Below are 72089 nucleotides of genomic sequence, written 5' to 3'. Positions count from 1 at the left end.
ACTTTGTTTGAACTTATTTTTAAATCTTGTTAGTTAGTTTTAGTTCATTAGATTGGTTTAATTAGTTTAGTTAATTTAATTTAGTTATTTTAGTGGATTTAGGTAGTTAGGATAGTTTAGTTTAGATTTATAGGTTCTAAATTGTTGCTGAAAATGTCTGAAACTATTCCGAGTTTGCTTATTGAATTAATGGAGAAATTGCGGCTGAATTTTTTGGTTAATTGTTTGATTGTGCTCATTCAGTGTGTTAATTACTATTTTGTTGTTTTGCTATTTTGAATTAATTAAACTGCTGTCTAATGAATTTATAATCAACGCTACTTACTTTTTTTATGTCATTGATGTTGAATTTTGTTAATTGGTATTACACAGATTACTCGTTAGTGTTAAGTTATTTTGAAATATTGAGATTGTTGCTGACGTTGTTGCTGAAATTGTTGTTGAGATTCAATAATGGAAAAATTGTTGCTGAAATTTTTTTATAATTTGATATTTGCATACTTGACGACAGGTAGAGGTGCTATGGATCAGGCTGCTGGTCATGACCGTAGCCATGGTCGGGGTAGAGGGAGGGTTTCTGCCGGTACCCCAGGACTTCTGGATCCTCTCCCTCTACTCCGATCACCATAGTCACGCCACACGTTGCGGGGTTAGCGCACCAGCCGCTCATCATGGTCCCTAACACCAACTATGTGCCTCCGTCCACGTCGGTGACGCCACCTCTGACCGCTCAAATCCCGCATCCATGGCAACACCGATTCGAGTAACGGATGCCGCAGCCTCGGAGTCCAGCCACGGAAGTGAGGCAGTAACTGATGCCCCTCCACCACCTCCCACCACACGGTTGCGCATTTGGCCTGATGGCGGCATATGATAAATAACACGTTCAATGCTCATGTATTTCCTATTTATGGTTATTACTGAAAGTACTTGAATTGTTTCTAGTTTAGTTGATTTAAGTGTTAATTGCTGGTTATTGTTTTCTAGTTTTAATGATTATGATTCTTGTTGATGCTAAAAGTTCCTAAAACCTTATTTCTGTTTAGTGGATTTAGGTTGACGTGGATTGCTACTTATTATTTTCTAGTTTCAATGATTATGATTCCTATTAATGATAAAAGTTCCTGAAACCTGATTCCTGTTTAGTGGATTTAGGTTGATGTGGATTGCTGGTTATTATTTTCTAGTTCAAAAGATTATGATTCCTGTTAATGTTGAAAGTTCTTGAAACCTGATTCATGTTTAGTAAATTTAGGTTGATGTAGATTGCTGGTTATTATTTTCTAGTTGTAATGATTATATGATTCCTGTTATTTGTGAAAGTTCCTGAAACCTGATTCTTGTTTAGTGGATATAGGTTGATGTGGATTGCTAGTTATTGTTTTCTAGTTTTCATGATTATGATTCCTATTATTGCTGAAAGTTCCTGAAACCTGATTATGATTAGTGGATTTAGGTTGATCTGGATTGTTGGTTATTGTAGTTTTCTGGTTATTCTAATTATGATCTTCACCCACGTGACGCCTACGAATAAGCTCAGGCTAGAGTTTAGGGAGTTGCTGGAGCGGATGTATAGCATATAGAGACTCAGATAGAGGTGTACCAGGCCCAGATGCACACCGCTGGTATCGGCCCTACTGGTGGTAGCGGTCCTGCTGTAGGTGGCAGTGGTAGCGTAGGTGGCACACAGACATCGTCACCGCTGACTCAGGGCCACGGGACTAACGACGAAACTACTTAGATCTGTAGATATTAGGTTTTTGTTTTATTGTTTCATATATTTATTTGATGTACTTAACTTTTATTTAATTTGCACATTATATTATTTATGAATTGACCACTAATTGTGTAAAAAAAATTTAATTTAAAATTAAAATTGACAACTTATTTCAAATATTAAAAAAAAAAAAAGAATTTATCGTCGGAATTGCCGATGAAATAATCTGATGGTAATATGGCACGAAACAACATATTTTTTATGTTAACATCACTGTCAGAAAAATTTGCCGGTAACCAATTGATTTTCCGTGCAGGTGATCCATCAGAGAGTCCGACAGTAATTACCATCGGACGAAATAAATCCGAGGTAAATATTTACCGGCGAGGTTTATACCGTCCGATTATTTTCGACGGTAAATCTAACGGTACTCAACGTTTTTCTTGTAGTAATAATTAGATGATATAGTTAGTTTAGATTATCATCTATTGTTAGTTTAGATAATGTCAAACGATCATGTAATTAATGTAGGAGATTAATAAATGTTAGCTAATGAAAAAATTTATTTTGATTATTGTTTCAACTAATTATGATTTAGAGTAAAATTATAGTTATAGTTTATGGTCTAAGTATTTAGAGTTTTTAGACTTATTTCCAATATGTTTGATAATAAATTAGTTAATTTTAAATTATTTTATTTAGATTATTATTTCTATTGAACTGATTATTGTTTATAATTAAATTATAGTTTGTGGTTTAGGTATTTTGATTTAGTTTCAATATGTCTAATAAAAATTGAGTTAATTTGAAATTATTTTATTCTAATTTATTTTATTATAGTGTAGTTTCATGGTGCAAAATATGTTAGGGTACGAGGATACCCTTTATAAACGAGATCAGATTGACTATATTGCTGTCAGACTTGGCCGAGCGTGATATATTTTATAACTTATGTATTTTATATGTTTGAAATTTGTCTTATTACTTGTGGACTTCATTTTGTTTGACTAATTGATTTTTCTGGTAGGCACCTCGAGTCTTATGTACAAGAAGGAATTTACTATAATGACCACTCGAGTAGATTAGGTCACACCTTAAACGAGCAGGATTTGAGCATGTGTCATATATGCTAAAGTGGGACCGTGACTGGGTTGGTCTCTACTTTGATTGAGAGATGGTGACCTGAGTCCCATACTTTTCACCTATCTTGTGTGGAGATGGCTATCACCCTGCATGACGTGACATATCAGTTGGGACTCAACGTTGATGGAAATATAATTAGTGGCTGTATCAGTGGGTGGGAGCAGTTCTATGATGGAAGATCTATTGAGGACCTCTGTCAGGAGTTCCAGGGTGTTGTCTGGGCCTCATGATGGACAGTCACAAAATAAGTGGACTATCAATCTTACTTGGTTTCAAAATATTATTTGCGGGCAGTTGGAGGAGCACCCGACGGAGGAGCGCCTACTGCATTATACCAGAGGATACATCATGCAGATCATCGGAATATTCTATTTTTGGATGCCTCTAACTCTTAGGTGCATATGAGGTGGTTGCCTCTATTAGATGACCTTGATCAATGTGGGACGCTGTCATGGGGTCAGCTGTGTTGGTGTGGCTTTATTGCTAGATGTTTCGTGCCATGAATTACCGTCAACAAAACCTAGATAAATGCAGTGGTTTGCTTCTCTCTTGGACATATCATCATATACCTTTGTGTTAACCGGATGGATTTGACCAGCGTAGATTTTTCTTGATTGAGAGGAATTGTTATTTTTTTATATTATTTCGTAAGTTAACGAAATAGTTTTGTGGTTTTTAAATATTCGTTGATGTTATAGGTGGGTGGGGTTGGAGCCACCTAATGATAGAGTTGACACTAGGCTTCAACAGTAGAGACGTGTCCTCAATGGGATCGGTATCTATAATGTAAGTCATAAATATTTAAGACATATAATTGAATATTAGATAATTTTTCTTTGTGTATATCATATTTGTTGGTATATGTGAACAGGTTGACTGGACGCCATATGCTAACCCACTCATCCAGCATATAGTTCCACAGAGGATTGCTGAGTCTAAAGTCTTTGCTACAATAGTATGCCCGCTGTTGTTCTTTGCCATCATCGAGTGGCATCAGGTAGATTGCGTTGTGTGTCAGTTTGGTGGCCTCCAGCATATTCTGACCAAGCCACTGAACATCGACGAGATGCATGGGTACGATGAGAGATTCGACAGAAGCGAGTAGTACCCTGATTTCTTGGGGGGAAGGGTGATGCGTGAGCATCTTGTCTATCTTTTCCTAGTGAATTTGCATCTAATTTGTTGAGTTTAATTAAGAATTAATTATATTTTAGCCACTATGGATGCTATTTTGAGTTTTGTGCAATTTTATTTAATTTAGGTAGCATTCGGATGGATTTGATAAAGTTTTTGCAGAGAAAGAGAAGAAGCCAAGGAGATGACCAGCGAATACCGACGCGGACGCATGGCTCACGCGACCGCGCGGAATGGAGGAAATCGCAATGACGCGATCGCGTGCCTGACGCGATCGCGTGGACTGGAATCTGCACAAATGACGCGAACGCGTGGACGACGCGGACGCGTCACATGCGCCACGTGCAGAAAATGCAGAAAAACGCTGGGAGCGATTTCTGGGCTGTTTTAACTCAATTTTCAGCCCCGAAAACACATATTAGAAGCTGCAGAATGGACGGAACAAGTGGTCCCCACCCATCAACTGAAGATCTGCTAATTAATTCAAATTGAAATTCAAATCTTAAATTAGGAAAAGATATTATTTTAAGTTTAATTTTAAATATTAGATTTTAAATTTATTAGGATTAGTTATAAAAAGGGATCTGATGCCATCAAATTGTAACTCTGTACATTTGGACCTGAATCCTTATTTTCTCTTTTCCATGAGCAACTAAACCTCCGCTGTTAAGGTTAGGAGCTCTGTCTATTTCTATGGATTAATTTTATTACTTTTACTATTTTAATTTATGTATGGATTTATAATTTAAGAATTGTTTTCGCTCTTTATTTCATGAATTTGGGTGGAACGGAAGTATGACCCTCTTTCTATTTGAGTTCTTGTAAAACTTGGAAAAGCTCTTTACCTGAACAACAGCTTGAAAACTGTTTCTCCTAAATTTTAATTATCTGAATTCAATAGGATACGTGACATATAATCCTTTTACCTCTTGGATAATTAGAGTTTTTGTGGCATATAAACTAGAAATTGATTATCACCCTCTAATTGGAATTAATTGACCAAGGAATTGACAGTTAATGAATTTTAGAGGAGATTAGGAATGTCTAAGGAATTAGGGTCTAGTCACATACAGTTTGCCATAAATTAAATCCTGCATAATTAAATTAGTTAGTAAGAAAAGTTAATCTGGAAAAATAGATAACTCTGAACCCTTAACTATCTTTATCTTCATATTTTATTCCCAATTTATTTATCTGCCTGTCTTTAATTTTTTTTATATTATTTAATGTCTTTTGAACTCCCAAACATTATTTTCTGTTTGTCTAACTAATCCTATCAAACGCTATTGTTGCTTAATCCATCAATCCTCGTGGGATCGACCCTTACTCACGTAAGGTATTACTTGGTACGACCCGGTGCACTTGCCGGTTAGTAAGTGTGGTTGTAAATTACCGCACCAAATTTTTGGCGCCGTTGCCGGGGATTGACTGTGATTGACAACTACTCGTTGTTTGATTGCTTAGATTAGATATTTTTTTTTCTTTAATTATATTCCTTTAGTATTATTATTTTTTATTTTTTTATTTTTCATATTTTTTCTTTCTTTACGTTAATATTTCCCATTCCCCGTATCCCCTGTTTTCTTTTTTTTCTTACTTCCTTTTAATTTCGTTTTTTTTTCTTATTCAAATCTCGTCGTTCTTTCCTTTATTTATTTTTCTTTTTAATTCTATTTTTTTTATTTATTTACTTTCGTGTTATTTTGTTTTTCTTTTATTATATTTTTTATTTTCTATAATTTTTTAGTTTTACTTTATTTTTGTCTAAAAAAATTTATTTAAATAAATAAAAGTAGCACTAATATTTTTCTTTAATTTCTGAAATTAAGTTTGGTGTCCTCTATTTATTTTTATTTTAATTTTTTTCTGTTTATTTTTACTTTTAAAATTTTCGAATTTTTATTTATTTAGCATTTTTAATTTTTTTATTTTACACAGATTACCTCACAGGGACGTCTCTGCACTCTGACGTAGAGAGTCCCATTTTTTTCTTGTTTTCTGCTTGTGTATGCGCAGAAATAGAGACAAAGAACATCTCTTAGACTTTGATCCTGAACTTGAAAGAACTTTCAGGCAACGTTTACAACAAGCAAGACTTTGCAAGGCTGCAGAATCCACTATGGCAAATAATGCTAATGCCAATGTGGTAAATCCGAATGGGGATGATCAACAGAGGAGAGTGCTTGGCTCTTATTCTGCCCCTACTGCGGATCTTTATGGAAAAAGTATTGTGGTGCCTCCTATAACTGCAAACAACTTTGAGTTGAAGCCACAACTGGTCACCCTGGTGCAACAGAATTGCCAGTATCATGGAATTCCTCATGAAGATCCAAATCAGTTCATATCTGATTTTCTGCAGATATGTGATACTGTGAAGACAAATGGAGTGAATCCAGAGGTGTACAGACTCATGCTTTTCCCGTTTGCTCTGAGGGATAAAGCAAAACTATGGCTAGATTCCCAACCAAAGGAGAGTCTGAATACTTGGGAAAAGGTCGTTACTGAATTTCTCACTAAATTTTTCCCACCAAAGAAGCTGACTAAGCTTAGGTTGGAGGTTCAGACTTTCAGACAGAAGGAGGGTGAAACTCTTTATGAAGCTTGGGAGAGATACAAGCTACTGACTAGGCAATGCCCTCCTGACATGTTCTCCAAGTGGACCCAACTGGATATCTTTTATGAAGGCTTAGGAGAGATGTCAAAGATGAGCTTAGATACCTCTGCAGGCGGTTCATTGCACAAGAAGAAGACACCAGAGGAGACTATTGAGCTGATTGAATTAGTTGCAAGCAACCAATATCTCTACTCATCTAATAGGAATCCTGTGAACTCTGAGACCTCTCAAAAGAGAGGTGTGTTGGAAGTAGAAGCTGTTAATGCTCTTCTTGCTCAGAACAAGCTGATGTCTCAGCAAATAAATCTACTTACTCAACAGATGGGTGGCATGCAAGTCTCAGCTATCATCACCCAAAATCCACCACAGGAAGTCTCCTATGACATGGCAGGTAACTTTATGCAAAATGATAATTATGATTATGCTCAACCTTCTTCTGAACAGGTGAATTACATGGGGAGTGGTCCTAGAAATCCCAACAATGATCCATATTCTAAGACATACAACCAGGGATGGAGGAATCACCAAAACTTTGGTGGAGGGACCAACCTCAGAGACCTCAGAACTTCAACAATAGTTCTCAGGGCAGTTTCCAGCAGAACAATGATTTGGAAGCAATATTGACAGGTTTTAGACAGGAAACCAGAGCATCCATCAAAAACCTGGAGATTCAAATGGGTCAATTAGCCACAAAGGTTAATGAAATTGATCAGAGGACCACTAATAGCCTTCCTGGTAACACAATTCCAAATCCAAGAGAGGAATGCAAGGCTATCACCGTAATAAGTGAACAAGTGGCAAGTGCGGAAGCACAATTTATGCAGGAAACCAAGGCCTCCATTAGAAACTTAGAGGTGCTAGTGGGCCAACTGAGCAAGTAAATACTTGAGAGGTCTGCAAGTACATTTCAAGGTGATACAGTGGTGAACCCAGGAGAAGATTGCAAGGCTATTCAATTGAGAAGTGGTAAAGTAGCTGGCTCTGAGACCAAGGCCAATGAAGAGCTAGTTGAAAAGGAAGCTCCAGATGAGAAGAAGGAAGAAGTAGAGCACGCCCCTCCAAAGCGTGCAGACAACACATTCCCAGACTCTCTTGACACTTATCCTACACTGCCAAAGGCTCCTGAGTACAAGCCTAAGATGCCGTATCCTCAGAGACTTCAAAAGGAGACCAAGGACAAGCAGTTTTCAAAGTTCTTGGAAATCTTCAGAAAGTTACAAATCAATATTCCTTTTGCTGAGGTTTTGGAGCAAATGCCTATCTATGTCAAGTTCATGAAGGAGCTGTTGTCAAAGAAAAAGCGTTTAAAGGGAGATGAGACAGTAGTCCTGACTAAGAAATGTAGTGCTGTCATTCAGAATAACTTGCCAAGGAAGATGCCAGATCCAGGGAGCTTTCAAATTCCATGCACCATTGGGAGCACAACCTTTGAGAAAGTCCTATGTGATCTAAGGGCAAGCATAAATCTAATGCCCTTATCTGTGATGAAGAAGCTGCAAATCCAAGAGGCACAACCCACAAAAATAGCATTACAGATGACAGACAAATCTATGAAGCCTGCATACGGATTAGTGGAAAACATCTTGGTTAAAGTGGGTAAGTTCTTCCTCCCAGCAGACTTTGTGATTCTTGACACAGGGGAGGATGAGAATGCCTCTATAATTCTAGGAAGACCATTTCTAGCCACTGGAAGAGCTCTGATTGATGTAGAAGTGGGTGAATTAGTGCTTAGAGTGCATAATGAGCAACTGGTCTTTCATGTCTTCAAAGATGTACATTCAACAGGTGAAGAAGAAAGGTGCATGCAGGCTGAGCTTATTGATCCAAACCTTCAAGAACCCCCTGATGATGCACAGCAGAATTTGCAACTCAAACCTCCTGTGGTGACAACCGATAAAATTCCGCTTGACATCAAACCAAAGTTTGGTGTTGAAACTGCATCATCCACCAAGGAGGAGGTCCCCAAAAAGAAAAAAATACCCAAAGGATGGAGAAACAAAAAGATCCCCACTGAAGGTTTCTCCCCAGGAATGAAGGTGGTGTTGACCAGCAATCCAGCAAGGGTTTATACAGTAATCAAAATCCTCTCTCTGGAGCATATTGAGCTACGTTATGGAGACACAGGAAAGAAGTTCAAAGTAAGGGGTGAAGAGCTGAGCCCCTATGATCCTCCTCCTTAGAGGAGCTGACCGTCAAGCTAGTGACGATAAAGAAGCGCTTGTCAGGAGGCAACCCGATAAATTCGTATCCTTAGCTATTTTTCGTAGTAGTAGTTTTCTTAGTTATATTATTTTATTTTTTTGAGTTCTTACTAATTTTCTGATCATGCAGCTATGTTCTTCCAGGAACCGAACACCTCAAGCTATATTTCAAAAAAAAAAAAGCATCCGACGCGCCAGCGTCGCTGACGCGAACGTGTCATCTAGGGGTGCGAGAAAAAATAAAAAGTTACAGAGAGTTGCGGGGAGTGGCGCCAGAATGGAGCCTTTCGCACAAACGATCCCACGCGTTCGCGTCGTTTGTGATTTTCGTCATTCACGCGGTCGCGTCACCGACGCGATCGCGTGACCTGCAAATTCGACGTAACAGAGCATTTTGGGCAGAGAGTTGTGCCAGCTTAGGGCAAGAAGTGTGCTAAACGCACAAATTTGGTCACGCGAACGCGTGATTGACGCGTTCACGTCAGTTACACATATGGCCATCCACGCGATCGCGTGCCTGACACTAACGCGTCATTATGAAGAATGCGCAACGCACGCGATCGCGTCATTGACGCGAACGCGTCGCTTGCGCTGCCCAGTTTTCTTTCTCTCTCTCTCTCCCAATCCTAATTCTCTCTTATTTTCTTATCCTTTTATTTTTTTCTTTCATTTTAATATTTGTCTCTTCTATTTTCAGTTCTTATTTTCTTGAGGACAAGCAAACCTTTAAGTTTGGTGTTGACGCTGCACTTATAGGTTTTCTAGTACAAAAGGGAGGTGAATCATCTTCGCGAAGGAGCACAACCTGAAGAATAAAGCGACCGCTAGGATAATTAAGGTGGTTGAGTTCCTTTCATTTTTTATTCCTCCCCTCTTTTTCTATGTTATGTTCCGGTTTCCTGTTATTTTGCTTTGTTTGTTGCATGATCCTTTATTAGTTAGAATCCTAGGATTAGTTTAGTTTTCCTATTGCTTTAATTCTGAAAAGATGTCTCATGTATTACTCACTGAGCTTAAATAAAAAAAATATAGGAGTAATATATTGCATGAGAGAGTGGGTCTATATTGAATAATAGTCTTATTTACTTAAATGTGGTGGTATTTTCTGTGATTATGAATGCATGACATGAACAGTGCATATTTTTTGATAGTGAAGCTTATGAATGTTAAAATTGTTGGCTCCTGAAAGAATGAAGAAAAAGAAAAATGTTATTGATAATCTGAAAAATCATAAAATTGATTCTTGAAGCAAGAAAAAACAGTGAAAAACACAAAGCTTGCAAAAAAAAAACAAAAAAAACAAAAGAAAAAAAATTAAAATAAAATAAAGAAAAAAAAACAAGTAGAAAAAGCCAATAACCCTTTAAACTAAAAGGCAAAGGGTAAAAAAAAAAAGGATCCAAGACTTTGAGCATTAATGGATAGGAGGGCCCAAAGGAATAAAATCCTGGCCTAAGCGGCTAAATCAAGCTGTCCCTAACCATGTGCTTGTGGCGTGAAGGTGTCAAGTAAAAAACTTGAGACTGAGCGGTTAAAGTCGTGATCCAAAGCAAAAAGAGTGTGCTTAAGAACTCTGGGCACCTCTAACTGGGGACTCTAGCAAAGCTGAGTCACAATCTGAAAAGGTTCACCCAGTTATGTGTCTGTGGCATTTATGTATCCGGTGGTAATACTGGAAAATAAAATGCTTAGGGTCACAGCCAAGACTCATAAGGTAGCTGTATTCAAGAATCAACATACTGAACTAGGAGAATCAATAACACTATCTGAATTCTGAGTTCCTATGGATGCCAATCATTCTGAACTTCAAAGGATAAAGTGAGATGCCAAAACTGTTCAGGATTGCAGTTGTAAACCCCACTATAAGAAGAGACGTGAGCTTAATCGAACTCTCATTCTCATGCAAATTCACATCCTAAGCTTATATTATTGTTGGTTGCTTGAGGACAAGCAACAGTTTAAGTTTGGTGTTGTGATGCGTGAGTATCTTCTCTATCTTTTCCTAGTGAATTTGCATCTAATTTGTTGAGTTTAATTAAGAATTAATTATATTTTAGCCACTATGGATGCTATTTTGAGTTTTGTGCAATTTTATTTAATTTAGGTAGCATTCGGATGGATTTGATAAAGTTTTTGCAGAGAAAGAGAAGAAGCCAAGGAGATGACCAGCGAATACCGACGCGGACGCATGGCTCACGCGACCGCGCGGAATGGAGGAAATCGCAATGACGCGATCGCGTGCCTAACGCGATCGCGTGGACTGGAATCTGCACAAATGACGTGAACGCGTGGACGACGCGGACGCGTCACATGCGCCACATGCAGAAAATGCAGAAAAACGCTGGGGGCGATTTCTGGGCTGTTTTAACTCAATTTTCAGCCCAAAAACACATATTAGAAGCTGCAGAATGGACGGAACAAGTGGTCCCCACCCATTAACTGAAGATCTGTTAATTAATTCAAATTGAAATTCAAATCTTAAATTAGTAAAAGATATTATTTTAAGTTTAATTTTAAATATTAGATTTTAAATTTATTAGGATTAGTTATAAAAAGGGATCTGATGCCATCAAATTGTAACTCTGTACATTTGGACCTGAATCCTTATTTTCTCTTTTCCATGAGCAACTAAACCTCCACTGTTAAGGTTAGGAGCTCTGTCTATTTCTATGGATTAATTTTATTGCTTTTACTATTTTAATTTATGTATGGATTTATAATTTAAGAATTGTTTTCGCTCTTTATTTCATGAATTTGGGTGGAACGGAAGTATGACCCTCTTTCTATTTGAGTTCTTGTAAAACTTGGAAAAGCTCTTTACCTGAACAACAGCTTGAAAACTGCTTCTCCTAAATTTTAATTATCTGAATTCAATAGGATACGTGACATATAATCCTTTTACCTCTTGGATAATTAGAGTTTTTGTGGCATATAAACTAGAAATTGATTATCACCCTCTAATTGGAATTAATTGACCAAGGAATTGACAGTTAATGAATTTTAGAGGAGACTAGGAAGGTCTAAGGAATTAGGGTCTAGTCACATACAGTTTGCCATAAATTAAATCCTGCATAATTAAATTAGTTAGTAAGAAAAGTTAATCCGAAAAAATAGATAACTCTGAACCCTTAACTATCTTTATCTCCATATTTTATTCCCAATTTATTTATCTGCCTGTCTTTAATTTTTTTTTATATTGTTTAATGTCTTTTGAACTCCCAAACATTATTTTCTGTTTGTCTAACTAATCCTATCAAACGCTATTGTTGCTTAATCCATCAATCCTCGTGGGATCGACCCTTACTCACGTAAGATATTACTTGGTACGACCCGGTGCACTTGCCGGTTAGTAAGTGTGGTTGTAAATTACCGCACCAAAGGGGTGGTATAAGATGTGGGCAGCTCGGGGAGGACATGAACTCCATATACGTCATGCATTTGACATGCCCCTATCATAGTAGTATTTGAGATGGTACTTTTAATGAGCGCACATAGATTTAGTTGGTTAGAGCGACTAGCAATTGGTGGTTGGAGCAGTTGTGCTAGATGATCTCCCGATCCAACACATGGATACTCCAAATTTCCATCAGCCAAAGGATTGAAAGCTTCTCCAAGTGCGGCCTCTGAGAGGGAGAGGGAGACGAGGTATAGCTCGTCCTAGGCATTGGGCTACAATGGCTGGTCATGACAGAACTTCTGTGAGCCCACCAGCAGGTGTACACGAGGTACATCAAGAACAACACGATGAGCAAGTGGTTAGAGTGCTTTCAGGACTCGTCCTTCTAATATTTCTTCTAACCGCCCCCACTTAAAATGGTTCATTAACAGTATCTACAGAAGTTCTTCCACCCAAGTCGACTAGAAAAATAAATAATTCCAACAGATAGACATTTGTTCAACAGTTGTGCTAGGTCCTAATAATACTTATGTCCTTGTCATCATGTAGCCGATACCTAATTCACAAAAACCTAAAATCTTATCAAAACCGTCATCAAATTAAAAAAATAACAAAATAATAATAACAATTGTAATATTCTATAATGCATGGACACTGACACGGACACAGGACACGACACGACACGGGACATGTGGACACGCGAATTTAAAATTCTTATAAGACACGGGGACACAACATATATATAAAATATAAAGTTCTTTTAGATAAATTGTAATGATATTTTAGTATTTTATTGATATTAAATATAAATTAATTTTTTAATTATTTTTAATATTTTTTAATTATATAAAGTATTTAAAATATATTTTCTTTTAATAATTAATAATATATGCTATTTCTAAACTGATTTTAAGAATACATGTTAAGAATAAGACCAGACACACTGATACGTGATGATATTTAGGTATGTCCAAGCGTGTTCGGAGAATAATTTTTTATTTTTCATTAAGACACTGTTGGATACAGAAGACACGCGTATCGAACGAGTGTTGATGTGTATCGTGTCCGAAATGTGTCCAATACGGAGACATGACAAATCAAAGAAGTGTCTGTGCTTCATAGATAATATATTGGTATCCATTTCAGACGGATATTTGTAGTAGATTTTTTTCACTCTCTTGGTGTGAGACCTATAGAATGCAATATCAAATTCTTCAATGTTGTTAGACTTTTGACTTTAGGTGACATATATGCAAATAGTGGTTGAACAAAACTAAATACGATAGATCATTCTTCATCATATACTATTTCACCATCATAATAAATGGATAACAATGAAATTCCAAATATTATATAGAGTAAACTGAAGATCAAAATAAAGAGAGAAAGAAGAGTTACTAGTAGTGATTTTGGTTCCCAACCGGTCTCGGTGGAATTTTATTGAGGAGGCCACTTAAAGTTTGCCGAGAAAAATGGCGAACCTTGTGAAAATGACAAGGTTCGCCAAAGAGAGCGACAAACTTACTTCTAACGGAAAAAAAAAAAAAGATAGCTTTCAAAATATAAAGTTAGAATAATTTTTATTTGAAAATAAATATTTTTTATTTTATAAAAAAATTCCAACTTTACATTAAAAAAAGTATATGTGAATTTTCATCATCATTTAATGGTTTATCCATAATACTATAACTAATAAAGTTATAAAATATAACCCAATATAATTAAAAAATAAATCCTCTCAATTTTTTTTAATAATTAAAAGAACAAAATATAATATCTAATTTTTTTTAATATTTTTTTTATCTTATTTATAAAATTAACAAAAATTACACTCTTATATATATATATATATATATATATATATATATATATATATATATATATATATATTTTTTTACTTGTAAAATTAACAAAGTACTCTTTCAATTATTTTCATTCTCCCGTAATTAACCAACTTTGGATGTTTGCATTGGAATCTAGTCAAATGGAGGGACGTTAACGTGATTCACATCACAGACACGTCTCCTCATACGCCCTCCGTTGACTATTAATTATTCACAGATAGCACACTCTCTTGACCAATTTCATCTCTGTCATCTTTCTGCTTCCTCCTTTCTTTCTTTATCTTTGTATCTCTACTACCCATTCTTCTTTCAATCAGCTTCTAAGGTTTGTTTCAATCTTTTCGCCCACTTTATTATGCTCCTTTCTCTTTCTTTGTTTATTCCTAGTCACTGATCAATTGTGGATTTTGTTGCTTGTCTCCCTTACTTTTACAGCTCATCTTTCTGTTATTCGTTTTTTTTTTTTCATCATTAACTGTTTTGTAATGTTCTACTTTCTTTTTATTTATTTTTCCTTTTTTTTTTGTGTTGTTTCCAATTATCATTTAGTGTTAGTGACTAATGCCAATCATAAGAATAGTTTCTATTTTTATATTGCGGTCTTTTAAGGAACAATATTTTGTGGAAAATATTCGGAATTGAAATTATTAGTTCGAGATAACTAGAATTGCCGTGGCGTGAAAAAAAAAATTGCATAAATTGACTTCATAACTCAAGAGAGTTTGTGGCTTTTATCAATTTCATTGGTATTCTCTTGTTTTGTATTTAATAGTAATTTTTATTTGTTTTATACATAATGGGTCATGCTCACATCTTATAAAAAATGTTGAAACTATTTTCTATATACACATTGGTCAGATCAGTTAAATTCGCATATCTTGAAATGGAATATATGATTCTGATCTCAGCCTAAGTAACCAAATAGTAGATTCTGCTTCTTTTTCAACATTTTTATTTTGGTACTTTCTTTCAATTTCATTCAAGCGTCCCTGAGAATGTTTGAACTTTGAACCATGAAATATTTATTCTGCTCTGCTGACACTAGAAATTTCAGGATTATTTTTCACTTGTCCAACTTTATACTGCTTAAAGAATTTGACGCTGTTTTATGATTCAAACAGGTGATATTGGGTATTGCATTCTGTCATGACCTGTTTACCTTTCATATTTGGTAGGAAGACAACTTCGGCACCAAAACGAGATCCAGATATTGATGAAGGTAACTCGGCTACATGTTAAAGTAGATAAGAGTAGATAATACGAACTTGAGTTTGTTTAAATTTGTTAAATTTGATTAATATTATATTGGATATGGTTGTAGACAAGAATTATGACATTTGATATATTCCAAGGAGCAAAAATCCAGTTACAGATTTTAACTGAATACATTTGTGAACAGAACTTTCAGGCATTCAAAATGTGAGATTATATTCCTACAAGGAACTAAAACTTGCCTCTGACAATTTCAGTCCAAGCAATAAAATTGGGGAGGGTGGTTTTGGTTCTGTCTACAAGGTAAAGCTAATCCGCTATCATGTACTACTTGCATCACCATGTCAATTTGCATTTTTTTTTCACTTTCTGATATTTTCAGGGATTGTTAAAAGATGGAAAAGTTGCAGCTATAAAAGTTCTGTCAGATGAATCAAGACAAGGGGTGAAGGAATTCTTGACAGAGATTAACGTGTTCTCGGAAATACAGCATGAAAATTTGGTTGAGTTATATGGTTGTTGTGTGGAAGGAAATCAGAGAATATTAGTCTACAATTACCTTGAGAACAACAGTCTTGCACAAACCCTTCTAGGTAAAATTTTTATTTTCATGTCTATTGTTGTTTTATTTCTCGATGATTAGTTTCGAACTTGGGAGATGATAGCTAGTGCCACCTCTCAATCAATGTAACTCAATTTGCTCCATTTTTTTCTTTACCGAGTTTTCCTTGGAATGATGAAAGGATTTGTTTTATTGCTATAGTAGAACTTCAATTTTTTATGCTAGCTAGTCTTTGTTTCGTAAACCTTACCCTTATTCTTTTTCGATAAACAATTTTCGTTTTACTTGAAGGTGGAGGTCACAGTAATACCTATTTTAATTGGCGAACTCGAACTCGGATATGCGTTGGGGTGGCTCGAGGTCTTGCCTTTCTTCATGAGGAAGTAACACCACATATTGTTCATAGGGATATAAAAGCAAGTAATATTCTCCTCGACAAGGACCTCTCACCCAAGATTTCAGATTTCGGTCTTGCAAAGCTTATTCCTTCGTACATGACTCATGTCAGCACACGAGTAGCGGGAACAATGTAGGTATTCTAATAAGGCTTGTACAGAAAGTTATATTAGTTTTATTTTCTATTGATAATGCAGTAGCAAGACTTGATCTTTCTTCATCCACATCAATTTCTCAATTTGCACTGGTGTTATCTTTCTAGTCAATGCAACTTTAACACTATTTGACATATGCACTAATTAAAGTTTATAATTTATATCATATTTTCTTTGCTCAATGTTTTCATGGTATCATAATAAACTGCTTTGACTTAGTCAATGTTGTGCATGAATTTGTAGTTTGAGAACTGACATAAAAGTTGGCTGTTGTCAGAAACCACAACCAGAAAATGGATGAAACTTAATGTATGATTGTGTTAACACGTGCAAGATGAACCAGTGTGGTTCATATTAGAAAGATGAAAGAACAGAGCAAGCATGAAATTGAAAAGCTTCCTGCATATTGTAGAGGCTTAAATTCTTCAAAAACAACTCGAAAATATAGCCTCCCGTATCACTCTGTACAGCTAAGCAAAATTAGTTGAATTTACAAATATGTGTCAACACGTTTTTCCACTTTGTCCCTTTCTCTGGAGTGTGGGGCTTCTTAACTGCTGGTATTAATTTCATGTATCACTCAGAATATGATTGAGATCATTAACGCCGATGCTAAACTGAATTGTTTTTACAGGAGGCATGCATATTTTCTTCAGAATGTTATTTTATATAATGTTCATTTCATTCATTGATTACCTTTCCTGTACTGGCTTGAAATCTTTGCTTTCCCTGTCTAAATATTTCTGTTATCTCTCTTCAACAAATTATTTTTATGAATTTATGGCTGTTTGCATTATTTCAGAGGTTATTTGGCACCGGAGTATGCAATCAGGGGGCAGCTGACACGGAAAGCAGATATTTACAGTTTTGGTGTCCTCATTGTGGAGATAGTCAGTGGGAGAAGTAATACAAACACACTGTTACCGAAAGGGAATCAGTATATTCTTGAAACGGTATGTATGTGCTATATGTTTGTAGTTTTTACTTGTGCATGTGCTTGAATATACATTGTAAGAGGGGAATAAAACCAAATAATTTATTGTCTTCATATCATACAAATCATGAAAGTTATGTTACTCTTGCCGGTAAGATAATGATTCTAACATCACTGCCGGCTTCATAGAAACATTTATTGACATATTGGACCCATTATATTCAGCTGCATTGTGACCTGAAACTCATATTATATGAAAGATGATGATTGAACATAGTAATGCAGAGATAGGAAAAATAGAGAAAGAAGGGTATAATATTGATAAGTGGAAAATCTCAGAATAAGCCAAAATGTTCAAGAGCCAAGTACAGAGCACTCAGTAGCTCTCCCACTCAAATGGCCCCCATATGGCCTTCAGCTCACCTAAGTTTGTTACGCTCTAGCCCGCATGGCCTTGAGGAGACATTCCCTATTTTACCCTTTTCTTTTTTCCTTACATACGCTTTCAATCTTTGCCTTGCTGTTCCCTATCAGATGACGACGAGAACTATGCCCTTCCGTATTAACAAGTAACAATCACTTTGTTTCTTCAACTGTCATCTGTTTGAACTATTAAATATAAAATCATTCAGTGTCTTTGGTTAATAGCATATTAGCATGAGTATTTTTCGAGGAGTGGTTCATGTTGTATTGTGTTTGTTCAGTTTGACTTGAAGTTAAAAGCAGTTGGCAAGTAACTTTCTCCCTAACTAGTGGCCAAACCTAAGTTCGAGCCTCTAGTATGGAGGAATCATTATTTGGAGATCTATGCCTCCTACAAAAATCTATAATACTCAAAACAGAATTGCTTCTGATAAAATACTTGTTGTTTCGACAAAATAGTAGTTTCTTTTGCTGCGGGGATATAAAGAATGATCTTAATGATCTTAAATTATGACTGAAATTAAAGTGCTGACATATTAAAAGCTTTATAAAACGTGAGTTGTTGCAATTTGTCTGAGTCATAGGGCTAAATATATCAAAGTTTTTTTTGTAGAATATATTGAAGAGTGCTATGGGGCCAGCAGGTTTTGTGATTTGTAGCCATCAATTAGCCATCATTAGTATTTTTAATGGTGTGAGATTACATCTAATAGTGTGAGACTGCTTACATTTCTTTTGCTGGTAAAGTGCTGGCCAGATTTTAATAAAAGCGATTCTCATATATACTTTTCAGCCTGACATCCTTAGAAATTGCATTGCATGTAACATGGGAACTTTAAGGCCGACTCTAACTCAAGATTCATTCCTTACAGACATGGGAACTTTACGAGCGAAGGGAATTGATAGAGCTGGTGGATATATCACTAAACGGGGAATTTGACGCCGAGGAGGCTTGTAAGTTTCTCAAGATTGGCCTTCTTTGCACTCAGAGTAATCCGAAGATTCGACCATCCATGTCCTGTGTTGTCAAGATGCTCACAGGAGAAATGGATGTCGATGAAAGTAACCTAACAAAACCAGGCTTGATTTCAGATTTTATGGACCTTAATATTAGAGAACAAAATAGCAATGATATAAAGACTTCGTCTTCAAGTAAAGATACCACTATATCACTACCTGCTTCAGGTGCGGAAAATACAACGGTCACTGTGAATTATGATCAAAGCTTTTAAGCATGGGTCCTCTTTGATTGGAATTTGGAACTTTGATTCAATATACCTGAGCCACGTTCTCACGTGTAAATTTTGTAACGGTTCCAGTGTTCTTGTGTTTCTTCTTCCGTACAATTTTTGGTGACTAGGATATTTTGCCAAGTGCTATATTGTAATTTGTAAGGTAAAAATTCAGGTGCAGTTAACTTCACGTGAAGTTGATAATTAAGAGTGGTTAAATGAAAATTTAGTTAAATTAGTCAAATCATTTAACCGCTCTCAATTATTAATTTCACTTCAAGTTAACTGCACCTAAATTTTCACCAATTTGTAAATATGTATGTTCTATGTTGTAATTCGTTGATCTAATTGAATATTTTTTCAACTTTTATATTTGGTGTAAATCTTGTCTTAATTATATAAAAAAAAATATTGGGTGATCGGGTAATATTTGCAATCAAATCCAACCAACTACTTCTAATCATATTTTACCATCTTTTACTTGTGACTTGTGAGTTTTGAGTTTTGATTTACCACATCTTTTCATTCTCCTTTTTCTATGTTGTCTCCTTTTCCATCTCTTTTTTCTTTTTTTTTTTTCTTTTTTTTCCTTCCTACACTTTCTTTCCTTTTTATTTCTTTTCTTGTTATTGTTTTTTATAATTTTAATAAAAAAGAAAAATAGAGAAAAGACAAAAATGAAAAAAATAAATTAAAAAATACATAAATTTTTTTAGGTAAATATATAAATTTTTTATGAAAAAACAGGAAAAAAAATTAGAAGAAAAATGGTAAAAAAAATATTTCGACAGAGAAAACAATTTTTTTCAAGAAAATTAAAAAAGTTGTGGATCATAAATTTTGTATTCAGGAGAAGGTAGACTAACCTAATGTAACATATTATTTTTCCCATTTATTCTTTCATGGCACTTTATCATTTTTTCTTGGTATTCTTTTTTTTTTCTTGGTAAAACAAGTGAAATTTTTTACTATAAACATAGCTTGGAAAGAAATACAGACAAAAAAAACTTATAAGAAAAAGAAGCACAAAACATATTTAAAAAAACATATAAATTAAAAAAATAGAAATTTGTAGATGAAAATAAATGAATTTACATTTAGTGTGAAGGTAGACAAACTTCATGTAACAATTTTTTTTTCCTCTATCTCTTTATGGTTTTTTATTTATTTATTTACTTTTTCTTTTCTCTTAGGTTAAACACATGAAACTTTTGATAGTAAAATAGAAAATATGTTAACTATAAATATAATAACCCAATTTTTAGATTTTTTTCTTATTAGAATTCACAAAAAGTGTGTATCACGGTTTGTAGCTGAGTTTTTTAAATATTATGAAAAGGTGTGTGTTTTTCTTTAATATTTTTCTTTAGGTGAGTTTAACACTGCTATGGGAGAAAAGAAATTTTTTGTCCGAAGATACAAAACGGCGGAGACGTTTTGTAAGTGATTTAAATTTTTTTAATGAATAAAACCAAAATGACACGCCGTTTTGTTAGAAATAAATAATTAAAAAAATAAGCAAAGCTGAAAACGGGCGTTGCCGTTTTGTCTAGGGGGCAAAATTTTTTTAATTTAAAAATAGAAAACGGCGGTGCCGTTTTGTGTTGAAACAAATTTTACCGTTGAGAATGGTCAAAATGGTGGTGACATTTAGTACAAGTATGAATAAAAAAAATTTAAATTAGCTATATAAGATATGCTAGTGTTATGCGAGAAACACGTTGAGTAGAGTAGAAAGTGAACAACACAAAGTTATTTGCCTTCAAATTTCTAGAGAGCTTAGAGCTCTTTCTTCTTTAACAGTTGAATTTGTTCTTACTTCTTTAGCTACTGAAGTTGTTCTTCATTCTTTAGCAGTTGAAGTTGTTCTGCATTTGTTGAGTGAAATAAGTTGTGGGTAAATGTAACAAGTGTATAAAATGAAGAGTTATGTTAGTTTAAGAATATATTTCAATGGCCAGATTTTATATGATACACATGAGGGTGTGAGTTTCTTGTGTGAGAATCCATATGTTATTATTGTTCCTCTTTCAATAACATATGAAGGACTTAAGAGTGTACTCTGTCAGAGTGTAGGTCAGCAAGGCCTGGAGTGACCAAATATTTTATATAGACAACCTGTATTAGTATTTGGTGGTTTCGTTCAATTTCAAGTAATGCACGTGGCTGATGAAGCTAGTATACAAGGAATGTTTTTGACCTACCATCAAACTAGAGCACGAGCCTCACAGAGTTCAAAGAAATTGAAGATATTGATTTTCCGGAACCCAATATAGACTGGATGGGTTATAATACCGAAAGTGATGAAGAGTTTGAAGATAATTATGAAGTTGTTGGTCCAACTGAAGATGTAGAAGAAGATGATATATCAGTTGAGGGAGATGTTGCTAATGTACTAGTGGATCAACATTCATCGGGAGAGCAAGTGGAAAGCTAGTATCCATCGGCAGTGGTCCTATTGATGTTATTCGTAACCATGCCCATACAAGGAGCAATGGCATAGGACCATCAATGTCCTTGCAATCATACCTAGATGCCCGACATAAGAATTGATACATGTGTGAAAGGCAAGTTGAACCCCAACTAAACTTGTGAATATGAGAAAAGTCACGAAGTAACGGCAAATACTTCCAGTGCACACTGATTCCAGACTTGTCACTAAATAACATTGTTCCAAATAGATACATTATGTGACATTTTACATAAATTTTCCTACTTACTGCGTCAGTCAAATGTTGGTGTCGCTTTAGAGTGCGGAACCATGCTAGCTTGACTCCGCTTCCTCTATGGTCATTCGGGCCAGGAGCAATACCAAATTGGGTCATGCACTCGTTCTCTAACCCACTTGTTCTGTGGTCAGTTGATCCAGTAACTGGCAAGTCGTGAGTTCGGAGTCCAAAAATCATGGCGACGTCCTCCAACGTAATCGTGCACTTGCCGTGTGGAAGATGAAACGTGTGCGTCTCAAGCCGCCACCTTTCAACTAGTGCATCTATAGTTGGACCGTGAGACATTATTCTTCCAATCTGAGATATATGATAGAATCCGCTCTCTCTGAGTTGTTCTTCCACCCTAGCATCATATGAGTCTATTTGGTGTAAGTGTCTAGTGTGCAAATTTCTTGAACCCTGAAAACAAAAATAATAACTAACCGTCAATAACCAGAACTAGTCAATATTACTAAACTAATACTCGGTTTAGTAACAAATATAATTAATAATTACTAAAAATCCAAATAATTTATAATTACTAATTGAATTATTAATTATTAAGTATAACAGTAAACACAAAAATTACTTACATATACAGGATGTTAAAGATATTCTGAAATATTCTCGTAAGCACGTGTAATAACAATAATATAAAAAGAAATTACTTATATTTTTCTTTTTTCTTTTTTACTAAAAACAATAATAATAATAACTCTTAATCTATTTACTAAACACATATCCTAATAATTACTAATTATCCAATCTAAATATATTTCCATTATTTTTCAATATATATTGCAAAAATGTCTAAAATTACTAACATACTAAAATTTAATAACAATGATTTTGTTTTTCAATAATTAATTGAAATAAAAAAACATAACAGTATATATATATATATATATATATATATATATATATATATATATATATATATATATATATATATATATATATATATATATATATATATATATATATATATATATATATATATAATTAATAATAATTCAATTTTATTATTAAAAACTTCACACACTACACATATAAATTAACTAAAAATTTAAACTAATAAAAACTGAAACACCTAATATTTTATATAAAAAAATTTAAAAAATAACCCATGCTCATTAAATAATAATTAAGGCTATATATTTTAGTTAAATTTTAACCTAAAAACCTAAATCACTAAAAAATTATATCCGAATTGAATAAATAATTCTGTTTTGAAATCAATTATTTTAAATAAAACTAAAATTATTAAAATTTTTTTCTAATAAATTATTTAAAATATATCTAAAATTACTAAAAACGTCTGTTTTTCAAAAAAATAAAAATTAAAACAAAACTAAACTAAAATTTTAAAGCGGCCTTTTTCTCACATAAATTATATAAAATCAAACTAAAATTAATAAAAATCTGTTTTTTTTAAATTAATTAAACAAAATTAAAATTAAAAAATATATATTAACATTCAACGAATAATATACATTAACGATAATTTATCAACGCTAACAATTAATACTATGGATTGAAGAAGAAAGAATGAAGGAAGAAGAGAATTGGCGTTTTCATCAACATGTGAGAAGAGAGAGGACCTGTCACGTGTTGATCATGCACAACAAAACGTCAATGACGTTTTGATCAACACGTCAGTGACGTTCTCCATATAACGGCGTTGACGTCTTCTTTGCGGCATTTGACAGCTCCCATAGCGCTGTTAAACTCTCCTGTTCGGTCATTTTGGTGGGTAACACCACTTTTGGCCCAATATTAAAAAAAAAAGTTTACAGTTTGTCTCAATTTAACAAGTTAGGTCTGAATAAAAAATAAAAAATAATATTATAATAATATTTTATTGATAAAAAAAATGCCAAAAGTAGTCTTTTAGACAATATAATTATTGGGCCAAAATTTTACTGGTATGAAATTTTTACTAATATTCTTTGCTCTAATAAACTGTATCAAAATATTTAAAAAATATCTTAGAATTAAAATAATTTATCATATCAATGTCATAAACACTGGTATATAAAATAATTGATTAGATAAAATAAAAACCTGTATTCAAATAATCACGACTCGTAATAATTATCTCTTAGAAGATATTTTGAGCTAAACTTTATCCTCTTCTCTCAAAAAGTTCAAGCATCCTCTCTGGCTCCACTATCTTCATTCAATTTTCATCTTATCACCAAGAACATGAGAGGGAAAAAAAAAAAAAAAGGCCAAATTACACACATCCATGCCAAGCTTCATTCATGAAGGATTCAAGGCTATAATCCAAATTTCACACTGGTTAATCAATTCCTGTCTTTCTCGTCTTCACATCCGTACCAATGTCTTCAAGATTTGTGAACAAAATCTCCTCTTTTCCTCTCATTAAAGGTTTGGCTATAATGGTTCATAAAGAATAATAAACAGAATAATCCATTTAAAATTTTCTTTATTCAGAACGTGCCTTTAGGAGCTTCAAGGAATTAATAATCATAAGTTTGAAGCTCTTTCACTATAAGAAAAATGTTGATTATCATTAAATTTATAGGAGCATTAACGAAGATAATTTGCCGATAAACTTATTACTATCAAAATAAGCCGATAACAAAACTCTCGCTGGTAACTAGTTACCGACGGATCAAATTTTGTAATCTGACGATAATTATCAACATATTTTTATGACGGATTGTGCGAAGAGGGTGGCCAAAGAAGTATTTGGATACCAGTGAAAATGTTCTGCCGGTAATTTTGATACCACACTGTATTGTTTTGCGTTGATTTACCATCGGATTTTTTCACCGATAAATTCGATAGTAAATTTAATTATTTTTCTTATTTTTAAATTTTTAAACACAATTAGTCAAATCCTAAATAATGGAAATCAAATAAGGATTTTATTAAATATCAAGAATACGTACAAAATAAAAAGTTAAATAAATAATATACAATTAAATAAAGTAAAATAAAACTCTAATTACTAGGAATCCTGATAATCGTCGTTATCATCACCTTGGTCCTGCTGAGGTGGCAGTCTAAGTAGTGATGTCGGTGTCCCTCTAGCAGCGCTGCTACCATCAATGAGCATTTGCTCTTGGTATACCGTCATTTGTTGCCGCATCTGCTGAATCTACTCCAGCTTCACAGTTCGCATAAATCCAACCATTCTCTTATTCCTCAAGTCCTCAATTGACAATCAAAACTCAATTAATTTCACCAAATATCATAAACATAATATCAAATTAAAAAAAATACCCAAATAACTAACAATAATAGTTGTTGGAAATGCCTAATCAAATCTCTTTCTCTTTCATTTGTTTGATTTTATTATTATTACTTTATCGATATGTAATTTATTATTTTGATATTTGATTAAATTGATTTAAAGATTGGAATGATCTCTTTTATTGTAAATTTCTTTCAATTTTAGAATTAGTAAACTACTAATTTAGACATCAAAAGATTAGATAACATTGATAATTTAGTCCAAAAATAATAAATACATCATTCATTCCTAAAAAAATATTTCAAAATATTTTAAAATCTAAGTAACAAAAATAGGTCATTTTAAGACATTCTGTCAAATAATGTTCATATTTAATTATGTGTACATTTATTTTTTATTTAAGGACTAAATTATTAATATTAGATTGACGGGTTACTCATTCTAACATAAAATTAAAATTGAAATTTAGAATACTAAAAATAAGAATTTGAAGGTAAAATAAGTTAGGGTTTAAGGATTACCTAGAGATAGTGGCGGCATAGAGGACTTCTCCAGCGTGGTGCAGCACGAATGGTGCGGCGGCAGTGATGACAACCTACCTGGAGGGAGGGAGCAAGGATGCGTTTAGGGTTTCCTTTAACTAAAATTGAAAAAAAATAATATGGAGAGAGAGGAGGACAACCTACCTGGAAGAAGGAGCAGCAGCAGCAGCAGAGCAAATGGCGCGACACAGCTCCTCACGCAACGCAATGAGTTCCAGTCGAATCCACGAAGTCCTTGGAGGCTATTGGTGGTGGCCAGCACTGGCATAGGTGACTGTCGGAGGTGGTTGGCGTTGTGTGTGTGTGTGTGAGAGAGAGAGATGTTGTTTTGAAATGAAGGGGGAAGGAACATGGTTTGAATTTAGGACATATTTACCGTCGGATGTAACACCCTATCACACTAATCTTTACCTCATGTCGTAAAGGAAAAGGTGATAACGCGTCACGATAGTTCTAAAACTCATAATATAGTATATAATCAAGAAATAGTATAACTAGAAGCTTGATGAAAGAAATAAAGGATCAAAGACTCATAGAATAGAGATACAAAGTACGAAGCGTTCACACATAATAACTAAACACGTTGGCACAAAAAGCACAAAACATAATATATAGAAAACCTTGTAGATAGCTCCAGGATACACAAGGTAATAACTAAAATAGACAAGATATATATATATATATATATATATATATATACAATATGCAATAGAGAACTAGACATAGCCTGCGGAGTTTAGGTTGGCTAGTCAAAATAGAAATAAGCAGAGTTTTTATATTTAAAATACCTAACATCCTATCTCTCAATGTTTTCAAAATAAAAGCCTCTAAGGCAACAAAATATATAAAAGTGAGAGACTACAAGATAAATCAAAACGGAAAGCTGGATCATCCTCCACTCTGTCACCATCCACAAACTCATCGAGGTGGGTTGCGACCTGCATTTGAAAAACAACAACATATGGTATGAGAACTAGAGGTTCTCAGTATGGTAACAGTGCCCAATAGATAAGATATAAGGTTTTGGGAAGCCAAAGGCAATCCTAGAACTCCACATCGATACCGATATTCAAACTTAATGAAATATATATACAAATCATAAATAGGGTAATTTAACTTAAGGAATTTCTAACTAATTCTAGTCACCGCTATCCCACAGCCTTCGCTAACCTATCTTCCATGGGATCCCATCGCCACCGCCTACCAAGCCTCCTCAATCCCAGCAAAAAGCACAATTAATGCAAACAAGTAAAGCACACGTAATATACATATACATCAAGTGAAACAAATAGCAAGTAAGCATGTGATTCATTTAGGCATAACTCAAGTAATTAAAGCAAGCAAGCATGTAAAAGATGCATATGATGAATGCTTATCCTATTTGGCTTGTGATATCACTTTTCGGTTCAACTATCAACCCGACACATTCTTTCGGATGTAGCCTTTCTGCCACGTCCAGGGATATAATGCCCTACTCACTTTTCTTGGCGCTTCCTGGTGCATAATGTCCAGCCCACTTATTTCTATGCCCCGTGGATATAGTGCGCGGCATACTCTTTCGGGTTATAGTGCTCGATTTCACTCTTGCGGCAGAGAAGGTTATATGAGTGGGAGACTGCCACAACCCTCACATCTGAACATAGGCGGGAGACTGCCACGCCTCTACGCCGGCGCCACTATCTCGACAAGCGAGATTCACCACCGTCCTTGCCCAAGGCACATAGTGACTTACCAAAATAATGTATCATCATAACTTAACCCAGAGATATAGTGCTCTACACACTATCGTTCCAAGGATATAGTGCCGGGTATACTTTCAATATCTAACAAGTCCATCGTTCCTTTTCAAGTTCTAAACTCATCATAAACATCATCAATTCTCAATTCATATTCTCATTCCATTCTCAACTCATTATCAATGTACTACTCCACAACTCAACTCTCATTAAGTTCATCCACCCGTTTCCCAAAACCTAAGTCACCAGCTCTAAATTCATAACTAATTCCCTTTTTAATTCACTCATTGTGTTCTCCTTTAATTCAAAGCCTAAATGATAGCTAAGAGGTCTTAAACAAGTGTATGTTATGGAAGTTTGCAAGCTTGCCGGGAAGGTAAAACAGTTAAAACAGACTTTTGATTGAAAAATAGGACCTATGCATATGCATTGATAGTTGTGCATATGCACGCACAATAAAAATTTTCCAACTTGTGGCTACAAATGGCAGTGTGCGTATGCATACACCAAAAGGCTTTTCCGACTTGTGCGTACGCATGATGTTGTGTGTACGCACAACTTGCAATTTTTTTAGGGTGTGCTTGTGCACGGACTGTGTGCGTGGGCACACACCATAGTTTCAAGTTTTCTGCATCATCATAGAATTCAAATTTTTTACTATAACTTCCAACGTTTATAACTTTCTCCACAAAACTCTGATTTTCCTCATCTTTATACCGTTTTAAAGCTCTCACAATCATCTTTAATTTAAATTAAAGTTCATTCAATTCTAAACTCCAAGAGACAAGTTATGACCTGTCAAAGTTAGTTAAAAACAAAATTTTATCCAAACCTCAAAAACACCACATCTCTCAATTCAAAACCAATTTACTCACAAACTACACAATGCCAAAACAGCCCAAAACTCTATATCAAACATTCCTCAACCATTCCTCAATTATTCAACCTATATCACATCAATGCTCCTGAATTTCCATTAATCCACATCAACATCACCTCAATATTTAACATTAATCATAATCAACATCCATACTCAACAAAATATCATCATAATCATTTTTCAACACATACAACTCATTTAACCTTCATCATAATTCATATATCTCACATTTGAAAACTCCATATCATCATCACCATCATACAACTTATCTTCAAATATAAAATTCACATACAATTAATTACACACCCAAACATTTAATCCTTTCTTAAAAGCTACTAGCCTAAGTTTCACGAAACATTACATATTAACTAAAGGAAACCGAAACTATATCTTGATGTGCATATGCTTACAAGCCTTGCAAAATCTTATTTTTTTGTGAGTGTTCTTTTTCTATCTTTGGACAAACTTTTTTTTATCAACTATTAATTCAGTTTGAACTACTTTCTTTTTCACTTTAAAACCTTCTTTTAAGCAAAGAATATATTTCCATCGAACACTTTGCTTATCTTTTGTTTTAGTTGAATTGCTGACACTAAAACCAACAGCATATGCGTACCTTTTGTAAAATTCTCCTCCATCTCCAGTCGTATCGAAGACCATGCCAACCTTCAGTTTCAATTCATCTTCATATTTTGGAATCCATTCTTCTAATGCGTTTAATGTATTATTTAAGCTATTTGAATGCACATCTGAATCAACTTCATTATCTTGAATTTTCATTAAAATATACCTAACAAATTAAAATTCTTTCTAATATGCATAAAAAAAACTTAAATTTAATTAATTTTACACATTTTATAAAATAAAAACTTATATTTAAATAAGTAAAAAATAAAAAGCTTTCACATAATTAAAAAAATATATACAAGCAATATTTTAAAGAAATTGTACTAATATAAAAATATTTTATTTTTGAGATCACATTCATTTACACTGAATAAAAAACACACATACAACTTTGTCTACTTTGAATATGAATAAAAGGTGACAATAGTAACTAACAACTCAGATACCAGAGGGAGCAGCAATGAAAACGTAGAGAGGAGCTGTGGCAACAACTAAAGTGGCGAGTACAAGGAGGAGCGATGACGGTGACGAGACTAGTAGTGAAAGAAATAACGCATCACAAGGAGACGTTAAAAAATTAGGAATTTAATTTTTGGTATCCAAACGCCATAAGAGAAGAGAAAAGGATGTGAGAGGGAACCCACTTTTGGTTAGAGAAAGAGAGGAAAAAGTAATTTTAATTTTAATTTTAGCTTTTAAAACAAGTTTAATCTTGCCTGTTAAATTTAATCCAATAATAATAATTGTATTCTCACATTCTCCTTATTTAAATAAATTAAAAAATATTTTATTTACTGAAATAAATAATTTTAAAAATTTTTACGAAAATATGTAGGATGACTTATCTCGTTTACAGTATAAACGAGATAAGTTTACATGTATCTCCTTTACACTGTAAACGAGATAAGACAGTGAGAGTAAAGACACGTGTATATTGATGCGTGAGTATCTTTCCTATCTTTTGCTAGTGAATTTGCATTTAAATTGTTGAATTTAATAAAGAATTAATTATATTTTAGCCACTATGGATGCTATTTTGAGTTTTGTGCAATACTGTTTATTGTAGGTAGCATTCGGTTGGATTTGATGGAGTTTCTGCAGCACAAGAATCAAAGGAGATGGCAGCGAGGAGCGACGCGTACGCGTGATTTGAAGATTTGCTCAGCGATGCGTGCGCATGACCGACGCGTCCGCGTGACTCGCAGAAAAGACCATCGACGCGTACGCGTGACTGACGCGTACGCGTGACATGCGCCACGTGCAGGAAACGCAGAAAAATGCTGGGGGCGATTTCTGGGCTATTTTAACTCAGTTTCCAGCCCAGAAAACACAGATTAGAAGCTGCAGAATGGACAAAATAAGTGGTCCCCACCCATCAATTGAAGACTTGATTATTTAGTTAATTTTGATTTAAATTCAAATTTGAATTCTAGGAAAAGATATTATTTTAATTTTAAAAATTAGATTTTAAATTTATTAGGATTAGTTATAAAAGAGAGAAGAAACCTCTCTTTTGAAGGAGGTCCTGGGGAGGATCTCATCCTATTCCAAATTTACATTCCGTATTCCATAACATTCTACCATGAGCAACTAATCCTCCATTGTTAAGGTTAGGAGTTCTGTCTATTTGTATGTATTGATTTTATTGTTTCTCTATTTTAATTCATGTCTTGATTTATATTTAAGAATTGTTTTCGTTCTTTATTTTATGAATTTGGATGAAACGGAAGTATGACCCTCTTTCTATTTGAGTTCTTGTATAACTTGAAAAAGTTCTTTACTTGAACAACAGCTTGAAAACAAATTCTCCTAAATTTTAATTATCTGGATTTAACGGGATACGTGACATATAATCCTTTTATTTTTTGGGTAATTAGAGTTTTTGTGGCATATAAACTGGAATTTGATCATCATTCTCTAATTGGAATTAATTGACCAAGGAATTGGCTTTTGATGAATTTTAGAGGAGACTAGGAAGGTCTAAGAAATTAGGGTCTAGTCACATATAGTTTGCCATAAATTAAATCCTACATGATTAAAATAGTTAGTAAGAAAAATAATTCCAGAAAAATAGATAACTCTGAAGCCTTAACTATCTTCTCCATATTTTCTTCCCAAAGTATTTACTTGCCTTTCTTCAATATTCTTTATATTGTTTAATGTCTTTTATATTGCATCTCAATACCATTTTCTGTTTGTCTAACTAAGCCTATCAAACACTATTGTTGCTTAATCCATCAATCCTCATGGGATCGACCCTTACTCACGTAAGGTATTACTTGGTACGACCCGGTGCACTTGCCGGTTAGTTTGTGGGTTAGAAATTTCGCACCATATATTTTGTTTATAGTGTAAACGAGATATACGTAAAATTATCTCGTATACACTGTAAACGAGATAAGACAGTGTGAGACCTATATATAGATGCCTTTTACAGTGATTTTCTGGGCCCCATTTTCAACCTTTCCACCACTTTCTCCTCTCTTCTTTCATTTTCTGACCATATTATTGAGTAAGACGAAGATGACGCGCGCAGATACACGTGATCCGGACATCAATCGACTGAACGCGACATGACACGTCGCTGGGATAGCCAACTTTGCGGTTAGTTTTGTTATCTTGACATTTATGTTATCCCATATATTTATAGCCATGGTTAGGATGCTTGCCAAAAATTAGAATACAATTTATGGTTTAGGTGGCTAAATGTATCGTTAGCAACAGGTCACTGATAGGGTATAATTTTAGGAATGTGGTTCTGATTTTTTTGTAATGAAGTTTTTAAGTACATAATTATTAATTTAGATATTAAATATTGGGGTAGATGTTTTCTAACCTTTGAAGTTAATTTATTAGTTACAAGTTTCTTAATTTATTAATTTAGTTATTAACTATTCAAGTAAAAGTTATTTTTTAGTGAACAATTATGTAATTTTGTATATACCTAAATTAAATTATTAAGTAAAAGTTTGTTAATTAGATTATTAATTACTTTAGTTAATATTTTTATTTTAAGTAACGTATTGAAAAAATGTTTATTAATTAACTAAGTAAATATTAACGTAAAAAGTTTTATTGACATAAATTCAGTTAGTACACATGTGTAAATTTCTGTTAAATAAATATATATAATAGTTAACTCAGTTTGTTATGTTAATGCACATATACAATATTTTTCTAATTGTGATCATTTATTTTTTGTCAGAGGCCTCGCTTACTTCTGCCTCGGCAAATGAGTCACACACTTCCACCACCAGACGCCATTGTCCTGTATTTGAGGGAGGCTAGTTTTGGCGGTGCCTCTTAGGGACTTCGTGTTTGACAACTCCCTAATACGACATTCGTGGAGCACTGGCGTCCGGAGACCCACACGTTCTACCTGCCATGGGGTGAGGCCACTATCATCCTGCAGGACGTTGCGTACCACCTCGAGCTACGCGCATACGGGGAGCCAGTGGGGTGTTTTCGTAATTTCTATAGATAGTACAGCACCGAGACATGGGAGTTGGTGGAGTGACTACTCGGTGCTAGGCCTCCAGTGGTTCCGCAACAGGGAGCGCAGAGGAAGGAGTCTTTCTCATTGAAGCTTATATGGCTTCGAGACCGAGTCTGCCATATGCCCGAGACGGATGATCCAGAGACACTTCAACAGATAGTATGCGAGATGTTACATCTTTGTTGAATCTACCAGCCTAGTCTGCCATCTCTTGCAACAAACCTTTCAAGGCATCCATGTACCACTCGTACCCAACCTTGCTTGGACAATAAGCAGCATTTATGAGGTATCGCTTGCCCTCGGCGGACTTGAAACGAGACATAAAATTTGCGGTCATGTGTCTAACACAATAAGTATGGAACGTCCTGGGAGGTTGCCAACCACTATCATTGGCCCTCAGTGCAGCCTTGATCGCTTGGGATCTGTTAGAAATAATCAATAGGCCTTCCTGTGGGGTGACATGTCGTCTCAAATTAGTCAAGAAGAAAGACCATGACTCTATACTCTCAGACTCCACAATTGCAAAAGCAATAGGAAGGATATTGTTGTTGCCGTCTTGTGCCACTGAAATAAGCAACACACCACCGCATTTGCTATACAAATGCGTGCCATTGACAGAAACAAACAGCTTGCAATGCTTGAAAGTCTCAACACAGGATGGGAATGCCAAGCATACTTTGTCAAACATTCTACAGTCGCGGACCATAAGGTTCCCATCATAGTCTGGTAAGACCCCGAGCTCACATATTGTTTTGGGACAACAACTCTGCAGTGCTTATAACAGTTTCGACATCTTGTTATATGACTCCTCCCAATGTCCGTATATCTGTGAAATTGCCTTTTACTTCGCCATCCAAACCTTTCTATATGAAGATTTGAAGTGATAGAGTTGCCGAACTGCACCCTACAGGACAAGGATGCTAACGGATGGGTTGGACTGTATCAACAGCAGAATGACATTGCAGATGAGGCTATTGTCCAACTGTCGATGGTCTTAGGACATGGTGGGTGTTAATTGCTAAACACATATGTGCTCCACTAACCCTCTGGACCTCCCTAACGAAATAAAACATTCATGATTGGAAACTACACCAGATATAACAATCATAAATGAGTAAATACGCCACAATTAAAATTGACCTCACCAGTATCTGAGGTTCTGTCAGAAGGTTACACGGAGACTCCAGGGACATCCAGTTGCAACTTGGCGACAATGCATATGGTACTTTAATTGATCAAATTCGACCACTCAGTACTCATCACTTCTGCGAATGCTGTAGCTCTTCACACCCTGCATCACTGCATCTCTGCTTTTGAATTTGTGGCCGACCCAAAAATCCACATCACCATCTAGGTTGTAATCGTCTTCCCCGATGTTGGAAAACGAAAATTTCTCATGCATCGCATCTAGATCTAATGCATGATAGTGGCTTGGTACATCTGTTAGTGCCGGAATCGGGTGGGGAAGAGGCAAAACATAGCGCACCGCTGCCTCTGCCGGTGTCTCTGGTACGAACTCCTTCTCATTATCATCTTCAGAAGAACCACTCTCGTTGCTATCCGCAACATACTCTTCGTCGGAGTCTTCATCATCCACATCTATATCTTCCACTGGACTAGCAATATGAATCGGGGGTGGTGCGAGAGGTAGGTCATCTTACACGAAGGTCGAGTGGACAGATCCACCGCCACCAACATCACCAACTTCGGCAGAAAGCTCAATGACTTGTTCTGCCATGATTCTCCCATAGATGTCAAACATGAAGCGCACATGCTCGTCGCCCTGAAGTCAAAACAAACGAAACCGAAAAACTCCATTTTCCAACGGTGTTAGCAACATATACCCCACCCGTCTGATCTCTTTTCTCCCTACACCACCAACGTTACTCAATATCAGATTCTTCAACTCGGACAAGGAACTTATTCGTCGAGTGTGGAATACTAACGGATTATCACACTCAAATATTACCCTATTATTACTGTTTCTCATACGACAATTGGGATACACACAGACACACCACATATCCGCTACTATTGAACATTTTTGCCTATTTTTTTGGAAGAAAAACAAATGAGAAGAAGATATGAAATGTACGTGGAGAATGCAAAGGGTTGTACATCCTTTTATAACCGTTGAAAATTTATCTTATTGTATTTCGTTTACAGTGTAAACATTATAATTTACCACGTATCGTAAACGAGATAAGTTTACATGTATCTCATTACATTGTAAACTAGATATACACATGTCATCCTCACTGTCTTATCTCGTTTATAGTGTAAACGAAATACGTGTAAACTTATTTATTTTAGTAAATAAAATATTTTTTTAATTTATTTAAATAAAAAATCTTATATATATATATATATATATATATATAAAATAGTAATTTAACTTTTAACCATTGTTCCGCTCCTTCTTGTTGCCTACTTCCCAGTTAACTTTTGTTAAGTCTCAAAATTGAACAACACCCCTACTCCAAATTTGTGTGTCCCCATTTTCTCTCTCCGGAATTCCCCCTTTTCTCATTCACACTCATACTCTGCATCTCTCCTTCTGTAGGCAGAGGAAAGGAAACGGGGGGCAGTGGGTGACGCCGGACACCGGCCGCCGAGGGGTGCCAATGGAATCCAATGAGCAGGGTGGCGCGGGGCAAGGAGCAGGAAACACGGACTTCCATCTCCCCGACGAGATACTGTCCGTCATACCCACTGACCCGTACGACCAGCTTGATCTCGCCCGCAAGATAACCTCCATGGCTATCGCTTCCAGGGTCTCCTCCCTCGAGTCCGATGCCGGCCGCCTCCGTCAGAAGCTTCTCGACAAGGACCGCCTCATCTACGACCTCCAGGAGCGCGTTTCCGCCCTCACCCATGCCTGCCAGGAAGCTGATTCCAGGTGCAAGGCTGCTCTTGATGAAAATGTACTTCGCTTCTCCCTTTTAACTATTCTCTCGCTATACATTTTCTTGCTCTTGTCTAGGAGTTTGGAGGGGGAGAGAGAGAGAGAGGGAAAGGGAAAGGAAAAGTTTCTAGTGTAAACCCTTTCCCTCCCCGTCCTTCAAACCGTCAATTCTCGAACAATTCCTAAAGGGTTGTTTCTGAGCGAAGATTTTGGAAGAAAGGGCGGGAATGAAGGATTTTTATTTTAAATTTTACACTACTAACTTTGTTCAACTCGCGAACAATGCCAACGTTTCTTTAGGGTTTTGTTGGGTTTAGGTTATATTTATTTTTACTTAACGAGTAAAACCTCATCCCAACCCTGGCCATTTCACAAAAGAACGAATAGCCCCCTCACCAAATCGTTCAATTGGGACAAATAGTCCCTCAGAATCGACGTTTTCCTCCATTGTGGCTACCATCTCCTCTGCTCCGCAACTACCATGGTGGTCACAATCTCCCTTCTGCGGTCTCCTCCTTTTTCCTCATTCTCCTCTTCCTCTGCCTCAAAAACTCAGGGAAAAACACTGCATAATTCCATCTTCTGACTCTAATTCCATATTCTCCTTCTGTTCCTGGACATTTCTCGAAGATGCTACAGATGCAGTGGGAGAAATTGGTGACGCAGTGCTTTTGGGCGACGTAGAATGCCAGGGCCAGATAGGGTGGTGGTGGTTTTGTGAATGGAACTCGAAGTCGGAAGAGACAAGCAGTTCCTCTGGCTCCTGACTATGGGAGTTGCAGTGGTAGCCGCAGGCAAAGCACTTGATGGAACTTGGAAGTAGGGTGTCCAACTTCCTCTGCGGCACTTGAGATGGAGACACTTAAAGATGAGGAGATTGTTTCTGCTTTTTCTATATATTTGCCAATGGAGAAGAAGAGGAGAAGGAAAAGTAGTGAGGGGGCTATCTTTATTTATTTATTTATTTCAATCATTTGGTTGAAGTAAGAAGTTATAATTGTGATTTTAGTTGGGTATGCTTGTGGTGAGAACAGCGAAAGGCTAGGACATTATCCTTGGCTGCTTGTGGGGTTAAAAGAAGGAAAAAGTGATTTGTTCTTTCTGGATTTTGTTTGGAGACACCATTAGCTGGTTATCATTAGTTAAGTAGGAACTAATATAAATAAGGAAAAGGTTAGAGAGAAAGGAGTCTTTGGCATTTGTTAGCAAGTCTTGGAGAGTCGAGGACCCCCAACCCTTAAAATCAGTGTAATCTGTCAAGGTTTCTTGGCACTTTGCCATTAATCCTACTAGTGTATTAACAAGTGCTAACCCATTTTTTGGTTTATTAAATGTGTATAATAACAAATGTGAGATTTGTCGAGATGGTAAATAATTTATGCTTCAATTAAGAGGTCTTGGTTTCAAATTTTAGAAATAGCAAATATATGTTTTATGAATTATATATGATGAATGGTATTTTCAAAAAGAAAGTTGTGCACCAAACATGTTCCGTATATATATATATGACAATAATACAAATTACTGTCTGTTTCTGTTTTTGATTCCAGTTCTACTGTTTTTATATTGTTTTATGTGAGTTAAGAATTGAGAAACTTAGGAGGAACCATGGAAGAACGGTTAGAGAGGTAATTGGAGCAAATGAATGATATAAATGCTTGAAATAACTATTATTAGTCATGGTTGGTTAGTTGTGCTTGCTAATTATTTGATATCTATTTCAACTAAAAAATATTAGCCAAAAGAAAGTTTTATATTCTAGCATTTTGGTATCACTTGTTAAGCACCACTTTTAGGAAACCATACACAAGGAGGGAGAAGGGAGATGAAAGAGCAGGTCATAATTTTTTCTGTATATCACATCTCATCTCATGGTGTAAAATTCTAGCAATTCAATGTAATGATATTATTCAAAGCATGTTTGGGAGGGAGGGTTTTGGAGTAAAAGGAAGGAAACTTAAGGTGAAGTTTTCATTTTATAAAAAGATGTTCTAATTCACAGTTTTTTAAACGAAAAAGATTAAAACAACATATGATGATAGAATCTATTTGTTGTCCTATCTTTAGATTTACAATGTTTGTGTAACTTCCTTAATTTAAACATGAATATAAGACTTTGTTTCCTCCTTCTTTTCCCCAAAGTCCTAAACCAGTTCAAGGTTTATGATATATCTTTTGTCTCTATCTTTTGGATACAGATGAAGCTTTCGAAGGAGAGAGACCAATTAGCAGCAACAGTGAAAAAGCTAAGTCGAGACTTTGCAAAGGTTTTATTTGATTTTCTGGCTCGTTTTCGATTTCCTTTGTTTCCTATGTGTGTTCTTGGCCTGTTTTTACTCTTTATAACTTGTCAGTTGCTCCGTAGTTGTTGTAGATGCTCCACTTAGTTTCACATTCCTTCTTATTGTATTAATCGTATGAGAAATATTGACTCCTTGGTTCTGTTTTCATATGTTTCATTGGCTTATTGCAATTGTATCCTTACTTCTGTATACCATAAAGCAAAATATTATTACTTTTGCATAATATTAGAAATTTTATTTTGTTTTGCATAGAAGTGTTACTATATAAAGGATGTTTGATATTGGAGAAAACACAGACGTTTGGTTTCCATTTGGAAAATCAACTTTACCTTCAAACCCCACCTAAACTAAAAGCTACTATTTGTTGCTGAGTTTGGTTTTTCTCATTGGGCACTAAAAATTAATTTTTGAAGTTAACTTTCTAATTATATCCCTAAACAAGTGAGTTACTCTTGCTTTTTTTCCCCCAAATAAATTCCACTCTTATGTTATTAAATAAATATAGATTTAAGTGACAACACTTTTTTGATAAGCGAGACACAGGGCAAATGTGTGATTCTTTGAAGATACCCAAAAAGTCTGATACAATTACAAAGAGATCTTGTCATGGGGCAGTACAATAAATAAAAATTAGAAAAAAAAAGAGTACTGTGCTTTTGGAGCTTATCATTATGTTATCCTATTATGAACTCCGGTCCAAACAAGTGCCTTAGATTTCAAAATAAGTTGATTCAAGAGAATCCTTTCAAAGTTTGGAGAGAAAGTTTGGAATTCAAAATATGGTTTTCGTGAAAATATGTTGGGGGAGTGAAGAGTTCATGTCCTACTGGCGGGTTCATTGGATAAATGCAACAATTAAGCAAAGGAAGATGGGACTCCAGTTCAAATACCTGTCTAATGTCTATCATGCACTTGATCTATCTTTTGCTAACATATTGTTTGGAGCTTCAAAACCAACTGCTATTTGGCACACACGAGCATGTGCTACATATATATTAGTAAAATAACGTTTTGTGTTTACTATTTTATATTACTGGGTGTGTGTTTTCCTCCTATATGTCTGGATAACTTAGTTTAGATTGTGAGATATCGTCCTTTTTACCCTTATTACTATGTCTAAACCTAACGGCTTCTTTTCATTTTTCCTGTTTGATAGTTGGAGTCATTTAAGAAACAACTGATGCAGTCATTGACTGATGACAGTCCATCTGTAAGGCATCAATATATTGATTTGGTCTTGTTATTTTAATTGCTAGTTATGGTGGTGCTGAAAATGACCTGTACTGTCCTCTTAAATGACATTTCTTTCTTCCTTTCATTTTCATTGCTCGTGGGACAGCAAGCCGAGACCATAGATATTGGAACCTGTGACCAATCAGTTCCAAAGGCATATCCTGATAAGGGTACTTCCTAGTTCCTACTACGCTGCTTATCTTTTTCACACATACGACATACCCTTACTGTTGACTTTATAATGTAGAAGTCAAAACTACTAACCTTGTTAAATTGTTTATTTGCTTGTTATTGTGTTGCAGATGATGTTGCAAGTGGCTATACAGTATATCATTCATATGGTGGTCCTGCAGATGTTGGTAAAACAAGGGATGAAGGTAAACAAGTTCTCAAAATATATAGATGATGTTGCTTTGGATCTTTCTTTTCCACCATTCAACCATGTTTCTCCTAAAGAAGTGCTATCATGCATAAAGCACAATAAGTAAGTTATGTATGGCTGTGTTGTTTAAGGTGGACAAAACATTGAGATAGAGACACATGGACACAAAGTTGATTTTTGTTCCAAAGACGGGACAAGACACTAGGGTGAGTTTATTTGCGTTTTCATTTTTTGTTTTCATTTTTAGTGCTTCTGTTTTCAGATTTTGTAAAGGAAAAAAAAGAGAAAACAACAAAAACAATAAAATGTGTTTTTTGTTTTCACTTTCGATTTTGCATCTTCCTTCACAAAATCCTAAAAACTGAAAACACTGAAAATAAACAGAAAATGAAAACCCAAACCAATTGCACACTAAGATGTTTGTCATGGGACACAAATTTTGTATATTTTGTGTATCTCTTAGAAAGTGCGGACATGAAGGACACAATATTTACCTCATTGCCCCCACTAGATCACCACTGAGCTGCCGGAGTGCCTATCAGGCTATAGGGTAATCGTGTCCACTTAAAATATTTTTTCCTATCCCACGCTACTACCAAATAACAAAGACAACTTTTTTCTGTCCTTGTCTCAGTGACTCTGGCCCCTCCATTTTCCCTACCAAAATGATACATAAGGGAATTAAAATACTAATCATTTTGAAAATTAATTATTTTCTATCTTCTTTTGAGCATTATATATCGATACTTCAGTGGCATATATAAAGTTTCTATGGTGAAAAATGAAATGTATTGCACTGAAGTAAACTGAAAATTGGAAAACAGGATATTTTGCTGTAAAATGAGTAGTTTGGATAATAATTGCATTTGACTGGAAAATTTTTTCAAAAATGAGTTTTAAATCCAATATAATACAGCTGGAATTTCTATGAAAATGAGCTTTCAGTTGGCTTTAAATCTGACTGATACTTATTTATTTCTTTTTGCTGTGGTTTTCTTTTCTTTTTGGGTTTGTTAGCTTCCAGGTATTCTGGTCAAAGGTTTTCTTTGACCCCATATATCACACCACGCCTTACTCCAACAGGAACTCCAAAGGTGATCTCAACAACTGAATCTCCTAGAGGTTATTCTGCTGCTGGTTCACCCAAGAAAACCTCTGGTACTATCTCTCCTACAAAACTTCCTTATGAAGCACGATCATCTCTGTCTGCGTGGTATTCATCTAGTCAGCAGTCATCAGCGGCAAACTCTCCACCTCGGGGTCGATCTGTTCCAGGTTTTGAAGATTGATTGTTAATCTACTTTAAATAATTCCTTTTTACCACCTTCCATCATAATAAAAAAGGTTGCTTGAAATCTGTCAATGCAAGCACTCAAGCTTCTTTTATCCAAGGATTTGGGGTTCTTTTTATGTTTGGGATGTTATCCACATAACTCTGCTAGTTAGGGCATTGTTTTATAGGAAGCTGTTATGTGTACCTTGAGAATGATATGAGCCAATGAGAAGGATCGAATGCAATAGAGATGGGACCCAACATACAATCATGAAGAGTTCAACCTCTACCCTTTATATTTATAGCAGGAAGAATAAAAGAGAGAAGAGAGGAAAAACTAATGCTGAGCGTTATACTGATATTTTAACTAATATGCCACCTGGCACTGGTAGTGGGAGGTTGTGAGATCATAGGCTGATTCTGTTAGAAGAGAGAGAATAGAATGAGTTATATAGGAGGGTGTGAAAATTAGAATTTCTGGGGCAAAAGTAGAGATATGCTTATGACTAGGAGGCAGACCCTATAATTTCTGGCATTGTCATTTGCTAGTTTTCTTCCTTAAAATTCAGTATACTACAAATAGATAAAGAAAAGGCTGAATCTCGTGTATATTTTGTTATAAAATTATCTTCAGTTGTTTATCCTCATAACACATAATTTGTTTAGGTCGTACCCCGAAGATAGATGGAAAGGATTTTTTTCGTCAAGCTAGGTGACATTCATTCTCCCTGTCATGCAGTGACATCTTACTTTATTTCATTTGAGAGGCTTACTGAATTGATTATTGCTTAACTTATTCAGGAGTCGTCTTTCATATGAGCAGTTTAGTGCATTTCTTGCTAACATAAAGGAATTAAATGCTCAGAAGCAAACACGAGAGGTAAATAAATATTGAATACTTGAAGTACGATATCTGGAACATGAAACAATTTCGAAGATGTTAATCATTGTTCAACATGGTTTTTGGTCTTTAGGAAACTTTAAGAAAAGCTGATGAGATATTCGGGGCAGACAACAAAGATCTTTACCTATCTTTTCAAGGACTTCTTAATCGGAATGTACGTTAGTTGATACTGAAAGCAACTTGGCCAGGAATCATTTAAACTGGTATGCCGGTCCTTGGTTACTGTTACTCTCCTTGTTGCTTATGTTGCTATGCATATCTTTTGTTATCTTAAATATAGATGAATTTGCATTTGCTGGCACAATAAGCAAGCATTTATATTATCTGCATAAGTCTTCTGTATTTCATGCAATGAGTTCAGCCACATTCCCTCACACCCTTAAAGCCCTTAAAATAACTTTTCTATATTGGGAGAATGAAAGGCTGTAGTGTAGAAATGGAACAAAGAAAGAGAAAGGAGGGGATTCATAGTCAGGGTTGGATCAAAAAGGACAAGATATGGGATGAACCTGAAGAAATGGTGGTTATTTAGAAGACCTTGTTTCATTTGATGTAGATCCACGAATACAGGGCCTCAAAGGTTAGGTGTGAGAGACCCTTTCTAATTCTCACACAATCTCAATCAACTTCTTTAGTGACTACTTTTTGGTCTTTTTCCCCATGTATCTACTAACCAGCTTGCATACTTTCTAATAGAAACTTATCCTTTCAGCTATGCATCATTTTTCCCCATGTATCTACTAACTGGGCTTATTATTCCCTGATCCGTTCCCCATTTTCTAGCACCAAGCCTATGTAATGTTTCTCTTATATGGTATAAGGGAGAGAAATTAGAAAGTAAGAGACTTTCAGAGAAAGAGAGAGAGAAGAGAAAGAGGGGGGGGGGGTGTTAACTAATTCTGCCAGCTTGGCAGAGTAGTGGTGTTGGTTAGAGAGAAATGAGATTGTATATAAAAGAGGAGAAGAGAGTTAGTGGAAATCATCTTAGGAATCAGGCTAGACAGGACCTTAGGAGAGTGGTGCTCTCTGTAATGCCCCATCTTCCATTCCATCGTCTTCTTTTCTCTACTCTAACCTCTATTTTATCTACTACCATACACTCTAATCTGCTCTATTAAAAACCTACTCGATCTGGAACTTTGGTTGGTTCTCACGCACAAATAACGGATTCTGAATGGGTGGTTGATACTTGACGGAAAATTGTCCTTCTAAGGTTGTCTGGCAAAGATGTAAATTGTTGAGTAGCGCAAGCGGAGCACTACTCCAAGGTGGCTTGGGTTCCGGCTAGTGATCGAGTATATGTGGCGTTGGAGGCTTTGGACGGGAAGGCTCAGACATGGTCTTAATGGTGGGGGATTGGACTATGTTTCCAACTTGGACGAGATTCCAATCGGATTTGCTTTGTCGATTTCCACCTAATGTAGTCCAGAAAGCATCGAGTCGACTACATCAAGTGAAGACACAAATTATAGCTCGCCAATATTTAAGCTCAGATCTGAAGGTTACAGGGAACGTGAAGGTTCTGGAAGAAAGGGATGAGGCGAAAGAAAAGACGAGAGGGAACGAGATCGTCCTGCATCAGTTGTTGTTACCACCTGAATTTCCGGTGCGACCATCCAAAGCGAATGACGAGGTTGCTGTGCGGAGGATGACACTACACAACACCTCCCTAGCAATTACACTAGTGTGTGTGTGTGTGAGAGAAAGCGAGAGAGAGAGAGTTGAGCTCAAGGAGTTTCAGCTCCTCAGCTTCCATTCCACTGTCTTCTATTGTCTACTGTAACCTCTACTTTATCTACTACCGTACACTCTATTCTGCTCTCTTATGCACTGCATTATCAAGTAAATGGACAAAAGTATACATGAAAGATTTTGGGATGGACAAACGTACACACCGAAAACATCAAAGTATACCCAAGTGATGATTTTGATGGACAAAAGTACACTCCAAGCCTTACAAACCCACTAACGATATGACACTTTTGTCTGTCCAAAACAATCTTTCGGTTGTATTTTGATATTTGCAATCTTTTGTGTGTACTTTTGTCCACTTCAAACTCTTTCATGTGTATTTTTATCCATTTACTCTTGCATTATATATTAGTTAGCTGGAATGGTGCCAGAACCTTAAAGCCTATTTCCCAAAATGGATGCTTGACTTACCTTTCCCTTTTTAATTTTTATTCCAAATTACCAACACACAAACAGTCTGATTCCTGCTGCCAACATTTTATGATCTCTCAGAGAAAGGAAGGAAGTAAAAATTTCAAGCATCACGATTATTCACTAGACCCATGAAAACTTGACAAACCAGGCGGCCAAGACCAAAAAAGCAACATAGTTTGTTCCCACCAATTTAATAAGCTCCTCTGAAAAGAAAAATCCTGTGAAGCTTGCATAATTGATTTTTTTTTGTGCTGCCACAAACAAAATTAAGCTTTGAACCATATCTGTTGTTGAAGGTCTGTGAATTGAGCTCCAAGCAAATACTCCAGATAGTTGTGTATACTGCACAACACAAGATTTTCCCTCTTGTTGAGACAGAAAGAAGAATGACACAAGGAATAGCAAAAGAACAAACAATAGAACTCTATGAAGCATAACTTTCCGATCTCCAGTCATGTTTGAAGGAAAGTCCTATATGAAAATCAGGAGCTCATGAAAAAGATAATGAACATCTAATCCTGTTCCGTAAAACATTTTTCGACAGAATCTGTAACTGAAAGTATGGGAATTCCGCTCCATCCATAATCTTATTCCTGAGACCAGCAAACTTAGTCAAGAGAAACTGATCTAATGTTGCAATGCACAGCGAAGACACCAAAGATTCCAAACAAAGAATTCCATTCAGAAAAAAAGAAAATAGCCAAAGTAAATACAGAATTGATTATGATCTTCCCCACACGAACTTGAATATGTGGGGAAATAGCATTGTCTGGCCTTCAAATCTGCAACATGTCTTTTGTAATAATTCTTTATATATATATGTATAGGAGCAAGAAATAAGATTTATATCTAAACAAACTTGGTGAACAAAGAGACCAGACCATTTATCGATGGTAGAAGCCTAAGAAGCATTTTACGGAGACCTGAGAGTAGCACTAATTCAGGACCCTCATCCAAGTTACAAAGATGGTAGAAATTCCAAGAAAAGGAATAATCTTATGCTATATAGAAAACCTGGATGTGGAAGTTATCTAAATATATGAGAAGCATCGCTTACCTTCAAGGAAGGCAAGGGTTTTAAAAAGCTTGCATAACATTGGGAAATGTAACTTCCAGTAGAATGAGTAGCAAGCATATCTGCATTAGCACTGCCCATTCTTGCTATCCAAGTTTGTTGATTGGGTAAATGCTATGGTAAAGACTAAAGAGTGAAAATTGTTTCTTTTAGTAAAGTAAAAAACCAAAAAAAAAAAAAAAATTATAATGTGCAATGCGTATGTTCTTTATATATTTGGTAAAGATCTTCATTCTCACCCAATTCTATTCTTCACGAAAAAAATTATCTTGTTCATTTTGTCCTTTTTATTCTTAGGTCTCCGGTTAACCTTTTGTTCACTAGTCATTTAACTTATTCTCTAGATTGTACGTTCTCATTCACTGAATTGACTATATTTTTGCAGATTTCGAGCTTGGAACATATGACTGGCGTCGGAAGTGACTCTATTTGGGTTCCTAGTTGTTCTGCGTCCACTATAGGGTTATAATATTTTCACCTTCATTGATGATTACTTATGCTGTAGTTGGTTATATTATTGCAGAGTTGGTTTAATACTTGCTAATATTATTTCTCTTCCTTTTTTGCTATCCACAAGACTCAAACTCAAATTCATCGTCCATTTAAGAAAAAGAGCGTATAGAATACTTGAGTTTTCTTCGTAAATAAGGAGTGAATATGGCCACCACTTTGAAAATGTCGTTCCCATACATTTTTTCCTTTTGTTGGGGTTTTACATGAATATCTTACAAATGATAGTGGCATTATGAAACGGGAGTGATAATGTTGGCTCATGAATTTTAATTAATATCTGACAATAATTATATAGTCAATTTTGTAGTTGATAGATAATTAATCATAATTGTAATATTTTTTTGGTATATATCATAATTGTAATATTAATTGCATTATATGTAAACCACAGTAAAATATTCATGTGACTTTTGTTCAATCTCAATCTTGGAAGACTAGGGTACCCAAAAATAAATTATGGACAACATAACAGTAAAAAAAGAAATTTTTTTAACAGAATTAAAAGAAAAGAAGCTAATCCTGATTGTGAAGATTGAAAATGTACTTGAAGCTATACATAAAAAATTTTTAAATATGCAAACTCGGTATGTAAATTCAAACTTTTTATTATAAAATAGTTTATTAATGAGACATATTTGTTAATTATATTGCATGCTTGTATAGCGAGTTCAAATTGTTGAAGTGCATGCATGTTTCATTTATCTGCATCTATTTGATATGATTAAGGTACCCTTTGCTAGTTAGATGAAGGAATTTTGATTGGATACCAATTATTAAGGTACCTTTTACAAAGAAGACGAATTACTAAAACTTTAGATACCAACTAATTTAGATAGTTTATATGAACATATGTGTAATTTTTCTATGTTGGCATGCATTATTTTGTTTACTAACAAAGTATTTTGTATCATTTAAAAGAATACAATCTAAATTAATCATATTAATGTTGTAAACTCTATTGCCTAAAAGTAGAACTTCAATAGCATCAAACCTTTGTACTATACAGTTTTTAAAAGTCAAAGATAATTTTATTATCTTCATCACACAATTGACTTACACTAAGCAGGTTATTCTTAAGACTTTTGACAAGTACTATATTATCTACCGAAGAAGATTCACTCTTACCAACTTTGCTGATACTAACACCTTTTCCTTTGTTGTTGTCAAAATACTACGCTTTCTCTTTTTGTAGGTTCGATTGTGATGAACTTTGATCATTGATCATGTGCTTGAAGCATTTGCTATCAATATACCATTGCAAATTCTTTGACTTCAAACATGCCTATAAAATAGATTTAACTAGAATTAGACCTATGTGTTGTGCAAAAGTAATATATATATATATATACACACACACTTTCATAAAATAGATAAACTGATTTAAAATTTAATGACTATAAAATTACAAATTTATACATAAAATAGACTATAAATAAAACTATAAAAAGATTGAATTAAAGTTCATTCATTTGACTTCATATAATCATCTTTTATCTTTGTTCATTTTAAATAGCCATTTTTATTTATTTTTTAAAATCTTTTTAAGGTGCTTAAATACTAAAATATAAGCATGAAATTTGTTCATACTCTGACCCAAATATTAAGCTATGTCCAAACCAAGCTAAAGGGCCCAATCCAGGAGATTGATCCTTGTTGCTTATCCGACCTTTACAAAGAGGTCGAAATCACCGCTGGCAGGCATTTAACACTTATCCAAGTGAATAACTACTTTCGTAAATCTCTTCCTCACTTTCAGAAGAGAGATCTCCACAACCCCTAGATAAAAGGGACGGTTATCCACTAATAGTGGATCCACTCTAACGGTGGTTATTAGCTCAACCCCTATAAATGCCCTAACACACTCAAGTACATCTAAGTTCTAATATTCTAAATCTGCTTAACCTCTTACTGACTTAGGCATCAGAGTGTTTTTGCAGGTACCACCCCCATTCCTCAAAACACACAACTCGGACGGCGGCTCCCAAACAAGAACAAGTCGGAGACCACATTCTTTTGACGTTTGGGCTTTCCATCCTAGCCCAATCTACTGGTTCAGGTAACTCCCGAAACAAAATTATTAAATGAAATACACGTACGTCGAATACAATGTTTTAATAACTGAGAATTAAACAACTTTTAATTTTCTAACTTCATTTTTTATGAGTCATGACACTATATATTTTTAATAATATTATTACAACTATTGTAAACTGTTGAAAGGGAAAGAGAAATAATATATAAATAACAAAGATAATATATAACTTACGAATATAATTAGGTCAAAAAAGGAAAAACTAAAAAAATGTAAGAACATTATACATCTAGTGGTTTAGAGAGTTCATTGTCCAATACATATGCTTAGCAAACTTAAAAAAATAACTATAGTTATCAACCAGATTCTTTAAATATTTGTGCAAAGGATTAGTAAGAATGGACGAGAAAGAGTATATCACTTCTCTTCTTCCTTTCTTGTGTGGGAGTTGGATACATTATTCGTTCATTCTAAATATTTTCTAACGCAATTACGAGCTTTATAATAAATAAATATAAATAAAACAAAAAGAAAAATAAAATACCGGCTTAATCAGTTAATTGGCTATGTTTCGTATTTTCTTTCATAATTTCGCTTACAATTTGCGGCCTACGGATTCAAACCGTCTCTTTTCGGATACACACACTCCCATAAAGGAACCTTTGGCGCCAAAATTCAATATCAAATTCCACATTTCTCTCTGTTCCTCCAACTCTTTTATCTGCATTCTGATCGCTATACGGTACGGCATTTTCTCCAATCTTCCATTAGCTTTATGTTTCAATTCCAAGGTGTTCTTCATGGAAAGAAATTACTGGCAATTTAGAACCTGTACCAAACTTTTTCTTTGATTTGCGTTCGAAATTTGAGTCATTAGTCACTAGAATTTTGGATCATTGTTGTTTCGTACTCTCTTCTGAGCTAATAACCTTCTCTTTAATTTTTCGTTTTGTTCTAGATTTCAGGTTCCGTCAGGTACACGAGGAACGAGATAGTGATAACTGAGTTTCGGTAAAATTGTCCGGTTCGGAGATGCTGCCTTTATTTCATTTTAAATATTGTTATCGTTATTGATTTTGATTTGAGCAACTGTTCATGGTGTGCTTGAAGCAAAAATTATGCTTCTGCAGGCCGTTGATCATAAATAAAATAATTTCACGATTACATGTGAGGTGAGTTAAGTTACATGCTCATTATTATTATTAGTATTATTATTATTATTATTATTATTATTAGAAAAATATTAGGAAGTCAACACTTTTTATTAATATTAGCTAATATTTTGAATCAACACTTTATTTTTGTTATATTAGGATTTAAGATTTATGATTTAGATATTGGTATAAAAATACTTTTGTTGGCTAAGTGTTGGCAAAAAGTTAATAAAGTTAGTGATGTAACATTATTGTTATTATTATTGGAGATTGTATTGAAGTTACAAAACTCTTACTCTGCCAGTAATATTATTATTATTATTGTGGCTAATCACGAAGACGATATTATGTAATGCTTTTTATTTTGTTCTTTTAGTCGCATATCATTAATTCATGAGATTCATAAAATTTTGTTGGGAGTTAGAGATGCTGATGAAAAGGCAGCACTTTATAGCTGTCTAGTTTAGTGACGTTGAAATTCGCACATTATTTCACTGAGGAAGTGAAAGCCTGTGTTAGTAACTTGTCTGATAAGTGCCCAAATATGTTTATGCAATTTTGTGCTTCATAGGCTATCACAGTCCTGTGTTTGAACTTATGTTTTCATAAGCATGAGATAGAGTTCTGAATTTTTTCTCCCCACTTCTTAATTACTCATTTCGGATTTAATTTGCAAGAACATCATTGTCTTTGTGGGAAATTCATTCATATGTTTCTTGTTACTAGTACTACTTCAGGTTGTCTTGGAGTCTTGTTGGCCTGTAGTGCATTTTCCATAGACAGTAACCAAACTGTGTCTTTGACACTGAACACTCAAAATTCACATGTTTAGTATTTGGGCTGATGCTTTGATATCATTATCATTATTTTATTTATTTTAGGTTGATTTTGCTAGCCACTTAAGTTCAGATCTTTTACCTTAAGTTGAGTAAACCCATAGCCTAATTCACAAAGAATCCTGATGTATTTGTGTTGTAGGTGTATTTGCCATTAGACATGTGAAGCCTGTATTTGAAAGCTGAAATGAGATGCAATGCATGCTGGCGAGAAATAGAAGGACGAGCGGTTTCCACTACATGTGGTCATCTGTTGTGTATCCGCAAGAAATAGACTTTTGTGTTTCTCGTTTGTTTTATTGGTTAATCTAAGAAATATTGTTCATGGCAAATGAGGTTGGATTTTCTTTTCTGTTATTGAACTGATTGGTGGATATATTACCTTAACATAGTACAAAGGTACGGATGATGCCAATAAGATATTGAGTAACGATGGAGCATGCCCCATCTGTGATCAAGTGCTTTCAAAGAGGTATGGTTTTGATCTGCTGATTATTAAATAAACACATACAATGTTGTTATTCACCTGATCCAATGGTTTTTCAAATTTAGGATTTGTTCTCATGTATTGTGGTTCTATCGTGATTCTATATTATATATTGTCAGTTTTGAATCCACTGAATGCTATACAAATAAAATTTGTCATTGGTTGCACTAATATTTTCACAACTTAGCATCCATATTTGTGCTGCAATTTCATGTTCCTATAATGTTTATGAAAATTAAAATTTTGTTGGAAATTTCATATTTCTCTCCTCTTGTCAGCCTCATGAAGCCTGTAGATATCAATCCCAACGACGAATGGATAAATGTAAGAATACTTCTCACTATAATGTAACTACATGCAGCAGAGATTATTTTTATCTTTTATTTTTTATTTTATTTTATTTTTTAAATTTATATAGCTTTCCTGCCACTCATTGTGATATTTTCTGTTGCAGATGGCCATGGCTGGAATATCTCCACAGATATGTATCCTTTATGCCCATTTTTTAGAGGGTACCTGATAGAGGTCCATCATAAAGAGAGTCTACAATGCAACAGTAAGAAAGATTATAGGTTATAATAACATAATTGATAGACGAGTATTAGAGGAACTGCAGGAACTATTAGTTACAGGAGGTTTACCAAGTTCCAGATGCAATAGAGATTAGAGTAATTGGTTGGGTTTGGGAAGGGAGCAGTGTCAATATAGTGAACACAAGATTAGACATAAGCCATAAGGAGTTTCCCTGTGATAACGTGTAGAAGTGTGGAACAAGTTTCATGAAACTAATGGAGTCAGAATGTAGAGGGAGGATGAAGCATGGGCTATGTTTAAGATGTGATGAGAAATTCACTCCCAAACATGTTAACCAATTCAAGGTCATGCAGCTCATGCTGTTAGAGGAAGAAACACATGAAAATTAGGAAGATATTGGGACTAAGGAGTAAGGAGGAAGAATTGTATTATAGGAAGGGAAATTGGTGCTGTTTGATCTCTCTATAGCATGACAATCCTCACAACAAAGAGATCTCTCGAATGATGGGGGATGTGCTAGACAAGAAAGTAATGGGAGATGCGTGAAAGGTTAATATTGGAGGAGAGTGATAGAAACTAATATGTTGGTAAGAAGGAAATAGGACAAGTTTGATAGAGAGGTATATGAGAAAGAATGACAAAACTATAGCTATTTTTGGAGGCAAGAGCCTTGAACTACAACTAGTGATGGGTAGATCAAACACTTTAACCCACTTAGAGTATCTGTTGGACACTAAAGGTGATTTATGTTTGCAAGGGACTTATTGAGACAGGTGGAGACAATGAAGTGGGGTCCTAAGGTGCTAACTTAATTGTTGATATGGCAAGTGTGAGATAGAAGATCCCATGATCCTAGGAGAATCTCAGTGTTGAGCAATCTGTAGGTAAGGTGTGAGGATTAAGAAAATACTGGAAATGGGCTTGAGAGAGAATAAGCTGTTCTAAGTTCTTAGACCTTGTTTCTTCTATTTATTGTCTGTATAACACTTTATCAATTGATACCCCATTGGTGGACTCCGAGAGTGATAGCATGCAAGCTTTTTATTTCATATTCTTGCAACTTTGTAGTCAAGGAAGGTCCTCACACTGTCTGCTGTCTGGAAAGCTAGTGCAAAAGAGATGGTGAAAAGGCCAAAGGTGATAGGTTACTTTTCAAATTGGAGTTGGAGAAGGTGGTCCCCCAGAGAAGGTCTACGAGAGGTTTGCCTTTTGAATTTTTATTTCTTCTGAAAATCAGGCGGAGGGAGGGATGAAGACAATGAATAATAGGGAAGATGTGATCAATTTTGGGGAGGTTGCTTTTGAAGTGGATAGAATTGTCGATAATCCAAAGCATTAAAGAGAACACAAGAAGTGGTTGAGTCCAACTAGGTAAGGAAAATGAAAATGGAGAAGAGTGAAAAAGCTGAGTCCAGAGAAAAAGGAGACGAAGGACATGATTTGCAAAGTGGACGATCACCTTGTGGGTTTTCCAGATGTGGGATTTTAGCAACCTCCATTTCTGTTCATTGAGGCATTAAGGCCATCTTTTGTGAACTTCATAGGGATACAAATTTGGCTGAATTGAAACAGAATATGTCTACTGCATAGCCAAGAATGAAGGTGCAAACAGATTAGAAAAGTTGGAAAGAATCTAGAACTTTGGGGATTGGTTGTATCTAAAGTTCCAGCTTTGGAGGGTCAAGACTATAGTCAACAAATGAAATAAGGAGGTCAACCTTTACCAATAGTAATGACAGCAGATTGAGAACTACGGCCTTGGCTTTTGGAGTTGTTAAGCAGATCTTAGGTGAAATACTAGAGGGGAAGGTGAGAAATCTTGGGAGCTACACACAGTGCTAATCAGGGGAGTTCCCATGTTTCACGAAGAGGAAATGGTGAAAGTTTTGGGGAGTATTGATTGCAAGCTTATAATAAAGTCGCTCAATATGGGAAAGGAAGGAGGATTACAAGGGATAATTCTTCAAATAAAAGGAATGTGAACAGAGAAGAGTCACTTAGGTGTCATTTAGGCGTTGGTTAGCTACATAAAAGAGGTTAGGGAGAGAGAAAGGAACATAGATGAGATAAATGACAATAAGTAGAGAATGTGGTCTCTGGAGTACCTTATAATGCCAGTTTCATCATCCTCTGGTTCAGAGGTCACCGCTATGATAAATACATGCCATTTGTTTACTCTTTTCTCTACTTTCTCTATTTTCCTATCTGATCCAGTTCACTAGAACTGTACAATAAGATAAAATGAAATTGGTTTCATATGTTTTAACCTTTTATATATAATCTGACGGTTTGACTCAAGAGAATGAAGTGTTATGTTCTGCAATTCTAGAAATTAAGAGGGTATATTGGACCATGTGTTTTCCCTGAGCATATTTAGTGATGAAGAGTGCATACAGAAGTGTGATGTTCTACATTGGCCAAAAAGAACTGGAGATGCAATTTAAGATGAACCGGATTGTTGCTCAATGCCGGCAGAAATGTGAAATGATGCAAGAGAAGTTTACAGAAAAATTAGAGCAGGTTCATACGGCTTACCAAAAAATGACCAAGAGATGCCAGATGATGCAGCAGGAAATCGAGGTCTTAACCAAGGACAATCAAGAACTCCAGGAAAAATTTGCTGAAAAATCCAGGTCAATGCTGATCTCTTTTGAAACTTATGCAAATCATATATCGGTGTTAATGCCTTTTAGCTGTATTGCAATTTCAGGCAGAAGAGAAAATTAGATGAAATGTATGACCAACTAAGGAGTGAGTTTGAGTCAGTGAAGCGGTCTGCCATACAGCCTGCAAGCAACTATTATAACAGAAAGGATAATGATTTGTTCTCTAATCCACCTAACATTATGGATGAGAGACAAACTGGCAGAAAAGGTAACCCTTTGCATTCTAGTTTCTAAGTAACCTTTTCAATTGAAGAAAGGAAAAATGCTTAAATAATGAACTATATGGCCTGCTTTCCAACTTATATATTTCCAAAAGTAGGTAACTTAATTGTCACAGGTCTGGTATTCACTCCTGACACTCCAGGGCCAAAAGAGGATGTGTGGCCTGCAAGACAGAATAGCAATAACTCTGGTGGCCGCTTTGATATCTCTATTGGCTCACCAGCTAAACAAGCAGTCAGTCCAGGGAATGCAGGGAACAGAAAGGTTGGTGCTCACTCAGTTTTTGGAGCTGGTGGCACAAGCAACCCTTCAATGAATCTGAGGAACTTGATACTTTCTCCAATAAAGCGGCCTCAGCTCTCACGTAACCGGCCCCAATTATTCACGTGAGGAAGAAACTTATGTCTTCTACTGTTACTCTGTTATCTAAATTCTGAATATTGTACTTTGGTATTTCAGGTTATAACCTCAGACGATGCTCAACCATCTAAGACTCAAGTTAAGCTGTCTCTTCCGGGTTGTTTCTGGCTTTAGCTTTTTTTCCCTTCCTTTATGGCGAAACAAAAAGGCGAAAGTAACTCTGTTGTCCTTCTTTTAATGAATTCCTAGTTTTCTTTGGATACATATTCGTTTTAGCACTTGCATGCTCTAAGCTGCCAAGACACAAAATGCATATATTATTTCTCTTTCCCTGCATTCGATTTGTAGAACGCAAGATATATAATATTAGCATTACATAGGGTCGGAATACAGGATTTTTATGTCGGTGAATTTTCCCATCCATGTCTTTATGCTATGTCTGGCAAAGGAAATAAAATGAATTGGAAGTTGAATGCAAAGTTGAGTATTTTTTTATTGGTTTATAGTGATTGTTGGATGAAATGAAAATGTAAGTAAAATAAATATTAATTCAACTAGGTATCTTTTAAATTATTCTTTTAGTCGATCTTTTATTCTATTAATTAAAAAAAATTAAAACACATTTAGATTTATTATTTTTTTATTTAAAATATACATTTAAAAAACAGTTTAAATCAAATCAAAATCCAAAAATTCAATTTTAAATATTCAAATCTATTTTAAACTCTTAAACACTAACACATTCAAAAAAAAATCCCTAAAATCTCAAAACACACATCAATCCTAAAATTCCACTGCGACTCTCATCCTCGTCGCTGCGCTCCTCATCGTTGTCGCTTCTTCTTCTGTGACGCACTCCTGCTCCGCCACGCTCAACCTCCTCTCTCGCGATTATCATATACAGGCTTCTTTCTTTTCTCGTAGAGAGGATATAATCTTACTATTTTTGTTCTTAATTACTTATACACGTTAAACTCATTAACGAGGGCTAACAAAAGGGTCAACCAGCTCACAGATAACTTTTGGTTAATGAAATTTGTTAGTATGTCTGTGGTTTTTTGTTTTCTTTTTTTAATGTGTTTGTGATGATATTTTTTTTGTTTTTTGTATTCTTCTATTTGATTTGGAATTTGTAATGTTATCGTAATTTGAATGTGTTTATATTGTTTATTTAATTTTGGATGTGTTTATGTTGTTCATTATGTTTCAGGTTTGTATCATTCTTACTATCAGAATGTCACGCTTCTGGTTGCTCTACTCTAATAGAGTGGAAATTACGACGACTTTCACATATATATAATATTGCTGTTTTCTTTGAAAAACCGGAAATACGTTTTTTTTTTCTCGCACACACATATATACAAATTATCATAATACTATTACATCCACAAGAATCACAAGAATCACAACTCCTATCCCTCTTTACAAAAATATAAATCTCAACAATAAGGCAAGGAAAAAACTTCTATGATAATACAACCATAAAATGTAGAAATCATGTTGTAAGCTTCCTCATCTGCTTCCTGATAACAAAAGTCTGTAGGGGTTGAGAACATCATCTTCGCAGGTTCTCAATAGAGGGTTTAAGAATTGTCATAAGAGGATACATATAAATCAAAGAATAGATTTCAAATGATGTGATTATCGTTCGTCTTATAAATCTTTTCAAAACCAACAGTTACTTACTCAGAACCCAAATTCATGCTTCCTTTATAAAATTTTAAAAGTTACTTGAATTGTATGAATAGCCAACTTGTTCCAAACATAAGTTCATTAAGTCTATACTGAACCAGTTTGATCTTTCATACTTTTCCCTACCTTAAACATAATTCACTCACGATCTCCGGCCCATCACCTAACCAATCACAGCTTCTGGCCTAAACAAAAATAATCAAAATATAAACCACCACAAGTCAAAGCACGTATTAATCTTTACTAACTTACCAAGTCACGGGCTCCGACCCAACCAGTCACGGCCTCCGGCCCAAAATAATCAAAACTTGGCCTCCGGCCTAAAACATATCAAAACTCGGCCTCCGGCCTAAAACATATCAAAACTCGGCCTCTGGCCCAAAACAATATCAAAACTCGATTTTTCACAAACCTCCAATCATCACATCAAGAACATCCCTCAGCGTCACCATTTCCAGCATAAGGGATCTCTCAATTGTTCAAACACATACAAAACAATACAAGGAATACACAATTAAAGAGAACAAATAAAGTAATTAGATTAAGTAGCACATAGATACAATTAATAAAAAAGACAAGTCAAATACAAGATGCACACCCAATCAATACACACAAATACAAATGATGCATGCCTGACCTATTGGCTATGAGCTCACATGTCGGTTACATTACCAGAACCTGACACATCCGGTAGCTAACCCAGGCATTGTCTCTCTGTTTTACTTCCACACTCTTTGAATATAGTGCCTGACACATTCTTGGTATATAGTACCCGACACACTCTTGGAATATAGTGCCTGACACACTCTTGGGATATAGTGCCTGCCACACTTTATACAAACGAAGAGAGAACCACGAACAAGCGGGATTACACCACCATCCTTGCTCGGATTACAACTACAAGTCAACCTGGAAGCTTGATAACACCATTGTCCTTGCTAAACATAATCCAATATGCAAGCGAGATCACACCACTATCCTTGCCTATCACATTAGACCCCGATTAAGTGGGATTAACCAACCATCCTTACCGGGTACCTCGAACAAGCAAGATTAACCAACCGTCCTTGTCCGAATCACATTACAATGCGCAAGTGGGATTAACCACTGTCCTTGCTATTGCAATTAATCTCGAGTAAGCAGGATCAAGCACCATCCCTACTAAAAAAAATCACGAATAAGCGGGATTAACCAGCGTCCTTGCCCTGGTATAACTTAGGTGAGTGTGCAAGCGGGATTCACCACTGTCCTTACCACATTAATCATACTCATTGTCCTCACCACTGCGGTCACTCAGACCATATTTCATCATTATCATTTACTTAAATCACTTTCATAAATTATTATGTTCTCTAACCCCAACTCCTTATTAAGAAATCAATTTTGTTTTCTCATGAGTAGGATAACACCACCGTCCTTATAGCTATGCGCAACCACAGAACAAGCGGGATGAGACCTCTGTCCTTGCCCAATGCAGGTGCCAAAGCAAATTAACTCAACACACAAGCGGGATAACACCCGAATCTTGTCACAAACAAATATTCAATCAATACACGAGCGAAATATCACTCAAACCTTACCAACTCAGCCAATCAGGCCCTCACCAGTCTTGTCATTCATTTCTTAAGTCAATTTCATATTCAGTCAGTTCTTAATCATAAGCTCTCGTCATCCCATTATTATCTTCGATACTCTGACCCACAATCCTATTCAACTTCATCGAATTCATTTACTAATCATGCTCATGCTTAATCTCAAGCCTAAAACAAGTTATCGAAACTTAAACAGGGGTTACAGAGGTAAAAAAGCAGACTGAATATGCAAAAACAGTTGAAAATAACATTTCTTAAAAAATAGCGCAATCATGCGTACGCATGCCTCGTGCGTACGCATAAATTCCCTTTTTGTGCGTACGTGCAAAACGCGCACGGAAAAGATTCATTTCAGAAATGCAAGTTGTACGTACGCATGGGTCATGCATACGCATGACCTTGCTTTTGTGCATATGCATAACATGCACACAAAACTCTTTCGCTTCTGTAACACCCCTCATGCGTACGCATGACCTCAATTTTCTGCAACATTCAGACTTCAGTTTAAAATATCAATTTTCAATCCGTCATAACTTTCTCTACAAAATTTTATTTTTCTTCATTCTTGAACCATTTTAAAGATCTTTTTACTAACTTTAATCTAAGACAAATTTCATTCGATTCTGAACTCCGAGTGCCAAGTTATGGCCCGTCGAAGTTGATCAAAAGTATGTTTTTACATAAAATTCTGCATATTCAAAATTTAACCATTTCTTCAAATCTTTCCTTTTGAAACCAAAAACCCTTTTTCTCCATTTCAATGCCAACACTCTATCATATTCAATCCCTTCAACACCCTTTCATTCATTACTCATCAATCTCAATAATTATCCAAATCAAACACCATTCATATATTAAATACCAAATTCAATATTACCATCACAATCATAAATCACACCAAATTCACTTATTCTACTCCATCAAACTTATCCAAACTTACCATATAGGAGATCCCTCACTCTATCACGGTCTTAAGGCCCAAACTCTCACATCAACATCATTCAACTCAATCTATAGCTCATCACAAGGTAATCAAAACTACAAAATTCATTTACTAATCAAACATACAGTTTCAGTCATCATTTAATACAATATTTACACTAAATTATCATTCAAGCACATCATCAATCATACATACTAATTTATAAGACTCACATAATCACCAAAAGTAAAATTTTCATATCAATATCGATTCATAACAATCCTTGTATAAAAAATTGGTTTTCTAGAAAATCTCTACCTCGTTGACGGTGGTTTCCAACTCTTGAATTCCCTTCTTCAATTAACTCAAACTCCAACCAATAGTACCAAGCCTCCGTCAAGTGTTTCCAAAAGCAAGCCAAGCTCCAATTCCACGATAGCAATTCAACCCAAGCTAGCCATCACTCTTATTCAATCTAATTAATCAATTTATTCACATTTTAAGCTAGAATTTTATACATAATTAGGAAAAATCAAAGAAAAAGAGTTCTCTTACCTTAACCCATATGAAATAGGAATGTATCCCACTTGGAATTCATGCTAGAGTACCCTTAAACAACCAAAATCACAAGATTTCAACACTAACTACCCAAAAATGCAAAATAGTAGAGAGAATGGAAAATTGGGCAGGGATTTCAGATTTACTCACTGCAATACTTACTTAGAAATGAAGAGGATGCGGAGAAGAAGCATGGTCACAAACAGCTCGTCAATTGGAGCTCTATAGCAAAAGTTATGGAAAATTGAAGTTTATGTGGAGTTAGGGTTCTTCTCCTATCTGCCCCCCTCTCTCCCTTTCACTATGATTATATGTTGAAATGGCTTCTAAGGGTTTATATATGTGAGCTTGGGTCCATTTGGGTCCGGTTCACTCATTTTCGCCTGTTGGTCCAATTTTGGTCAAAAACCTTTAAGATTAACATTTTAATTCATATTCTAATCATTTTCACTTCTCCAAAATATAAATTTTATATTTTTAACCTTCTTTGCTCTTATTTAATTTATTGATTAATTATTTATCATTTTTTTGCATTTTACAAGGTCCGTATATAAATTTTTTAACATGAATTTTGGATGTGCTGATAAAAAACTTAACATGCATTCTTATAATTTTGGATGTGTTTATGTTGTTCATGTAGTTTTAAATGTGTTTATGTTATTCATTATGTTCCAAGTTCGTATATAAGTTTTCAGTGCAACTAGATATTATTTAAATATTATCTTTTATTCAGCTTTTATAGGAGAGAAAAAATAAAAAATAAGTAATTTTCTTGATTTTTTGAACAATTGGTACATAAAAGTGAATATTTAAATTAATTAAATAATAATAAATTTCTAAAAAGACTGACTAAAGACTAAATTTTAAAAGATAAGTAACATTTTTGAATAAATATCAATTTAAATCACCATTTTGGTTGAAAAGAAATTCCCTTTTTTACAAAATAACCATTGAATGAGAGAAACAAATTATATTATGACTTTTTTAAAGATTATTTTTTATTTAGTAAAATGGATTAAATATGAAAAGACAAATTTTTATAAGATTCTAGACATTGAATTTTCATATAATCTTTTACAAATATATTTAAAAAAATGATATCTTTTGTAATAACCTGGATTTTAAGTAAACCACTTTTTTAAATTTTTATTGGTGAACAATAAAAATGTTTTTTTGGGATCATATAATTATCGGATTCAAATTCAATCAGTATGAAATTTTTATCGGTATTCTTTTCTCAAAAAAATTATACCAAAATATTTGAGAGATATGGAGTTGAGATAATTTATCTTATCAATGTCATTTATACTGGTAAAACTGCTAATTGATCAAATAAAGTAAAATACATGTGCTCAAATTATTACCATTTTTGACAGTTATCTCTTAAGAGATATTTTGACCCATATAATCACTTTTAGCTCTCTCTCTCTCTCTCTCTCTCTCTCTCTCTCTCTCTCTTATTTTTATTTATTTTTTTATTGTCATCATGAATACGAGAGAAAAGAGAGCGCCAAGTATGTTTATCCAAAGGTCATGCTTGATTCATAAAAAATTGAAGGCTCAAATCTAAATTCCACTTCGATTAATCAATTTTCTTAAGATTAGTAAAGAAAATTCTCTCATTTCCTCCTCTCTAAAATTCGGCCCAAATATACCAAAGGAAGCATGATCAATTTTTTCATCTTCACTTATTTAAGAATCATGTTCTAGGACCTCCAAGAAGCAAGAATCCCAAGCTCCAAATGTGAGAAAATGTCTCGCTTTTCTTTCATGGGAAATTCGGCCATCATGGCCTTTTGGAGTCTAACGAAGATTTTGATTGAAATTTGGTGTAAAAAAAGTACCATTTTGTAAATATGTCATATAAGGATAAAATAGTCACTTTATAAAATATTGAAGGTAAAATGGTAATTTTGAAGCATAAAAATTTAAAATTTATTATAGAAAAGATTTTGAGTGAATGATAATTTAAGATCAATATATGTTAAGATTGGTATTTAAGATAAATATTAAGGGCAAACGGGTCCTTAAAGAAAGAGAAAGGTTAGAAACTTTTAGATTTTAGAATGAACACCCCTTTTTGATCGTATGCTTGGCAAAAATAGTGGTTTTGTCCTACTTGTTTAGTACTTTGATAGAATGTGGGAACACTCACTGATTGTTTGAATGCATACTCTTTCTCACTTGTTAGCATATTATAATGTCAAGTTTTGTGACAATTGTCAATTGTCATAATGTACGTAGTTTTGTTTATTAGGCACGTATGCAGAACATATGCAATTAAGAAAGCATATCTGGGGCTTATTCTTAGGTAATTTCGGGTTGTGGATAGTCAATTAACATCTATGTTTGTGCTTTGTGCATATTCACTGTGCTTGTATTGTATGCTTGTTCTCTATTTTTTGTGTTTTGTTATTAATATTTGATTCTTTCCTATTACTGTTACTTGTTTATTGATATAGATTGTGGTATAGTTAAAAAAAAATTAAGACTATGCTAAACTAATGACATCTAAGACTTGAACCTAGGGTTAGAACAATAAAAGGCACGACTATCAAAAATGCCAGAACTTTGCCCTAGGACTGATGTACAATTCGTCCCCTTCATTAGTACCCTGCTGGCACTGAAAACCATAGGTTCACACCCCATTCCCTTTACTGTTTCTACAGATGGAACCGACAGTGCCATTCATTGAATGCTGATGTTGCCTTTCGTAGCGACACAAACTTTGGAATATGTTTGACTGGTTGAGTTGTGGATCACTTTGTACATTCCATGCACCTACAGTATCTCTCTTTACTTCTTTATACATGCTTCAATTTAGAGGCTCTATATGACTTTCTAATTTCTGAGATACGTGTTCCAGTAATCCCTACTGTCGCTAGTTACATGTTCTTAGAGAGTATATAACTCTATCTCACTCCTGTCTTAGAATGTTACACATTCTTTCTTTGTGTTATCATTTCCTTATCAATGCTAGAGATTTGTTTTAGTTACCCTCTTTGTCTAAAGCAAACAACCTCAGCATGCATTCCCATATATGGATAGTTCGTTCTGATTTTGCCCTTAGTTTGAAAATGTCATGTTGTATTAACTAGCGGGTTTGTTCCCAATACTCTTTGAAGAACTCTCCAAAATTGTGAAGTAAAATTCGAATATTAGGCGGACACAAATAGTAGAGTATATCTCCAGCAGTCCCTTCATTCTCTATCGCCCATATTGCAACATAACTTAGAAAGATTCTCTATAATACCGCTACAATTCCTATTATAATCTTGGTCTTACTTCCACTAGGGCACTTCAATGAGTTATGTTGAGTTAAAAAATTAACTAAAATATTTAGTGATGATAAACATTATTTTTGGGCAAAATAAATAATTAGTGTTATTTAATTTAATTACTTATTACCAATTATTTATTATGTGTTGCAGATCTTAATTCAATATTAACCAGCCCAAATGAAATGCAAAACAATTAGCAAGAAAAATGGGCTGAAAGCAAAAATCAGAAGCCCAAGAAAAAGCAAATAAAGAAGTCAAAGAAATTGGATGGGCCAAACAGATTACATGAACCAAACCGATCCAAGCCCAAAGTGAATTTCAATTCCCTCCATCTTGCCTTACCAAAAGCAACGTTACTCTCCTCTCTGAGCAAGTCAAATCAAAGCTTCAAAAAAGTAAGAAAGAGAAAGAGAGAAAGAGCTTCTTCCCTAAGCTAGTAACCAAAGAAGCAAGAGAGAGAAAGTTTAAGCTTGAAACACAGAAGCTAAAACAGAAAATCCAAACCAAATCAAGCTTAGGTTAAAGGTAATCCATCTCATCTTGCATGTATCAGATCTTCTTCTCTTCTTCCCAACTCTATGCTCTATCCAAAAATGGCATTCAAGGGAAAGTTGTTCTCTGCCCTATTCTGCTTTACATCTACAGTCACAAGTGATACTTGGGGACCAAGTAGTTTCTCAATGGCTAAGATCAAGTTGACCATGAGAAGATTTCTATGGTTGCTGTTTTATGGCTTTCGGTCAAGGTAAGGAAGTCAGAAGGAGAGTTTCTACTCTAAGGTTTATTGAAAAAAAGTGAATCTGTGGATTGGTGAAGCTCAAGGCTCAAGGTGTTGACCTTGGAAGAAGAACCCAGCAACATGCAAGGAGATAAAAGAGGTTTGCTGTTCATTCAGAAACCAAGGAGAGAAAACCAGAGTTTGAGAGTTGTGTTCTGCAAAGAAGTTCCTCTACTTGGATAATGCTTTCTTTCAAAGAAGCATTCGGCCAATACTGAAGAACTGTGAGGTTTGCGAATCTGGTTTTGCACATAGCAAAGAGGCTGCTGATGAAGTCAATCTCCTTCATGTTTTACTGATTGTGATGTTCTTTTCTATGTATATCTTTCTGTAATTTCTTGTGAGAAAAGGCATTGTGAAGAAACTCAAGTAAAAGCCATGAGTGGAAAAAGGCTGAGTGAAACACTTGAGAGAAAAGCCTAGAGTTATTTTTTGATTTCTTTAGGTATGTTTATGTCTTGTATCTTGTACCTGTAAGGTATCCCTTTCTTAGTTGGGTTAGCACTAAGAGTGAATAGTTAGGTATTAGCATAGCCAATGTCAAGTTAGGTTAGAACTTGAGTGTGAAAGGATTGGGTCAATCCTGTGAAATTGGTGTATGTAATACTGTTAACTATAGTGAAATTCTTCCATAGTTGTGGAGGAGACTGGACGTAGGTTGCATAGCACAAGGCAACCGAACCAGGATACATGCTGGTATTAGCTTTTCTCTTCTCTGCTGTGTTCTGTTTTCTGATATTCATGAGACAAAAATAAATTGTCTCATAAATTTTTGCTACTGAGTACAAACAGAATCAGAATTGAAAGTTTGTTTTAAAAGGATAATAACAACAACTTAAAATGAAGGCATAGATTCAACCCCCCTTCTCTAAGCCTACCACAACCTTCAATTGGTATCAGGAGCTAAGGTCTCAAGAATCAAGCTTAACCGCTTGGAGCAAAGATCCAATGGCGAACAACTTGGGCACAACCACAGTTGCCTACACCCTCACTGAAGGCCAGTCAAACAACCGGCCACCTTTCTTCAACGGGAAGAACTACTCCTACTGGAAAGAAAGGATAAGGATTTTCATCCAATCTATTGACTACAACATATGGAAGATTGTTGTGAGCGGTCCCAAGATCCCAAAAAAATAAGTGCTGATGGAGTGGTGACTCCAAAAGAAGAAGCTGAATGGAATGAAGATGATAAGAAGAAGATAGAGCTGAATGCTAAAGCAATCAACCTTTTTCACTGTGCTATCTGCTTTGAAGAGTACCGGAAGGTGTCTAGATGCAAGACAGCCAAAGAAATCTGGAAAAAACTCCAGGTTACACACGAAGGCACTAAACAAGTCAAAGAAACGAGGATTGATATGCTGCGAAAAGAGTACGAGATGTTTAGCATGAAGGATGGAGAAAGCATTGATGAAGCATTTGAGAGATTCTCAATCATAATCAACAACCTTGATGCTATGGGTACAAACTATGCAGAACAAACCTTGGTGAGAAAACTCCTTAGAAGCCTCACAAAAGAATGGGAAAACATTACCACTGTACTAACCGAGAGAGAGTGAGTCTAGTGATGGTATTTCAGATGACGAGCTTTTGTTTTTTGCGAGGAGATTTAGAAGGATGATGAAGAACAAAGGCAAATACAAGGGTTCAAGTTCAAAGGAGCACAAGTTTGACGTGAGCAAGGTGACGTGTCATCATTGCAAAGAGGCTGGACACTTCAAGCTAAACTATCCAAAGCTCAAAAAGGAGGACAAAGGAAAAAAGGAAAGGAAGAGAGTACTCATGACATCTTGGGAGGATCTTGAGAATGACTCAAATGAAGAAGAAGAATATGAAAGAGATGACAAAGACTGCTTCATGGCTGGAAACAACAATCTTGATGAGGTAAACTATTATGATTTGACCATTGAGGACTTGCATGCTATTATTGATGATCTCACTTTAAACACATCAAAACTGCTTGACAAATACAATGAATGTAGATCTGAAAGAGATGTGTTAAGAGTTGAAAATAATTTTTTAAAAGAAAAAGTGAAAGAAACTGAATGTGCTTTGGACATCATTGAAGAAAACAGATTTCTAAAAACCGAACTTGAAAAATTAAAAGGAAAGCACATTGTGGATCATTCTCATGAGTTAATTGCTGAAAATGAAAGATTAAATGATATGATTAAAAGGCTGAATGGTGACTTAGCAAAATTTGCTCAAGGTTCTAGCAACTTGGACAAATTATTTGCAAGTCAAAGACCATTATTTGAAAAATCTGGTTTAGGCTACATAGCCAAGGAAGATGCAGTTTCTAATAATTCCTCTATAAAATTTGTGGCTTCTTCATCAAATACCAAATTCATACCAAACAAATCGGGTATTGGATATATTTCAACTTTTGAAGAAAAATTTGATGAAGTATACACAAGTGAAACTGAACCTTCACCAAGAAATAATCCGAGTTCAAACCGGCCAGGGTTGGGTTACATTTCGAAAAATGAGGCTACTTTCAAGAAACCATTTTTCTACAATAAAACCTCTTTTTCGAAAAATCCAAAGAGTTTTAAAAATTCTGGTGAAAACATTTTTGCAAAGAGGAACAATTATAACAAAAATCAGTTTGTTAAAAGAAATGCATCTCCTCCAAAAACTAGAAAATTTCAACCATTTAATCACTTCAAGCAATTTAACTCACCTAAATTTCAGCGACACACATCAGAAAATCATTGTGTTAATTGCAAAAAAATTGGTCACTCATATGAAGAATGCTTCATTGAAAAGAGAGTTGTAGGAAACAAAGTCTACAATGTTATTTGTGATTTCAATGCACTTGGACAACCAAGATAGATTAACTTCAAAGGATCCAAATCAATTTGGATACCTAAGGCTACTTGAAACTCATCATGCAGATTTGCCTAGCATCCAAGAACAAAAAGGACATGTGGTACATGGATAGTGGATGTTCAAGGCATATGACTGGAAGGTCAACCTACTTCATCAAACTAAACAAGTATGATGGAGGTTTTGTGACCTTTGGAGATGATGGTAAAGGTAAAATCATTGCTGTTGGAAAAGTAGGTAATGAACAATCTACTTTCATTGATGATGTACTTTTGGTATGTGGTTTGAAGCACAACCTTTTGAGTATAAGTCAGCTGTGTGACTTAGGATATTTAGTAATTTTCAAAAGACTTGAATGCTGTGTTGTTAAAGAAAGAACAAATGAAGTGATGTTTGTTGCCAAGCGTTTTAATAATATGTATGGACTTACTCTTGATGAACTATAGGATCAAAATGTAGCTTGTCTTCACTCTAAAGAATCTGAAAAGTGGTTTTGGCACAAGAGATTGGGCCATGCAAGTATGTTTCAAATAAACAAACTTGTAAAGAAAGAATTAGTAAGAGGTCTTCCTTTGATAAAGTTTGACAAAGACATCACTTGTGATGCTTGCCAAATGGGAAAACAAACAAAAAGTTCTTTTAAACCAAAGGAAGACATCTCTACTAAAAGATTACTTGAGTTGTTACACATTGATTTATTTGGTCCAACAAGAACTCAAAGCCTAGGTGGTAAACATTATGGTTTAGTAATTGTGGATGACTACACTAGGTTTGGTTGGGTTTTATTTCTTGCACACAAAAATGAAGCCTTTTCGGCCTTTGAACCTTTTTGCAAGAAAATTCAAAATGAAAAGGATTTGAAAATCTCTTCTATAAGGAGTGATCATGGAACTGAATTTGAAAATAATTTATTTGAATTCTTTTGTGAGGAATTTGGAATATCTCACAACTTCTCTTGTCCAAGAACACCACAACAAAATGGTGTTGTGGAAAGAAGAAATAGAAGCATACAAGAGATGACAAGAGCTATGCTTTGTGAGAGTAATGTTCCAAAATTCCTTTGGGCTGAAGCGGTTAACACGGCTTGCCACATTTTGAATAGAACAATCATAAGAAAATTTTTGAAGAAAACCCCTTATGAACTTTGGAAAGGCTACCCACCAAACTTAGATTACTTGCACATCTTTTGATGCAAATGTTTTGTTTCAAATAACAAAGAAAATTTGGGAAAATTTGATCCAAAGGCTTATGAGTATTTGTTTGTAAGATATTCCACAACTAGTAAAGCATATAGGGTTTATCATCAAGATGCTAGAATTATTGAAGAGTCCATACATGTTACATTTTGTGATACTAACTTAGTGCAAAGCATTTTGGAAGATTGTGATGCAGGAAATCAGGCTCAAAAGGAAGATGCAATCACTCAAAATCATGAAAAGGAAAATTCTGGTCAAACTGAACTAGAAACTGCACCTGCTAAAAATTCGAGAGACAATTCCATTTTGTCTCATGAATTTGAAGGAAATCCTGGAAACAGCAGCACCTAGAATCCCTTGGTGACTGAATCTGCCACCAAATCCACCAGACCTCGTGAATGGAGGTTCTTGAAGAACTATCCCGAGGAATTTGTCATTGGGGACGTTTCTCATGGAGTGCAAATACGATCTTCAACTAGAAAGGCAAATGAAGGATCAAACATTGCCCTTCTCTCACAAATAGAGCCTCAAAACGTCAAGGAAGCACTTAGTGACCCCTCTTGGGTTAAAGCTATGGAGGATGAGCTTCTTGAGTTTGAAAAGAACCAAGTATGGACTTTGGTTCCAAGGCCAAGTGGAAAGAAAGTGACCGACACCAAGTGGATATTCCGGAACAAGTTGGGAGAAGATGGTAGCATTGCAAGAAACAAGGCAAGGCTGGTGGCACAAGGATATGACCAAGCAGAAGGAATAGACTTTGATGAATCTTTTTCCCCTGTTGCCCGAATGGAAGCCATAAGACTTCTCTTAGCTTATGCTGCATTTTGTGGTTTTAAATTATATCAAATGGATGTGAAATGTGCATTTTTGAATGGAGTGATAGATAGAGAAGTATATGTGGAGCAGCCTCCTGATTTTGAAAATAAAGAGCATTCTAATCATGTTTTCAAATTATCTAAAACTCTCTATGGTTTAAGACAAGCTCCTAGAGCTTGGTATGAGAGACTTAGCTCTTTTCTTTTGAAAAATAATTTTCAAAGAGGCACCATTGACACAACTCTATTTATCAAGAACTCTAATGATTCTTTTATTCTAGTCCAAATATATGTTGATGACATTATTTTTAGATCAGCCAATGAATCCCTTTGTTCTGAATTTGGAAAACTCATGACAAGTGAATTTGACATGAGTATGATGGGTGAACTTAATTTTTTTCCTTGGGCTGCAAATTAAACAAACTAAAAAAGGTATTTTCATTCATCAAGAAAAGTATGCCAAGGAATTAGTTAAGAAATTTGGTATGGAAAATGCCAAACCCATGGGAACTCCCATGCATCCTAATTCTAAATTAGATAAGGGAGAAACTGAGAAAGATGTTGATGAGACTAGGTATAGAGGAATGATTGGTTCTCTTATGTACTTAACTTCCTTTAGACCCGACATTGTGCAAAGTGTTGGATTGTGTTCTAGGTTCCAATCCAAACCAAAAGAGTCACATCTTTCTGCAGTTAAAAGGATCATTAGATATGTTCATGGCACATCCAATTTTGGTCTTTGGTATCCTAAGATTGATGATTTTTCTGTAGTTGGTTATTGTGATGCAGATTTTGCTGGTGATAGAGTTGATAGAAGAAGCACTTCAGGCTTATGTTGCTTCCTTGGGAAGTCCTTGAATGTTTGGTCTAGTAAGAAACAGCCAACTGTGGCTCTATCCACTGTTGAGGCTGAGTATATAGCTGCTTCTTCATGTTGTTCTCAGCTTTTATGGTTAAAAACACAGCTTACCGATTATAAATTAAATGCTGAAAATATTCCTTTGATGTGTGATAATATGAGTGCCATTAATATTTCTAAAAATCCAGTTTTGCACTCTAGGACTAAACATATTGAAGTGAAGTTTCACTTAATAAGAGAGCATGTCCAAAAGGGAGATATTAGCATTCAATTTGTTAAATTGGAGGAGTAATTAGCATATATTTTTACAAAACCATTAGCTGAGGATAGATTCTGCATGCTTAGGACTTGTCTAAAAATTTTGAGTTATGATTCTTTATTTGAAAAATGCTGATGTGTTTGCTGGAACTTTTTGTCTCATAATCAGGTATGAGACAATTCTGGACAGAAGAAGAGCGTTTCCCCTTTAATCAGCGTGATCTGGACTTATTTCAAATGCAAAATGATTTGGGCTAACCTCAAAAATCAGATCTAAAATGGTCCAATGTGTTTCCAATAAATCCAACTATCCCTGGGCCCATATATGAATGTCACAATTTTTGTTTGGTTATTATTTGTTGATGGGCTGTGTGATTTAAATATTTTTTTGAAAAGATTTTTTTCAAAAAGGACTTTCAGTCTGATTTTATTTTTTGGTTTTTTTTATTTAAAATTAATTTTTAGTTTTATTTTAAAATCAAATAAAATCTTTCTTTTATGAGGTCATGTCTTTTCAAGTCTTTTCAAATGGTGATGCAGTTGCATGGTTTTGGAAATCTACTTTTGGGTATGGTTACCAACACTCCCTCTCTTCCTTCCATAACTTCTCCTCAAACTCTTCAGTTTCTTCCCACTCTCTTTACTGCTTCTCTTCCCTCAAAAGTCTAAATATCAACAAATGAGGAAGAAAACCATTGCTAAAAGGCATCCTCGTGAAAAAATCTTCAAGCCTCTCACTAAGCCTTTAACCCGCTCTCACGACCAAACTTTTACTCTATCTCCCTCTCCTCCTACCTCTCCTCCTCGATGTGATCCCATGGCAAGAACCAAAAATCCTTCTAGGGTTACTCCTTCCGCCAAGAAGACACCACAAACGAAAGATCCTCCATCCAAGCCAGGGTCATCGAAACCGAGTTCATCCAAGGGGAAGCGACCAGCCGCACCTGAACCTCCACTTGAGCCCACACAAACAAAGTCTAGGTCTGTTCCATCACGTTCTCAAAGAGGTAAAACTCGAGTTCCTCTTAAGTCAGTTAAAGAACCAGACATTGGCCCTTTTGATCACAAAGCTCACTTTTTGACTTCTCATTCGAACTATAACCCTTATAGATTCAAATCTGCCATGAATAATGATTTTTATGATGGGGTTATCAAGTATCGTACCCTGTGTCCCTCTTTTCTTGCTGATTTGCCATCTTTGAAAAGAAAAGGTTTTCCATTTGTTGATAACTTGATTTTTCTGGACTGGAATTACCTTTTTGACATCAAAAAGCCTGTTTATCCCCTGTTGGTCAAAGAATTTTATGCAAACATGACTTATCATGAAGGCACTGCTCACTCATTGTAAAGGGCCGAGACATAGTTTTAAATAATGAAACTATCAGTGATGCTTTGAAGTATACTGATGTTGGGCCTTGTGCTTACACTTTGGTTAAGTGGGATGAAGGTGTTGGAATTTCATATCATGATGCATTGGTACACATCTGTGAACATGTTTCTTTAATTGATGGCATTACACCCACTCACAAAGCCCTGGGATATGAGCGTGCTCAATTGCACCGAATGGTCAACCACATTATTCTGCCTCAAAGCGGCTCATATCAAAGGGTTTCCTACACTGATACTCTTGTTTTATATGCCCTTCTCACCAAAACTGAAATTTCATTTGCATACTTGATGGTTAGATATATGTTTGACTCTGTTAGGAGTGAAAAGGACAAAGCACTTCCTTATGGCATGTTTCTAACTTGCATATTTGAGTATTTTGGTGTTGACTTGACCAATGAGGACTATGAAAATAGACATTCATACCTAAAAGGGGGTGGTTCAGTGAAATAGAACAAAGGACCCACTAGATCTGAAAGAGTTATCCTAGATGATGAAGATGATGATTTTGTCCCTGAGGATTCTCCTGCTCCTTCCACTGAGGGTACTTCCATCTCCACTGGGAAGAAATCTGCTCTGCTGAATGTGGTCAAGGATGTCGCTCAAGAGTTTGTTTCCCAATCAAATCACTTGATTGAAATGAGAAAAGAGCAAAGGAAGTTAGCTAGCAAGCATGAGAACTTCCTAAAGAAATCAAGGGATAGGGTGGTTGTGCTCATGACCTTCATTGATAACTTTAAAAATGATGAAGCAATTGCCACTGATGTTGAAGAGGAAGCTGCTTCGGAGGGGAACGGTTCTGATGCCTAGGATTTGTCTCATGAAAACTGCTGCTGCTGCTCTCTTTTTGTCTCCTAAATTCTGTTTATTTTGATACTATTGAACTGTTTTATCTTGGATAACTGTAATGACTCTAAATACTACTGCACCTTTTAGTTTGGCTAGACCTTTGGACTATGATCTAACATTTACTTGCAGGATTTGTATTTTGTCTATCCGCCCTTGATGACAAAAGGGGGAGTAATAGCTTTAGGATAACAGATTGCAATAGGATAATATTTTGGCATGTTACTAGTACGTGATTTCACATGCAAAATCCTTTTGCTGATGATATTAGCTTGATGTTGGGCTGATTGTGTGATGTTGCTTATTTGATACCCTTTAGCCAAGATAAATATGTATAGCTCTTTATTTTGCTTTCTTTAAGTGTAATATAAAACAGGAACAAAGAGGAAAGCATAAATTCAGGGGGAGCTAATCTTGAAAAGGAAATGGGGAGCACCATAAAAGCAAATGACAATCAAAGGGAGTTTCTAAACCTTACTCAAATTCATTTCTTTTCGATTATTGCTTAAATCATGTTTGTCATCAAGGGGGAGATTGTTGAGTTAAGAAATTAACTAAAATATTTAGTGATGACAAACATTATTTTTGGGCAAAATAAATAATTAGTGTTGTTTAATTATAATTACTTATTACCAATTATTTATTATGTGTTGCAGATCTTAATTCAATATTAAGCAGCCCAAATGAAATGCAAAACAATTAGCAAGGAAAATGGGCTGAAAGCAAAAATCAGAAGCCCAAGAAAAAGCAAATAAAGAAGCCAAAGAAATTGGATGGGCCAAACAGATTACATGAACCAAACCGATCCAAGCCCAAAGTGAATTTCAATTCCCTCCATCTTGCCTTACCAAAAGCAACGTTACTCTCCTCTCTGAGCAAGTCAAATCAAAGCTTCAGAAAAGTAAGAAAGAGAAAGAGAGAAAGAGCTTCTTCCCTAAGCTAGTAACCAAAGAAGCAAGAGAGAGAAAGTTTAAGCTTGAAACACAAAAGCTAAAACAGAAAATCCAAACCAAATCAAGCTTAGGTTAAAGGTAATCCATCTCATCTTGCATGCATCAGATCTTCTTCTCTTCTTCCCAACTCTATGCTCTATCCGAAAATGGCATTCAAGGGAAAGTTGTTCTCTGTCCTATTCTGCTTTACATCTACGGTCACAAGTGATACTTGGGGACCAAGTAGTTTCTCAATGGCTAAGATCAAGTTGACCATGAGAAGATTTCTATGGTTGCTGTTTTATGGCTTTCGGTCAAGGTAAGGAAGTCAGAAGGAGAGTTTTTACTCTAAGGTTTATTGAGAAAAAGTGAATCTGTGGATTGGTGAAGCTCAAGGCTCAAGGTGTTGACCTTGGAAGAAGAACCCAGCAACATGCAAGGAGATAAAAGAGGTTTGTTGTTCATTCAGAAACCAAGGAGAGAAAACCAGAGTTTGAGAGTTGTGTTCTGCAAAGAAGTTCCTCTACTTGGATAAAGCTTTCTTTCAAAGAAGCATTCGGCCAATACTGAAGAACTGTATCTGAGGTTTGTGAATCTGGTTTTGCACATAGCAAAGAGGCTGCTGATGAAGTCAATCTCCTTCATGTTTTACTGATTGTGATGTTCTTTTCTATGTATATCTTTCTGTAATTTCTTGTGAGAAAAGGCATTGTGAGAAAACTCAAGTAAAAGCCATGAGTGAAAAAAGGCTGAGTGAAACACTTGAGAGAAAAGCCTAGAGTTATTTTCTGATTTCTTTAGGTATGTTTATGTCTTGTATCTTGTACCTGTAAGGTATCCCTTTCTTAGTTGGGTTAGCACTAAGAGTGAATAGTTAGGTATTAGCATAGCCAATGTCAAGTTAGGTTAGAACTTGAGTGTGAAAGG

The 72089-nt window shown here is 35.2% G+C and overlaps 4 protein-coding genes and 1 non-coding gene across 10 annotated transcripts; 3 read left to right on the top strand and 2 right to left on the bottom strand.

Annotated features, from left to right (window-relative positions):
• Positions 1–6536: 6536 nt before the first annotated feature.
• On the bottom strand, positions 6537–6640 carry LOC112738591 (small nucleolar RNA R71). Its single transcript, XR_003169544.1, has one exon. It is a non-coding gene; the product is annotated as a small nucleolar RNA R71 (small nucleolar RNA).
• Positions 6641–14148: 7508 nt separating this feature from the next.
• Positions 14149–19405, top strand: LOC112737953 (cold-responsive protein kinase 1). The gene is made up of 7 exons (XM_025788131.2): positions 14149–14375; positions 15172–15269; positions 15450–15565; positions 15645–15855; positions 16116–16353; positions 17178–17328; positions 18605–19405. Exons 2-7 carry the CDS (start codon positions 15197–15199, stop codon positions 18962–18964), a joined length of 1149 nt encoding a protein of 382 aa, XP_025643916.1. The 5' UTR covers positions 14149–14375; positions 15172–15196; the 3' UTR covers positions 18965–19405.
• Positions 19406–21351: 1946 nt separating this feature from the next.
• LOC140177538 (serine/threonine-protein phosphatase 7 long form homolog) lies at positions 21352–21978 on the bottom strand. The gene has a single exon (XM_072210659.1). It carries the CDS (start codon positions 21976–21978, stop codon positions 21352–21354), a length of 627 nt encoding a protein of 208 aa, XP_072066760.1.
• A 12586-nt stretch (positions 21979–34564) lies between these two features.
• On the top strand, positions 34565–44986 carry LOC112737952 (uncharacterized protein At4g15545). Its single transcript, XM_025788128.3, has 10 exons — positions 34565–35100; positions 37280–37348; positions 38541–38594; positions 38724–38787; positions 38920–38994; positions 40017–40274; positions 40939–40984; positions 41074–41152; positions 41247–41379; positions 44803–44986. Exons 1-9 carry the CDS (start codon positions 34801–34803, stop codon positions 41337–41339), a joined length of 1038 nt encoding a protein of 345 aa, XP_025643913.1. The 5' UTR covers positions 34565–34800; the 3' UTR covers positions 41340–41379; positions 44803–44986.
• Positions 44987–47451: 2465 nt separating this feature from the next.
• Positions 47452–53700, top strand: LOC112737951 (E3 ubiquitin-protein ligase CCNB1IP1 homolog). Of its 6 annotated transcripts, none has more exons than XM_025788124.3 (11): positions 47459–47704; positions 47921–47973; positions 48093–48134; positions 49095–49209; positions 49352–49424; positions 49718–49763; positions 49894–49924; positions 52351–52606; positions 52684–52847; positions 52977–53247; positions 53321–53700. In XM_025788124.3, the coding sequence occupies exons 4-11, from the start codon at positions 49140–49142 to the stop codon at positions 53325–53327; spliced, it is 918 nt and encodes a 305-aa protein (XP_025643909.1). In that variant the 5' UTR covers positions 47459–47704; positions 47921–47973; positions 48093–48134; positions 49095–49139; the 3' UTR covers positions 53328–53700. The 6 variants fall into 6 exon arrangements, with proteins under 6 accessions (XP_025643912.1, XP_025643910.1, XP_025643909.1 ...); XM_025788123.3 differs by having other exon boundaries at positions 47921–47986; XM_025788126.3 differs by having other exon boundaries at positions 47921–48134; positions 53004–53247.
• The last annotated feature ends 18389 nt before the right edge of the window (positions 53701–72089 follow it).

The sequence above is a fragment of the Arachis hypogaea genome, chromosome 13 (genome assembly GCF_003086295.3).
Source record: "Arachis hypogaea cultivar Tifrunner chromosome 13, arahy.Tifrunner.gnm2.J5K5, whole genome shotgun sequence".
In the NCBI taxonomy this organism is placed as follows: Eukaryota; Viridiplantae; Streptophyta; class Magnoliopsida; order Fabales; family Fabaceae; genus Arachis; species Arachis hypogaea.
This window is presented reverse-complemented; position numbering and strand designations above follow the sequence as displayed.

Excerpts from the sequence above, each read along its gene's own strand:
- LOC112737953 (XM_025788131.2), top strand. The coding sequence starts at position 15,197 with ATGACCTGTTTACCTTTCATATTTGGTAGGAAGACAACTTCGGCACCA. Across the intron at positions 15,856-16,115 it reads TCTTGCACAAACCCTTCTAG|GTGGAGGTCACAGTAATACC; the intron begins GTAAAATTTTTA and ends TTTTACTTGAAG. Across the intron at positions 16,354-17,177 it reads ACACGAGTAGCGGGAACAAT|AGGTTATTTGGCACCGGAGT; the intron begins GTAGGTATTCTA and ends GCATTATTTCAG.
- LOC140177538 (XM_072210659.1), bottom strand. The coding sequence starts at position 21,978 with ATGTCTCACGGTCCAACTATAGATGCACTAGTTGAAAGGTGGCGGCTT.
- LOC112737952 (XM_025788128.3), top strand. The coding sequence starts at position 34,801 with ATGGAATCCAATGAGCAGGGTGGCGCGGGGCAAGGAGCAGGAAACACG. Across the intron at positions 35,101-37,279 it reads AGGCTGCTCTTGATGAAAAT|ATGAAGCTTTCGAAGGAGAG; the intron begins GTACTTCGCTTC and ends TTTTGGATACAG. Across the intron at positions 41,153-41,246 it reads CTCAGAAGCAAACACGAGAG|GAAACTTTAAGAAAAGCTGA; the intron begins GTAAATAAATAT and ends TTTGGTCTTTAG.
- LOC112737951 (XM_025788124.3), top strand. The coding sequence starts at position 49,140 with ATGAGATGCAATGCATGCTGGCGAGAAATAGAAGGACGAGCGGTTTCC. Across the intron at positions 49,764-49,893 it reads CCAACGACGAATGGATAAAT|ATGGCCATGGCTGGAATATC; the intron begins GTAAGAATACTT and ends TTTCTGTTGCAG. Across the intron at positions 52,607-52,683 it reads AAATTTGCTGAAAAATCCAG|GCAGAAGAGAAAATTAGATG; the intron begins GTCAATGCTGAT and ends TTGCAATTTCAG.